This window comes from Dreissena polymorpha, chromosome 12, assembly GCF_020536995.1.
Source record: "Dreissena polymorpha isolate Duluth1 chromosome 12, UMN_Dpol_1.0, whole genome shotgun sequence".
NCBI lineage: Eukaryota > Metazoa > Mollusca > Bivalvia > Myida > Dreissenidae > Dreissena > Dreissena polymorpha.
In genome coordinates, this window is record NC_068366.1 from 8428919 (window position 1) to 8491279 (window position 62361).

The following is a 62361-nucleotide window of genomic DNA, read 5'->3' on the forward strand; positions in this document are numbered from 1 at the left end:
GGCTCCATTGGTTACTTCCCTTAGTCAGAAATTTGTCAACTTGTATAAGTACGCAAACGGGATTCTACTAACAAAGTAAGCTTCATTTTTACTTAATGATCATACAAGGTCTCTAATACATTTACAAATACAATATACAGAACAGAACAGAACAGAATAGTTTATTTGACTTAAGCATATACAGCTCATCGTCGTTAACATACATAAACAATAACAGCATGCGTTATAATTCAATACAAAATATACATCATTCGAAGGAAGATCGTTTCAAAAAAGAATGAAATACAACATGTTTAAGTGAGAATGTCACATGGAAGAGGTTAATACTGGGTGACCACATACTGTAAAAACGTTGTTTAATGCTTGCAACACGTATTAAATTATTATACGCTTAGTGGCTTTATGAAAGATATATAATATATAGCAAGTTTCAAGTTTTTTTGTTGGAAAAATCGACAAAACGCCATTGACAAACAAGTATAGTCAAAGTGCACTATCAATTACAAATACAATCAAGTAAATAAAATATACTACAATGAAACATGTTCACATATATAAGACATTTTCTCGCATTTCAAAGCCTTTTAAACAAAACATGGCTAATTTTCTTAACACATCTTTCTTTGAACTATTAAGTAATTCGATAAACTTAAACATATTTGGGCGACATCTGTAATACTTTGGAATTAATGTTTTCCTAACATCGGCATAGTAAGGACATGTAAGAACAAAGTGATATTCATCCTCAATATCATTAAGGTTGCATAAAACACATAACACATAAAAAACACATAAAAAATATATTTGTTAACCACTGTATTATTAAACATAAAAGATGCAAAGTCATATAGATAAAACGTTAAAACACAAGGAATAAATGTTTGGTAAACTTCGGCAAAACACGACGGGCATTCGGAAGCGCAGTAGTTTCCGGATCATGCCTTTCAGTTGGCTAGGTGGCGCTCTGTTCGCCACTATATAAAGGCTTGTCTCTTGGTAAGTAGTCAGTTCTCTTGAGGGTGGTAACGGGATCACATCTAAAGAGAAAGGTACAGTACTCGCATGAACAGTATGCTGGGGCATTTGGGTATTTACGTTAATATTAAACGGTGCTGCCCGGGCTGCATAGTTCCTGTTTCTTGTAGAGTGGACTTCAGAACGTTGGAAGCCAGTAGCTTCACGAAGTCAATAGTTTCAAGGAGGCCGAAACCAGTAGCTTCACGGAAGCCGAAGCCAGTAGCTTCACGGGAGCCGAAGCCAGTAGCTTCACGGAAGCCGTAGGGTTTGTTGAAGGCATCGGTCACCTCTTTGGTTGCATTTTATATATCTGAAAAGACTCGATTATTTACATTTCATAATCAGAAGGCATGTAGCCAAAGGAAAATTATTATGTGCACTGTTTATTGTACTCAACGAAATAGTTAGCCATCCGAGGACTTCAGAAGGCACATCGTGTGTTTGAGGTCGTGCACACAGCGCTCGGTGGCGGCCTCATGAAGTCGGCGGCTCGCGCTACAGTGTATTGCATATTAAGTATGAAAAAAGACAATGATTTTAGAAAGATGTGGACGATGTATCCAATTAAGGAAACTAATATAAAGTGAATATCTTTTAGGGATTTTTAAATTTAACAATATAAAATTTCATAGAAATATTTCAAATATTATATTAAATTGTTAACATTAATGCCACACACCTTGAAATGAAGTACATCTTGATCAATACATATAGATGCAATTTGAAACTGTGCACAATTGTCATTAAATCTATAGCCTAGTTAGCAAGTCATTTATTATTTTTTCAAATTTTAAAACCGAAAGAAGGATTTCTATACTTTTACGCCCATTTCGACAAACACTATTATTTTTAAGTTCTAAAGCGCAAAAAGACGGATTTCTACCTTGTAACCACCAGATATATTCTAATTGAGATAGATAAAATTAAAACTTAGGTCTTATTTATACTTACATTTACTATGCCATGTATTTTCATTCAAGGTGTGTTGTAATTTGAACAGTTACAAAAGCTTTTAAGCTATTGATCCGAGCGATGCGCAGTATAGTTACAATTGTCTTTAATTTGAATTATAAAAAGTTGAATATTTTTTTATATAAATGAAAATCATAAATCGTATGATAACCTAATATTTCGTTTTTATTAACTCACTTTATTATGTTTTGACACATTTTAGTTTGAACTTTACACAACTATCTCTAAAGTTAGCTCTATAGTAATGTAATGATCATTTCTTGTCTCCATTTTTATTGCATTTGTTTGCTCTGTGTGGTATATTTTCTTTTGCTGGAAAACAAGTTGTACTGAGAACATTATACACATTGTTTGAAATAGGCACATGTAGTTGCACTTTCATCAGATGAATAACTTATTTTGAAATTATATCAACAGCTTTAAAGAGTATAATCGAATAACGTTATATGTCCGGACCATCAGTTTGCCGGTACACACGTTCGGATTAAGTTACAATTAAGTTTTCCGTCATAAACATTCTCTGGGGTATATTTATAAAACAATGATGTTTGTCGGAGTACGCAGAGCATATGAGTAGTAATGCGCAGAGTATCAACAATACATTAAACTAGGCATTGAAAGCACACAGTTTGCGATCTAAACCTTAATATCCATTTAATACGGATTGTTAAATTTCAATGAAATACTTCACGCTTTTTTTTCGGAACAAATTCCGCAAACATTCAGGTGCCTACATAATTGATGTATATATGCTAGTATAAAAAGGCAGTTAATTTTTGTGGCAAAGTTCTTAAAAGAGCTACGATCGTCGGCCTTATGGTAATATAAGTATGGGAAATTATGTTTTGATTTTTATTGAAGTTCCCCAATCCATTCCTGAGAATCTTGGTTTCTTGTGAACGAAAGCCTAGGTAGCACGCCGCATTTTGGTTGTTGTATTACTTGCATTTTCTGTATAACAAACCCAGATATCAAAACGAGTTATTTTATAGTTATTTTATAGCATTTATCACTTAACATCGTTTAAGAATTAATTTTGCTCGATCGATACACACGAAGAGCACGTGCTTCAAACTTATAGGCACACATGTTCATATATACATGGAAAGGACTGTGTCTAAAACATGTAAATGATAAAGATCCACATGGATGTATTAACGACTGTTTGTAATTATAGATTTATAAGCGTGAACCTTGATCGGTAAAATAACAGTTAACAATAACAGTTTATCACATCTTCTTGCAAAATTATGTCCACTTAACCAAACGATCGATCAAACAATTAAACGTATAAATCGCATAATCTTTGATGTTTACCTGCGCACAATGAGAACAAAAGTAATATTCTTTTTACGGATAATTATTGAGAAATTTAAGAATTTTGTTTACTCTTCACACGTCTTTTGAAATGGTCCTATAGGTTAATAGCGGCAACTTCAGCAATACAAGTGTTACATTAGATGGATGGCGTCAGGAGCAATCTCACAATTGTTGAAAATAATAAAGGGTATTCCGCTTAATTTCGCTAGAAAAAAATGCGGTAATGTAATGTTAGTTCAAACCCATAGGTATCCAGACCTAGCTTTGCGTTGCCGATTAGCTTAGTGGGACAAAGCTCAATGAAGAGTGAAACAAATAAAACGACAGAACATTCAAACAAATATATACTACCCACCCCCCCTTTCTGAATCCATTGCTGGCATTCATTATTCAATTTGCAAGAAACGAAGTTCATTTGTAAAGCAGCAGATGTACTGTTACAAAATATTAATATCAAGTTTGTAAATTTGAAACACATTGAAAAATAACTTCAACATGTAACAACCTAGCAATATCAGAAATTTGTAAATAAAATTATGCTTTTCAGGAAAGTTAATTTATATTTGGACTCTATGGATATTTTTATTGAAATAATCTTGTTTAATTTTAACGTATTTGATGATCTACAACAGACTTAAGTATTACACATTGTCCAACAATAAGAAAAAAATCATATGGTCATCACTAAGACACTAATTTACTGAATTACACACATAGGAAATGCATATTCTATTTATTTCAAATGTATAATCATGAGAACAAGACAATAATTGACTTGAATTTCAAAAGTAATTCACCCTGTTGTTATTGTTTTCAAAATCAAAATTAAGAAAATGACTGTGCGATCAAGACGATAACACATTAGTCATGTCATTATATAAAAAATATAACCCAGCCTCCAAACCATTGCTACAAAAGGTATTATAACTGATCCTGTTAGGTAAGAATGTCTTTTATAACATATCAAAAGTTTACCCAAATCGGATCACCGGAAAGTTTTTTTTCACGATGGCGTCCAAGATAGCAGCAACAACCTATTAATGAAGACAACTATGTGACCATCCACTCAAATTTCATAATTTTGGTGTCTTAACTTAGGTTTCGGGGAGCCATATAACACATCAAGATGATAAAAAATTATGTTAGTCTATTACGTATCAGAAAAATCCAACATGGCGTCCAAATGACCGCAAATACAATTACCACAAGTGCGTAACTATTGACTCAAACGTGTTATTCTTTTCTCGTTATTTTATAATAAAACGTTTTTCATGTTTAGTTTTTATATTTATCCAAAGTAAAACCTTGCATAAAATTTCCGATATTGAAACTCACGCGTCATAAACAACAAAATATAAATACAGACCAGCATTGTACAAACACATACGTCCAGCGTGTACTAAAGACTGCCTCATACGTGTTGGCTTTTAAAGGTTGTGTCAAGAATGCCAGTATTTTGCACCAATGTACACAAGTTATGAAATCTGAGAAAATGCAGCGGATTGTGTATTCTAATGTCCTGAGTAGTAATATAGATTTGTTGGAGATGTATGTTCTCTTTGCTACCCATAATGTTAAACACAATATTATTACCAGCGACGCCAAAGGTACTTTTTATGGGATGGGTGTCACTGCATATATCACCCCCGGAACACTGACGAACTTTCTGATTCCGCAAAAACAGACATCAGAGCTGAACACAAGAAATACGACACACATTTCTATATTTGAGTAACGGTTGGCAAGAAATGTCTTTCATGAGATAGTATTCGAGGAACTGTCGCGATTTCTAGATTATGACAAGATGGTCGATATTGTGTTGGAAGTATCCTTAAGCTTGAGGCAAGCCCCACCGCATTGGAAGGGAACGATGTAAATTTTGCATCACAGAAGCAAGCAACCTGGGAAGTCGTCAGTCAAATTCTTGCCTATGACCAATATGTACTCTGAGGACAAATCGTGTAGTCTGTAAACATAAAACATTATTTGCAACCTTGCAATGAAGCAAAACCTTCCCACCATCGTAACATTTGACCAATTCTTGTATTGGAAGGCTGCTGAAATCATCATTGATGCCTTACAAAGTAGTTGATTGAACAATATTGGTCTGATGTTTGGATGTTTTTATACACACATAAACTTGCTTGGTGCATTAGGATCCCTCCTGCAAGAAACCGGTCTCATAAACGTACACGAGACTGTCTATGGAAAATTCAAGTGTGCACATAATGACAGGGAAAGCTGTCCAGGTGGTTTTGCGGGATGATTTTCATGTTGGCACGTACCTACACAACAAGCTAATGATCGAAATGACCCAGAAAGATCCCGAGATTCAGATACTGCTGGATCAGACCGAAGAGTTGTGCTCTTCTCTTACATGTACTAAGAGCGAGGAAACGCTAGCTGATGCTACATGTTCTGAGATTTTCTTGAGAGCGTTATATGCTACATAAACTTGCTCAAACCTCAAAAACATGCTAATTTTAACTGAATTATCATCTTATGGTAAGCATGGCAAGGATGTTGATCAAGTCCGATATTACTGGGTGTTGACTACTGCATTTGTAGGAAGTCTGCGATTGTCTAGCCGTCTTTGCTGCAGCTTGGAACTTAAATTACCTGCGATCTGCCTATTACTATCTTCAGCCAGTTAGCAACCTAGAGAATACTTGCCCAGACGTTTATCGTTGAATGTTTTTCACGTTCTTCGTAGGAGCAATCAGTGCTGAGCATGGCTTAGCTGTGATCTTGTCATTGAGGAAACATTGATGAGGTCTCATAAGAGCCCAGTTGCTCTAACTCGCGGCAGTGACTTAGGACCCTATCAGCACCTGTAACATCCGAGTACATCCCTAAACAGCTGATCCTACTATGAGAAACTTCGTCAGTGGGATAGTGGCTGGGTCAGATGTGAACGTGCATGTATTTCAGGAGGTTGGGAACAAGATCATAAGAGGTATCATATGAGAGATTACACTGGCTTATTGATTTAAGAGAAAAGACAGAACAGCCAAAACTCTCGTGAAAAGCCCCGCTGCTAAGATTGCTAAAGACCGTGCTATTGATCCTGCCCTTTTGTTCCAGCGTCCCCTTGTAGCGTAAAGATCTGAAAATATTTCCCTTGAAAACGTATTTTCATATGCACTGAGCCCCATCCTCCTGTCCTCTTTGAAGCTAAGAACATACTTCTTAAAGCAGACAGGCCTCATATCGTTCAGGCTATTCGAGATCATTCTGAAAACGCCTCGATTGAGACTGTCATGAACTGTATTCCTGACAGAGATTGTTACGTGTTTGATGATGGCTTTTTGCTTCATCGTCTACCATGAAAAACTGGAGACACATTTAATGAAATAGCCGAGTCTTATGCAGATTTCACTGTAAGGCATTACGGACAAGCGACAGTGGTGTTTGATAGTTACAAAAACGGTCCTTCTTATAACGACAACACAAACCAGAGAAGAGATTAAACAGTGATCCCGATTGTGAATTTCACCAAAGAAACGGAATGCTCATACAAAAGGGAGAACTGTTTTTATCTCGAGACAATAACAATGCAGGAATGATCCTCGGATCAACACAGCTGTGACTAAAAGGGGTTGTTAGGACGTTGTGTCACCAGGGGATCTCTTGAAAAACAACTTTCAGGGGTCCGATTTCAGTTTACTTTTGATATGTTAGAAAATACCATCTACACTAGCAGGATCAGTCGAAATACATTTTGTAGCAATTTGTGGGGGTCAAATTGTATATTGACTTGACTACATTCTAATTCGGAAATAAATATGAGGAAACAAATAACGTTTAACTGAAAATAATGTTAGGGATATGATTTTCACGATAAGACTATTTCTAATATCAATATAATTCTATGCATGAACAATACATATTCGGCTTAAAAAAATGTTTAAATGTTTCTTGCTTGTAAGTTATGGTTGCTTGATTTTGTACTGACTGAAAATACGATTCGTATTAAACACATGTTTTTGTAGAACTGTGCACGCTAATGTATTCATTATCGATATTTTAAATAGATGAAAAGCAAATATTAAGCTGTGGTTACATCCAAGATGTGTAATATAAAAAGCGTATCAATTATTATTTGGCCCATTGTTTAACATCCATTAATATTGTTTATGTGTACAATACATTTAAAAAAAAGTTACCATGTTCAAAATAATCGGTCTTATTTACTAACGATCATGGAATATTATTTCCATTTCCGCGTTAAGCACTAATTTTATATATATATATATATATATATATATATATATATATATATATATATATATATATATATATATATATATATATATATTCCTTGCCTGATGGTTTGGTGATATAAATTCTAAATTCAAAACCAACGATCTTGCTAAGGCAGTTCAATTTTATTTCTGTAAAGCGAGACAGAAAAATATTATAATAATTTTATATAATAAACATGTGGATCTACATGCACAGTTTATAATAGCATGTTATATAGTATTTGGAATACAATACTTTTACAGTAATTTTCAGAAACATAGGAGTTCAGTAACTAACAATAATAAGCATATATTTTAATATTTGTTATATCAGTTTGCGGTCCAGTTTTTATACATTCTACGTAATTCTTTACATACCGAATACAGGGCCGGATCAAGAACTAGGCTAACAAGGCTGTAGCCTTGGGCCCCCGATTTATGATGGGCCCCCAACGGCAGGCCAGTTTCCAAATATATTATCTTACTTTATTACGCCATTTAACGACTCTATCGTGATTGCAGTAGATATTTTTTGTTTGATTTCACCAGTTTCCCGATGTATATCCAATTGTAACCGTTGTGTTCGTTTTGATTTACTATGCTATCAATTTTCTCTCTGTGTTGTATGTCCATTCAGAATCATTAGTTTCTCAGTTTATTATACGACTTGCCCGTATGGTAATTACGACCTCTGGACCGTTTAGTTCGCGTTGATTTACTATGCTATCTGGATGCACCAGTGGGGGCCTCTTAAGATATGTAGCACAACATTGCTTCTTAATGCTATCGGGCCTCTGATGTATATCCAATAGTAGCGGGACCAATCATTGGATTCCTTATGTTGTCGCACCAGTGGGGGCCTCTTAAGATATGTAGCACAACATTGCATCTTAGTGTTATAGGGCCTCTGATGTATATCCAATAGTAGCAGAACCAATAATTGGATTCCTTATGTTGTTAACACTGTATCGCGGTTTTCAAGCTCAATTTAGCTTATGTCTGTAACCTGCACAATTTTGTTCACGCACCGTTCCCTCATAAGTCAACGGACAGATTACCACACTTAACTATAGGATATTTCACTTATCGAATTACGGACACGAGCCACAAGGATATCTCACTATCTCTGAAAATTCTAAAACTCGCATCACATACACGAATAACATATTACATATACATATTTTTTTCTAATATTTCTATCGCTTTTTAACTACACTCCTTTTGTTCATGCACTTTCTTTTCTTATTTCCTCCCCACCCGTAATTGACAATAACACGTGCGCAACTTGGACATACAGTTCCGTTCTGAACTGTTCCTTTTGTGGATACTCACAACCCCTTATTACCCCCCCCCCCTCCCACACAATTGCCCCTTCTCAACTCCCCTATGTAGCTGTCAACTATGTACCAATGCAAGTTATTTATCCTTGTAGTTGTAGTGTCAAGTATGATTTTCAATATACAGAAGGGAACCAGATAAAAGGGATCCCGCGTAACATGTGCAGCCTTGGGTCCCAAAACAGCTTAATCCGGCCCTGACCGAATATTCCTGTAGATTTAACAGTATAATATTATTTATTATAGCAATACAATTCAAATACAACTAACATCACTAATCAACTATAATTTACCGCACTTAGTTAAATAATACAAACAACAAGTGAATATCCAAAATGAAACTAATGATAAGTACCTGTAAAGCGAGACAGAAAAATACGCCTCTGCGCGCAGCTTAAATACTTATCATAGAAACTGGGTGTAACTTTTGATCGTGAACTTTCTGTGAGATAGTTTTCCACAAAAGTGCTTACTGGTGTTAATCGTTTTTTCCTTTTTTGGTAAGTTCTTAGAGATATTTTTGTGATGAATAAGTGACCAATTAACTGGTATTAATAGAATTGTATAATCCTAGGTGCTGAATAAGTGACCTGCGATCAGTCTTGCGTACTGTTCTTTACCCTGATTTATATTCTTGGAACTGGTGATATATGTGTTTTGCTGAACCAAATTCTCTTATATTTATAGGTCTTAAACCTCAACAGAAATATATGTTTTGTTTCGTTTTTTTAATAAGAATTTGCTGATGAAGTATTTTCTTGCTGTTGGTAAATACATGTGTAAAACATGCACTTATTTCTTTTGTTCTTGGTAACCATTTTCTATTCAAATATGATTATGAAATATGATAATTATATTTAATACAAAATGAAATGAAAATTATATTTAATATAAAAATAAAAATTTTTTTTTTTGTAAATATACTAATCCATGAAGTCAGTGTTTTGTTTTTAAAGGGATCTTTTCACGGTTTGGTAAATTGACAGAATTGAAAAAAGTTGTTTCAGATTCGCAAATTTTCGGTTCAGTTATGATATTTGTGAGGAAACAGTATGACTGAACTTTTGCCATGGTCTAATATAGCCATTATATGCATCTTTTGACGATTTAAAAACCTAAAAATTATCAAGCGTTGCAACGCGAAACGATTGAATAATTTGGAGAGTTTTGTTGTTGTCGTTTAAAATTGTGAAACTACGAAGATTGCTTATATAACGTATAAAATACGCATCTTATGTATGCTTGGCAGGATAACTCAGTTGGCTAATGCGTTTTTCCTTTAGGATTCCGGGGGTCACTGGTTCGAGCCCTGCTGCGGGCTACTTTTTTTCCTTTTTTAAATTTTATTTTTGATTTTTTACTGGAGCTTTTAACATTTAATGTTTACATTTATCAATATAAAGCATTTAATGACAAACTTCAAAACATTCCAAAATCTGTAAAAAGGCCCCTTTAAAAGGGATTACGTTAACTTTTGCAACTTATTATTTTGAAAAACTACGAAGTTCATTGAAAATATGTCGTATGTAACACACGTTTTAATGTAACTGTATGCAAAAAGTTGTACACGTCAACACAGCTGTCTTGCAATTTTTAAAACCCCGTATATTTGTTTCCGATTATACAGAGATAGCACTAACGAACAGCCACTTTAACTGGTGTGCATGCTATTGCTTCATATACATAAGACCTATAACCGTGCTTATTAATTTCAATGTATATACCATTTAAATATATTAATTAATATATGAACGTCGCCACAGTATTGAAAAATGCTTGACAAAAACAAAGTCTGTCATAAAACCATTATTCAGTGTTATTCGTGAATATATAATATAAGAATAATATGTATATAGTATATACGTCAAGGACAATATAAACTAAATATTTTATATTAAGTTTTCAAAGAAATGGCATAAGATAATAGTAAGTGAAAACATTACAATTATACGTTTAATTGATAACAACATAAAATTAAATTGAACAAACAGTATCATTTAGTGCATAATTATCATTATTATTAGTAGTAGTATTATAAGTAGTAGTAGTAACAGAAGTAGTAGTAGTAGTAGAAGTAGTAGTAGTACAAAAAGTAGAAGTAGTAGTTGTTGTTGTTGTACCATTAGTAGTTGTTGTAGTAAAAGTAAAAGAAGTAGAAGTACTAGTAGAAGTAGGAGTAGTAATAGTATAAGTAGCGATAGTAGTAGAAGTAGAAGTGCACGAAGTAGTAATATTAGGAGCAGTACAAGTGGTAGTAGTAGTAGTAGTACATATCCTAGTCCATCTAATGCTGTGAGAATGCCTTGTTTTGCCCATCCTCGAAATACAGGCACCTGATTTTTTTTATTTCTCATTTAACATTAATTTACACAATGAAATACAATAATGAACAAGACATTCAAAACATACACTGTTAATCTTATAAAGCGATGTACAAAAGCCCTAAGTATAAACCTTTCCTCCATGAATATGTTCCAAACTTCACCCACTATGAATATATAAGTATTCTTGCACTAGTACTAAAACAAAGATTTTTCTCACAACAGGCAATAGTGAAGAATTATATTTTTATTATAATTGCATAAGCAAACAGAGACTAAGGTCTTTTCCGTTTGCAAAAGTGTTAAAATGAGTATACATGGAGTAAAGGGTTAAGTAAATTAGTTTCAATTCAAAGCAAAAAGGTTTGTCATTATGATTGTAAACAAAGGATTATTTGGAATAGTAACTTATTAGGCCGAGGATCAAGGGGGCCGCCTAGGCCCTCTTGTGGGTCCGGGGCAAAGCCCTGGGACCGAAAACGAATTGTAGACATTTTGAGGGACAAAATACTGCTACTTTCAGAGCACAAAAATTAAAATGAGGTCTGAAAAGAAGAGAAAACTTGAAGATTGTCACATTTTTAGTATACTGTACAATGTAAAAACATTATATTGATAGATCTTTGCATGTTCCAATTCTATCCATTACCCGATAATCCAGTATTATTATGATTTATTTGTTCAAAACCAAAATACAGCCAATATTGACGATGGATGTGTTAAAGAATTTAGTAAACACAAACGTCCGCGATTTAACGCAAATGCATATACAAATTGAATGACTAAGAGTGGGAACGAGTAATTTTTATGTTAGTGAAACTGACTAGTTATAGTATTAAAATGGACATTTTATGGATCTAAGTTGTTAGTATTTCACTGCTGCAACATAGTATTGACACAAAGCAAATCAAGGCTGGTCAAAGCAGTTGGTCAATGCATTGTCTTATATCAAACTACAAATGCCATGGTGTTAATCAAATTCTAATCAATTTATTAAAAATAGATGTGTGTCCATAGGACACAGATGCCCCCGCAATTTGGCTCTGTCACAAAGATTCCTATCGTTTGCTAAATCAGGGGCCATAACTCCATAGATATCTCATACACTTGCATCAAAATACTCAGGTATACAAGTTCACGTGCTGACAACTATTCACAGAAAGATGGCTCAATCAGTTATACTTTTGAGTTCTGTGCGACACAAACTTTGGGCTATGGACAGCCAAATGGACAGACAGACAAACAGCGGCAAATCACCCCCTCCCTTTTTGTGGGGTTATACAACATTATTTATGATTAATATGACATGAAAAGCAAGCTTAACATATAAACTTAAATGTATTTTGTAAGAAAGGAAAGAAGCATCTGCAATTACGAATTAAACCCATAAAGTTTAAAACACAGCATGGCATTGGTGGGTTCCCTAAGTTAGTAGCATCATTGGGAAAAAAGAAACTTGGCAGCGTAAAGTCTAGATGAATTGTGCATATCTGTCACCTCTATTTCAAGAAGCACATATGTTATGATTAAATATAACATGCATGTATTTTCACAATGTAAAAAGATATTATCTTACCTAAAGACCAGTATGTCTGTACTGACTAGCCAATGAACCATGGTGCTTTCAAGGATGGACAACACAAGGTGATCCCTCAAACACATCTGAACTGTACTCATTACAAAAGATTCATAATGGATGGAAATTCTGCAAAATATTTGAAGAAGAATCATGTAAGCCTTCATTTTACATTTTATTTATTTTACTTGCAAAATGAAAACGTAGGGATAATAGGGCTTTTTTTGAAAAAAGTAGGGAAAAGTAGGGTTAAGAAAAAAAAGGAGGGAAAAGTAGGAAAAAGTAGGAAAAGTAGGGACCAGTAGAAAGCCTATAGTAGTAGTAGTTTTACATTGTTTGGGACGGTTTAATGGAGGAAGTTGTTATGTCAGAGGACGACTTTGCCAATCAGTTTGGAATAAATCCGAGTGTGTTTAATTAACCATTTGATTAAAGCACGAATGCAAATGCAAATTTAAATAAAAGTCATTTAGAATTCCTTACTGAAACAACATCAAAAACTGAGAACAATGAAAACATATTAGTCGCCATAGAAATAACACCCGAAGATGTAAAAAAAATCATTCAAGCCAAATATAACAAAAACAATATCCGGAAAACACTGGCAGATGCCATTCGATTTCAACAATATCTTGCGAAGAAAGGCGAAACGAAGGCAATCCACAATTTACCAGTCGACCATCTAGATTAATATCTTGCCACATATCTCTTCTCCATTTGCAAGAGTGATTGTGATGAATACGAGCCTGTCACATTGCGTAGCATCGTAGGAAACATTGAGCGGAAACTTCAAAGAGCAAAGTACCCATACTCTATCCTTCAGATCAGTGGTCCAGAATTTTCCCTCACACGCGACTGCCTAAGCAAAGCAGAAAAATCTATAAAAAAACAAGGAAAAGGTAAATTTAATCAAAGTTTTTACAATAAATATGGCATGAAATTTTTGAATAATACAGCAGTAAAACATTATAAATTTATCTTCTATTATTTATTTTGTTCTTGATTGCATTTCGATTTTAAATGTTATCTACTTACTTTTTGTTCAAAAAAAATGAAAGCAACACTGTCTGATAATGATTGTTATCGATATAACTGGTAATATGCAAGTCTTAACGAACCTCAATTATGTGTTAAATGTGCAGATAATGATAATATATATCAGGGCTTTTTCTCTTTCTGTGAGAATGGTCGTTTCTCACAAATTGGGGAAATTCGCAACTCAAACTTTCACAATTTCAAGAAGTTCGCGATTCAAATTTTTACAAATCAATAAGTTTGCGCCTCGAATTTTCAAATTTTAAAAAGTTCGCGACTCATACAAATTTAAACAAGTGCGCGACTCAAAATGGATGGGCCAAAGACGCTTCAAAAAAACAGGAAAAAAAGTCCTCTATATTATAATTGTTTAAGGAAACAAGCCTAAAGCGACTGCCGCATTATCTGACGAAGAGATAAAAAAAATCTACACATACAACATTTTGGGTGCAACAACGCCAAAATCACTCCTTAATACAATTTGGTTAAACAACTCCCTGCATTTCGGCCTACGAGGATCCCATGAGCAGTACAATTTAAGGTTAGCTAAATTATGAAATGACAGAATTACAGTGCTAAAAATGAGAGTCTAGAATTTGATAATTTTTGGAATGCATATCTGAAATCCCGTATTAAAGCAGATAAATCATTTCTTAAATCTACAACATCTTGAATTAAACATGAACCGCCCTGACTACTTACTTAAATATAATGAAACAACTTCTGATAATTAAACACATTCTTTTTAAGATGGGTTGATATCAGACTGAAGACATATGTTTCTGGAAATGAATTTCTGGAATTCAATGAAGACCCGCACTGGAGCAAATGCAGCAGATGCCAAAATAAATTCATCCGAAGATGTTTGCCTCACCAGATTTAGCATTTTCAATCAGTACAGTGATAAAAGGCTTCCCGGCTTCAGCACTGATGATAGCCCATTCTACCTGGCAACAAGAACCGTGCCCTTAATTGACAGTTCTGATCAGTGGTTCCTACGGCAGAAACTTGGTGAAAAAAATTGCCAAGATGTTGAAAACTATGGCAATCGAAGCCGGTTTTGAAAAAACCAAAAATATCAGTAACCATTCTGCTAGAAAACACCTTGTTCGAAAATTAAGGGATTCCGATATCGCACCCAATATAATCATGCGAATAACAGGACACAAAAACGGCCAGTCAATAATAAAGTACAGCGAAATTTCCGAACAAACACAAAAAAGATGTTCAAACCTTTTGGCATCATGTTCTACTGCAAATCCGTCTGTTTCATGCACTTCTGTCAACACTTCAGAAATGAACATTTCTCTCCGCACCCACACTGCACAAGCACAGCTTCCTGGCCAAAATCCAATACATGGCATGTTTGTTGGAGCTGTACTTAACGTGCAAAACCTCATTATTTACGCACAACCACCACAGAAAACAAAATGCGCATTATATATTCCGAATTCTAATAAAAACATCATTCAATTCTTTACACGTGTTGACACACTGCGAATATGTGAGCGACATGTAACAATTGCGTTTCAAGTTTTTTTTAAATGTATAATAAATGCTTTCATTTTGTGTAATAAAGTATTGCTGCCTAAAGTTTTGTTGCATAATTAAAGAAGACCGAGAAAGAAACAGCGTTATTAAATTACATTAAATGGCGCTACTTTTCGTGTTGAGGAAAAATGCTATTTTTAGAACGATTCATACGCGATAAACGAATGCAGCGGCTCCAGGGCTCAGCGATTATATTTCATTATTTCTTGAAAAACGGGGTTAGTGGTGTCAGTGGTATGATAAACAGAAAAACCGGTTACTGTCTGATCGTTTTGTAATATATCAGGCTCGGCAAGCGTCGCCGTTATTTTATTCTAAGCCTTGCCTGATATATTACAAAACGAACAGGCATAACCTGTTATTATCTATATATATATATCTCATTGCCAAATCTTCAACTGTTATAGTATTGCAAATCGTATCAAACGTCTTCAAGTGTTTTTCGTAAAATTGTATGACCACCATTGGACCGCTTATTTGTTATCGGTTGAGATACCAATCGGACAACTTTTGTGAGGTCTATTCCATTATGGTTTGTATACTAGAGATTTTCCTTTAATATATTTATCAATAAAAGTAAGCGATTTTATTAAAAACTTCAAAACTTGCAAAACAAAATTAACAGAAAACCTATAAGCCAGTGACGCTCATGTCTTAGAAAAGTAATACACTTCAAGTAAGTTTGCCTCCTTTCGTAAATGACCCTCACTCCGAATATTTCGGAATTTGTCTTATTATCAACGACAATTCCGCCAAAATCAAAACACGCTAAGAATCTCTGATGTCAATGTTTATTTTATATATAAATATAGGGAGAGAGATAGAGAGAATCCTTTAGCGATAGCAGTATTTGAAATCCGATATGATTTATAAGTGTATTAAAAATCATATATTCTCAACTTCAGAATGGTTATAGAAGTTTAGTTTCTGGTTTTCATAAATGTGTATGCTGAACCAACAATATTATTATAGTTCTTTCAATTTATGAGAAATCACAGATAAGTTATATGTTAAAAGTTGTTTATTAATCCAGTTTTCTTTAAAAAAAAAAACAAGTTTTATGAGTAGCGATTGTTGTTTTGGTCTAGTTTTTCGATGGGATATAACGGCACATGCGTACATATATGTTCTTGATTCCACTTGTAATACCTTATTAACTATATATAACACATATGTTATGCTACGAATAAATATATACCAAGTCGGTATTATTGGATGAATTTTTTTGTTCTTCGGAGAAAAAATGCAATAAATGACCCGCAAAATTGGGGGAAAGATTTGCGTTTGAAGTCGTATAAGTTCGCGGTGTTCTTGATCGTAATTCTTTCTTAAACTTTGATTTTTGATGCAGCATTCCATAAAACAAATATTTCTTATAATAATTCTAAAACCCTTGAGCTTCCGAACTTATGAACTTTAGATCTGCACCCTACACCTTACACGGGGTTTGCCTGTTACCAAAATAAATTGCATTTCTTTTGTATAAAAATGTTCTTGTCGTTGTAGTATTACAGATGCTGATTCTGTATATGTTCAAAAATGTGTTTCACGGTTCATAAGATTATTTTGACATAGTTGCAAAATATACAAAGTATGAATAAATCCCTATGGCAATATTGACAAGTTAGAAAAACCTCAAAGCATTTCTAGCTTTGTTTATTTACATTTGTACGCCCGTCCTGAATAGTATATTTAGTTATATTTAAGAAGACGCAATAGTCAGGTCAATATGAACTTTGATCACCCGAAATTGATCTACAAAGGTATTTTAGCTGTGCATGGTATGGTAGAAGGTACTCTATAAAAGGTTAACTGATTGGACAGCCGAAAATAATTTGTTCAAGATTGCCGCTAAAACCTGATCATAACTTTGTACCTGTCCAATCAAATATGATGTTTTGATCTTTACCATGGTTTTGGGTGTAGTGGGGAAAGGAACACAATTAACTTTTCAGACACAGTGTACGTTTACTATGTTACACAGATATCCAACCTATCGTCCGAAATGGCCACCGACGAAATACGAAGGACCAGTCTATAACTTTTGACGCACACGTGATTATTGTTATTAAACGAACTAGTTTGGGAGACTTCGAACACATTGATTGAATCGCTGATATCACTTAGCATTTTAATAATTATGGAATCAATTCCATTACATTTAGCTACCGACTATCACTACGATAAATGTTTCGGAAGTGGCAACTTTATTGCTTAACATTTTATGGCGCAGTGATTCAATGGAATCATTAGACTCGCCACCAAACATATACACCATCTAGCATCTACAAATGTTTGAAACGACCGCTTCATACTTCTTTGGAAGTAGCAATGAACTAGCACATCACTTCATGATAGAAACAGATTTTACTAATTTACTAAGGCTGACTTTTTGTCAATGCAGAAAATCCATGAAGATGAATAACAACGTGAGTAGGCACAAACAAAGAACCACCATTAATCACGCAACTATCTGTTTCATCAATACAGTTAATCACAGCCTTACCTGATGCGACTGCAGCATTATCTCTTATTGCCTTAGCGATCTGAGGATTTACAGCTTAACAAAGTAAGTTTTGGGCTCTAAGAAGGCAGGCGTTTAGGGGCTCAGTTCATACGTCTTAAATGGAAAGATCTCGATACCTCGACACCACCAAGAAACACTGGAACAAAAGAACAGGATCAATTACACTTTCAGAAACAATCTTAACATCTTATCTATTTCTACTGGTTTTGGTTCTCTCTTTTTTTATTGAAGTTATATTCAAAGGCCGACTACCCTATGATATCCCTTATGATCTTGTTCCAAGTCTCCTTAATTTAACATCTGACCCACAAACTATCCCCAATTACAATGTTTTACAGACTATGGTAAGCTATGTAGGCTGAGAAAGTAGTGATCTTTTCTTGCATGTTCTGGAGATCAGAAACATCTCTTTTCATTTGCGTCTGGGTTGAATCGTTGTGTTGTGGACTTAACCTATACTCAAACCCGATATTCTCGCGGGTCGGTTATTCTTGCGTTATTGCATTTATTTGCGCTTTTGTATAAAAATAGACCTACATGCACAATCTAAACGAAAACATCTCTTGCTGCAAATATTAATCGATGTTGGGTAATTTAATGTCCAAATATCATGGAGAACTTAATTTGAAGCCGAAAATTACTACAAAACCATCTTGAAATGAAAGTTCCCATTCAACTTCTTCACTATTTCGAATTTTTGCTAACGTCTGCTTGCAGATGCTTGGGTCCGACATTAGTATTATTGTTAAAATTGTTTGGGTTGCACACAAATAGTTTTTTCACTTCTTTATATTATATTTTATAATTATTGTTCCGGCCACTCTAAAAATCTTTATATTTGTAGAGTTTTATTGATTTTTTTTAAGAAAACAAAATGAAAAAGTGTTTGAAACGTACATTTAATTTTATGTATGTATAGTGCTTCGTACTTAAATTATTAAAAATGATATTAAATAAATTGATGGTAGCGTTTGATGGTATGTCCGATCTATGTTCAATTACACTAAATTATTAATTTGTTTACTGGTAGTGGAATATTGAATAACCTCTTGGACTTACCTTTAAATGGCTCGAACAATGCGAATACAACCGAGATATATATAACAAAATAACATTGTTAAAAACGATACAACAAACCCCGATAGATCTCGCATGATTGTAACATAACAAGAACGCATTTTATTCCTCTCTATGCGTTTTACAAAGTTAAAAAAATATACTTGTACATAGAATATACTTAAAAACAGTGCTATTTGGAAACATTTCGAAATTGTATTCATTTCCTTAACGTTAAACTTGTCCTGACCTTATAAAATAGTACAAACTCATTTTAAACATGTTCATTTCGCTGCATGAACTTCCCAGTGTTCGCATATAATGTTTAAGAATGAATGAGTTCCGACTATTGGCGAATAATTCTACTTTCCTCGAAACAATAAGAGACAACATTGTTGGGAACAATATAGCAGTGTGCTGGCCCAGAACAACAACCACATAAATTACATAAGTTCTTTTTTAAAATGCAAAATTGTTTATTTCTGGGTGATGTTTGCTTTCTTGGTGATATTTGCTAATTAATTAAGTAAAATGTTTGACAACAAATCCAATCGCGGGGTCGTTCCCGACTCGACCGCATAACGAGATTGATGATTGACTGTTTCTTATCCATTCTTCTACAATCTCTGATTGTCTTTTACTAACATTCGTATCTAGGAAAAGCGTGACAATCTAAACTGACCGTTGTGACACGATTGAAATACTGTTTAAACCTGCGGAAATCCAAATTAGCAAATTGTATAGATGTTTGATAAGACGTGTGTTTTTAAGGCGACTTAATGAACCTTCAGTAAAACATTTATCTGCAGCGCAGCAATTCGCTAAATTAAAGATTGATGTGTCGCTGAGTTTATTTACAGGGCGAGTCTTTTGTTCGAGCATTTCCTTGCAATCCGAACAAGTATGTTACCCGAAACGCTGTCAAAATACAAGTTTCGCTCAAAGTAATGCAAAATCAATCTGGACCATTTATGAGATATGCCATGTTTCATTAAAGGTTTCTCCTCCTTTAAATAGCCGTCCTATTGATGAAGACTTATTTACTTTCCTTTTTTACTGATCGTCGTCAAGGTAAGGACACGGAACTGCCAATTGACAAACGGTTTCAGTTACAATTGATCAAGTTGTTTGTTGTCGAGTGTCATTGATTATTATTTGTACACAAACGGACGATTCAGCATATTCACCGTAACTTACCATGACGCGAGACTATATACCGAGGAAATATCGTGGAATTGTCATAATTTTATGTTAATCTTTAAAGCAGATTATATCAATAAAAGCAACGCATAGAATTGAAAGCAACATACTGCAATCTGCAGTGACACACAATATGTGCTCCAAACACTTTATTTTCGTCGTCTGTCAATACCATGTGTCGCGGTGAGTGGTAGTGTATGGCAGTCTATGTTAGGATCGAGGAGTTAAGCACACAATAACACACTATCGGGCAAAACGTGTATGTACTTCAAACAATACTTCTGTTTCAATGATAAACATAATCAAAATGACAGATATTATAAAATATTACGTAGGGTTTAAGTTTCGTGTTTTTTTAATAATAAGTTCTATAATGTACTAGACACAACACTTAGTGTGAATACCAGTGTCTAAAATCACAATTCAGCAAAAAGATCGTTGTGCATATTACACATTCACATACACATATAAAAACTCAATCGCTCATGTAAAAACTATGACGTCAATACCAGGACGTTAATATCAATGTTCCATAACGCTGTTAGTTGTCTTAATACAGCTTGCCTAATTGCACTGCATACAATTAATATTCAAACGTCTTTACAACAGTTTGTTTCTTCTACTGGAGCTTTTGTTCTTTAGAGTCATCCTCCTCCATCGTTGGAAAGTGTAGGAACATTCGTATTACTTCAGGAAAAATATTTCTGTGCAAAATCAACTTTGAACTCACAATTTCTAATGCAATATTGAGCATTTCGAGTGTGATTTTTACGTAAGCGTTCAACTGTGTTCTACATTCCTTATCGTTCGTTGTTGTTTCTGAAATTATACAAATACAGTTTATAATAGTGTATACATATAAAGTTGTTTACTCTAGGCATCATCAATCATCGATTACAAAATTCTTCAGCTGTAAGGAACATATGCAAATTGAGAAATAGAAAGCTACGCCGTGTGCAATCATGAGCGTGTAATTGTAATAATTGTTATGTGTGCATGATATATATACTCGTATTCAAGTTTAAAGTCCCCGTTCATAGCTATATATATATATATAGAATAATAAAAGTAAAAACACGTGTCTGGGATTTTAAATATATATTGATTTAGCCAACGCGTTTCGCATAGCTCATCAGGGCATAATACAATATATTACAACGTTAAAATGTCATGGAGATAACGTCATATCAATTATGACGTCATAACGTCAATAAATATTAAATGAAATTTAATTTGGGTTTAAATACATGTATAAAATGTTGTTCTTTTGCTAACCTAGCTGAAATATTGTTCGAAAATAGCTTATAAAATGGAAATATTTTAAATTTTGGTTCATTATATGAACATTCATCTAAATATTTACTTAAAGGCATCTGTCTTGTTGAGGTGTCTCGCATTCGTTGTTCATGGACAGATCGCCTAAGTTTATCGCCAGTTTGGCCTATATAATATTGTTTGCATCCATTGCATACTTATACATAAATCACAGCTAGGTTAGCAAAAGAACAACATTTTAAACATGTATTTAAACCCAAATTAAATTTCATTTAATATTTATTGACGTTATGAATCCACATCGTTCGGTTACCCATTATGAAGCCTTACCTGATCAAAAATCAGACGAAATATCTATTAAATTTAGTATATGGTCATTCTTACAAAAAAAATTTGGAAACGTTTTTTCTAACGTTTTCTTCCAAGAATATTGCTGACACCGTTTTTAGTGAATTTTTCTAAGACCGTTTTATGTCAAAAAATCTTCTTATAACCTAAAACAAATTTCGTTCGTAAAACAATTCTATCTGCACTATAAATCTCAATCTCCTACGCAGTGGCCTCCCTTATACTAGAAGTTACTGACCGGGCGAAGCAAGGGAAGTAACTGCTTTGAGGAGTTTCTATAAAAATCTGCATTCAGAAATCTGAATTCAGAACTCAATCTGTTGTGCACGTCTGCATCTAACGCTTACCACAAGTTTTACGACAAATTCTTGACGCAGACGAATAGGGTAGCGTCTATTTTCATTTGTGAAAAGATACAGATCTGTCCGTGCTTAAATTTTGAAAGGCTTGGGTACTTATTTTTCATAAGCGTTTCAAACACTGATGTAAATGGAAAGATTATCTATTTAAATAGTCGGTAATTGTTTGAAATTATTGATTTGAGAAATTCGCGGATGGCGATATCGAACTACATTATACCACGTGACGCCATTCTTCCCTGTATCTTACACCTATGCTTTTAACGCCATCGGCGCTCTCGTTTCCCAGCGTAACCGCGTTTAAAGTGCCACCTGGAAGTTTCGTGTCTGGTTCCTGTCCCGAACCTCTCGATAAATTTTAAGAGGACGGGAACCAAGCTGCCTTTACATTTATCAATGATAATCAGAGAGGTATGCCGATTGAGAAAATTTAGCCTACCCAATCGGACTGGATCGGTCTTTAAGATAGGTCGCCATTGTGAAGATTTTTTTAATGGTATGATAACTTAGACAAAATTGGGGAAAGGGGCGAATTTAGCGAAGAGAAGGTAAGAACCATTGCAAACACATCTGTTACAGACAGAAACTGAGTTACAACGCTACGTTTTACCTAAATCTATATATTTATCTTCCATATGCGAAAGCTTAATACAGATATAATTTGCATAACTCACGACGCTGCAATTATTTTCGCCTATTGCATGTATTTGTGATCATTTATATATTATTGTATCGAGTAAAAACCGATTTTGACCAGGTTTTCGAAGTCAATCTCGATAAAAAATATATTTCATTGAATTTATATAAAGCGTATTTCTCGCTTTACGATTTATATGCAAAAACACGATGGAATGTCTCTTTAACACCGAGTTTAAATATATTCGAACCTCAACGGCCGACCACTCGAAGATTAACCGCTATTCATATTTATAAAAAGTTGAGTTGTTATGGATTTTTTAATTGTATTATACTGTATAAGCAAACGTATTACTGCCCTTCACTTACCAGTGTATTCACGAGATTCTATGCGATGATAATATTGCATCGTCCCTGAAAACGCGTATTGTTTACATTCAATTCACATTAAAACAGCTACTTGCACTTTTGTTCTGTAAACAATTTGTTCAAGATCATATGCATCGAATTAAAATATTTTAAGCGTGCTGATATATATATTTATTATATATATATATATATATATATATATATATATATATATATATATATATATATATATATATATATATATATATACTAATTTGTTGCATGTTCTATAAAAAATATAGTACAATAATAACCTTTCCTTGAGTATTACGTGTGTATTTAACAGTCTTTAGTACAGTATGCATGTTCTCTTTGCTCTTCACCAGTTTTAAGATCATACAATAACGCCACAGAGTAATACAAACAAAATGGAACTACCATTACGACAGTAAAGTTAGCAATATATTCAACACTATTTGAGCGTGTTTTATTTTTTTATATTACTCTACCAAGACTCCATTTTACTTAACTAAAATACATGAGCGAAGCACGCTTTTAGCATGTTCAAATAACGCTGCATTTTTTATTACATAATACTAAATCGATACGCGATCTGATTTTCATTCCGCAATCAATGTATTGTGCATGCTAATTATCTCGTAAATATCAGTAATACCAATAATACCATTAAAGAGGCAGACCGCAATGTCGAAATACATAATGTGATGACAGATACAAATTGTATGACATGGTAACGATAACATTATGTAAATACAATTGTATATCTTATATTTACATTTGTGTTTTGCCTGACATAGTATATTACAAAAAATGACGATTTCAGGCAGCAAGGTTTTCAACGTTGAAGATTGTATTAATATTATTAGTCTCAGTAATTCTGCTCAAAATAGTTCTGCACGAGCTACCTAAGCTACACACGAACTTTAAGAGTATACAAACGTACGTATTTGAGCTGTTATTAGTTTTTAAATTTAGTTATAGTGGTCTTAACCGCAATGGCAAAAACAGAATATCTAGCTAGGTCTGCATGTAAGCTAACAACATACATAATTTCAAAAAACTGCCTACATTAAAAATAAAGCTATCGAGGAAGCGGTTTATGTATTTAAAAATCAGTGATCGTGATATCCAAATACAACCCTAAGCTAGGTCTTTAAGTAAGCTACGTACACAAACAATGCCAAGGCATCGTCGCAATCAAAACTCAATTTATTAAGTTGAAAATGTTTTCTCGTTTTAGAAAACAGTGACCTTCCGCTAGAACCAACAAGGCCCGAATGCAATCGCATGATGGATCTCCGTGAATGCTTCTTATTACATAAGTTTCATCAATTGAAAGCAAACGCAAGTTTATATGGCACACATCTATTTACTCTTTTATTTATAGCAACAGTGACCTTGAAGATATATACTCACATAATTAAATTCAATATATCCATGCAAACAAAAATATTTAGCGGAAAATGCTTTTTAATTTAGTAATAGTAACATTGACCCTTCTTTCCATTAAAAATATTTTGACGTCATTACTGTTTTCACGTTTAGGAGAGACACTTTTGTTAACGTACTGGTCTTGCAAGCAAAATGACGTCTCTACATCGTCAAGACTTGTGGTAATGTATATTTAAATTTCATGGTGTAACATTCCGGACAGGCACGGGTACACGGACGCACCCAAACATGTAAATGCACTAAAAGTGTTATTTATACAGAGCTTACAACAAGAGACATCGACTAAAACAATAATTTAATTGACCTGTCAATTCAATGCAGGCTTTCTTGTAAATTCCTGTTTTGAAACGAATATTGATATGTGTTGGATGAATAAGTTCACGCTTGACCATAAACCGTATTTATACGTATATATACATTGTTTTTGATTCGTAATAATTTATCGTTAAATCGCACTTTTTCGTTTGTATGTCGCTTATGGTGTTCATTGTAAAAATTGACATATTTAATTGTGATACGCTCAGGAATAACGCATATAGCATTGTGTAAAACTGTGTTGTTGTTGAACATGCAAATACGTCCTTACTGTTTGTAGTTTATACTTAAAGAACATATTATGATCTTAACGTTTTAATCGAGATTAGCTTGAACATCACAAGTCTATGAACGATAACGGTGTTAAGACGGTGTTAAGACGTCGTGATAAACGGTTCCGTTAATATCCACTCCATCGTATTGTGTGTGTGTGTGCGTTCGCTTGAGTGTGCGTGCATGCTCGTGTGCGTGTATGAGTGTGCGTTCGTTTGGGTGTTGACTGTGTCAGCGTTGTTTAAATGCAGGCCTGTGAATATTATTTATACATTTAAAATTGTCAAATAAAATGCACGACACATTTTGATCGATGCTTTTGATTCATGTATTGAATGGTGAATGACAGACCTTGCGATGATGATTTTTTGAGAATTGCTATTTAAGTGTAAGTTTGGCCAATGGCATACTTCATTTTAAAGTAATAAGTCATGCATTGATAACATTATAACACAAAAATTTAGTTGTAAATTATAAGTTTTATAAGTTATGCATTTAACATTGAATTGTGTGATTAGAATAATTAACACGCAACACACAATCACTAAATGTGTATCCTTTGTGGTAACCTATTTTCAATTGTTTTCTTATGTAAAAATACATGCATTAAAAAGCACGATTAAGTTAACACGTAAACAAATTTGACAACGAAACCGAGGTTGCAGCACGCGGCTTTGAGCAACATAAGTTAACGTACCTTTTATTTCCGTTACAGTTTTCTTGTCAGCCCCTAAACATACAGGAAAATTGAAGATATCAATAAATAATGACAATGTCCAATTAAATATTAGATCTTAAAGATATATTAAATATATAAAAAGCGTATTATGAAAAATTATTTCATAATTATTTAATTTTATTATCGCCGTTCGATTTCCAGAACACATATGATATTGACATTGTTTTACTGACATAAATGTGGATCGTGCGTTCAAATGATGTTTACAAAATGTATAAGATTCAAAACATGGCCAGGATGCTTGGTAGATGCGTATATGTTAGCGTGAACATAATCATTTTAATTAAGATAACATATTGACACATATAAATTAAGCATGATCATGCAACTGTATTGATGCGCAGGATAAGCAGTGCAAATACCTTGGCAATTTGCAAGGTGCATGAACACAGCACATTGCTTTAAATAACAAAATGTTTAATACAAAAAGCCAGCATACACACCTTTAAGTAAAACTCCTCTTCGATCATACTTTGCTGAAAAGAATTTGATTTTATGTATTTCAGATTCATTATAAACAAAACATGTGCCATAAAAGAATTAGATTGCGTTGCAACAAAGCATGTTGTTTACAATAGTCAGGTGGTCATAGTAACAGTCAAGTAACATAAAATCGATTTTTATATGACTGACGGTATTTAATTAAAAAGGTTACAATAGTTATGTAATCTCATGTTGAAAAGATCTACCAACATTAGGTCTTGTATAATTCAAAAACGCCATATTTTAAGACCATCACATTGGCTTTATTTATGTTATATTCTAAGTGACGCTATTCTTTTATGTCGAAACATAAATAGATTCGGATAACGTTTATATAATTATATTTTTGAGTCAATAATACTGCCGTTGCATATAACAAACTTGTTACAACACACTTGCTTTACATAATTTAATAAATCTATCATTTATAAACTGAAAACATGACTTTAAATCTAGCCCCAATAAGATCACGATACTGTGTGTCATATCAAGAATGACTACAAGACAACAACCAACAGTTCGTATGATATCCCGGGATTGAAAATAATGAGCAGAGGCGCAAGTGTACGTCCAGTTAGAATAAATCACTTAGGTCGCTTATCTCGGAAAACATTAAATGTTACTGTTTAAAGTGAAATAGATGTTTAACGTTTTTCAAGGATGGAACTAAGTTTAAAGCTTACTGCAATAAACACCTATGCGCAGTCTCAAAATACGTACGTGAAGAACAAATGCTAAGCATAAACAAACCTTCTAGCAGTTTTAAACGTCGTTTATATTCTGAAAAAAAGAGAGAATAAACATGCGCTAATAAATAATCGACGCATACAACCAATGCACTAAATGTATTACATGCAAGCTCGTAACATTCAAAGTTTTATTCAAATCAGTACATGAAAACAGTTATTGACAGCATAACGTTATTGACAGGAAACGAAATGGTGAAATGTGTTTGATGAGGACGAGAAATAAGGTCATTTTTGCGGTATTAAAGTTTCCGCGAATGCGAACATTTTTTTGACGTTATTTTACTGTCCTTTATGTTCATTTGAATAACCCCGTTTCATTTAAGATTGATAAATATTACTTTAAAAAAAATTTGTTTGTTATCCCATAATGACTTGCAGTGCATGGTTATCGCAGGGTTATTGAAAGAAATAAGTTAATTCAAAAGTCACTTACTCATGATGACATTTTCAACCGGTTTGCGCAAAGCTGGAAGATTTATAAAACATTTATAAACTCTATTTTATTTCAGTTTAAATAATACAAATGCAAAATAAGAAGGCTTTCGAAGTTTTGTCGAATCTATGTGATTTGTCAAGGGACCAAAAAGCTATAAGTTTATATATTTTAATTGCCAATGCATGCCTTCCTTAGCAATATCGTCCTCGGCGTCGATTAACAACTGTACAATTCAAAATGAATACATGCTTTTAAGAATGTTTATATCTAAGAAGTTCTTACACCAAACAACAAAACAATCAGATTTGAAATATTAGATTGTGTTAGCATATATATTGTGTTTAAATTTACAATACAAAATTCACACACAAAATTGCATTTAATAATTAACACAATGATTATGAAGGATCCATTTGAACGAAGTTTTAATAATAAAATAATTTACACAATTAATGATGGACGGACAGACAAACTTACGGAGAGACATGATAAACGAAGGATATTCTATACTCTATAGGAGACTAATAAGCTAATGGTCAAGGCATACCTTCGATTGCAAAATCGTCTTCGGCGTCCGTTAATAACCCTACAATATAATATAAACAATGCTTTTAACAATATTTATCTTTAGAAGTACTTGAAATAAATACAACAAATGAACCATAAATACTAAAACAATATATATTGTAATAGCAAATTAATTGGATTATATTAAATACAAATTTAATGTCTATGGGTTGAACTACGTATCAAGGGAAGGTGTCTTTTATCTCGCTCTTTCTACAGACCACCAAACTCTTGTCAGTATCTATTAGAATGCATAAACGATTCGATCTTACTAGCCGTTGACACCGGCATGGCGAACATTGTTATCACTGGTGAATTTAATCTCGCACGAAAAGAATAAACCACAGTGTAGGATCAAAATGGACTCCCTTCTTTTACAGTATAATCTCACACAGATCATTAAAGACCCTACTAATTTTACTGAAACCTCGAATTCCATTCTTAACCTTTTTATGACAACATCTTCATTGACAGTGCAACAAAGTGGCGTTGGGGAACAGCTGATCCTCCATGGCTACATAATAAATATTCGCAATATAATCCGACGCCGAAAACAAGCATACACAAAGCCAAGGCTACCAATTTAGACCAACACTGGCACATCTATCGCCAGCAACGTTACATTGTCAATACTCTTGTCAAATCGGCAAAAAAGGTTCACTTTGATAATCTCGCTAAACTGTTACGTGAAAATCAACACGCTTCATCCGACCTGCTGGAAAATAATTTAAAAAATCACAAATAAAATCACCTCACATAACGATTTGCATCCCTTAATTCATAATGGTACCATATATGAGTCTCCCCTTGATAAAGCGAATATTCTAAATTCATATTTCCAATCTCAATCTACTTTAACTACACCCAGTTCGCACATACACAGCCTACATTCCCAAGAGCCAGATTGCCCCGTCTTTGAAGATCTCATTATTTACCGTCATGATGTCTTAGATTCCATAATAGTTATGAAAAAGGCATAAGGTCGAGACCAAATAAATAGTCAAGTCTAAAAACAAATTACATCTGAGATTGCAGGTCCACTATAAAAGCTTTTCATTTTTTCCATCAGAAATGGTAGGGTCCCACGAAGTTGGAAAGAAGCAATTGTTTGTGCACAAAAAGTCTGACCCTAAGGGTGTTGGTAATTATAGACCGATCTCCCTTTTAAGTGGTTTAAATAAATGTCTCGACAGAATTCTCCATTAATTTATTTTTAACCATTTAACAGCTACTGACTTTATAACCCCATTTCAATCAGGTTTCATTCGACATGCGACATTTCTAAGGCCTTTGATAGAGTATGGCATGAAGGACTTATTTACAAGTTCCGACTAAGTGGTATCTCGGGCAATCTTCTAGTTTCGTTAAAAGACTACCTACATTAGAGGAGCCAGTGTGTTGTTATCTCCGGCTGACCCATTACCCATAAGTGCTGGTGTTTCTCAAGGGTCTATATTAGGACCCATTCCCCCCCCCTCTCTCTCTCTCTCTCTCTCTCTCTCTCTCTCTCTCTCTCTCTCTCCTCTCTCTCTCCTCTCTCTCTCTCTCTCTCTCTCTCTCTCTTTCTCTCTCTCTCTCTTTCTCTCTCTCTCTCTCTCTCTCTCTCCTCTCTCTCTCTCTCTCTCTCTCTCTCCTCTCTCTCTCTCTCGTCTCTCTCTCTCTCTCTCTCTCTCTCTCTCCTCTCTTCAGTTCCTTTCGTCTCATAAACATCTAGACTTAACTTTCTCTGATACATGTTCCTGGCATGACCATATTGAATCAATCAAAAACAAAGCATGACACAGAATTAATATAATGCGAACGTTTAAGTTTACGCTTGATAGCAAGTCCTTTCCATCGACATACACAACATTTATTAGACCAATTCCTGAATACGCTGATATAGTCTGGGACAACATTAATACACAAAATAAAATAGAACTTGAAAAGATTCAACAGGACGCAGCAAGGATATTCAGCGGTCGAACACGTTTGGCATCTTTGAAAAACCTTTATAATGAAACTGCTCTCGAACCATTAAAAAATAGGACAACAAAACATTAACTTACCCACTTCTATAAAAAATATAATTCACAATCACCCCCGTATTTGTGTACACTGATCCCCACTAGCGTGGGAGTAAGATCGGCTTATCCTTTTCGTAATTTTAACAATATTCGCAGCATTCAATGCAAATCACAACTGTTAAAACGATCTTTCCTACCATCAAGTATAAACTTATGGAACAATCTACCGGAATCGATAAGAACGGTTTCTTCTCTCTCTGCTTTCAAAGCAAAACTTAACAATGATAAACAAATAATTCCCCAGCATTACAAAGATGAGGAGCGGACGTCTAATGTTCTACATGCGCGTTTACGAATGCATTGTAGCAGCTTAAATGATTTTTTGTACGCGAAACACATTGTACAAACTCCATATTGTCAATGTGGTGTGATTGAAGATACATCTTTTTCTTCATTTGCCCCATTTATAGACAAATTAGAGTTATCCTTTTTGACAATCTGTCCAGTTTCCAACCCATAACTTTACAACTACAGTCAATCTTGTATTTAGAGACCACTAAAGGGAGTAACCAAAAGTGGTCTCTTAATAAAATGGTCTTTAAATAAAAAAAGGCCATTTGGAATGAATGCGGACCTGTGATTTTAAATCCAGATATTGGATTACCCCTTTTGACACAGCGATTTCAGCTTTTGTAATCAAATGAATCTAAATATAAATAAAATGAATAAAACAACTTTTTACTTAAAATAAGTTGTATTTGTTCTCTATAATTCTAAATACAATGTAAATGGCTTGCACGGAGAATGGGTTTTTCCGACTCCAAACTCATTCGCGATTAAATTTACGTGCACTTTTACTCGTCGACACTTCCAATACCCGAATTTTCTTATTCAACGTTAATACTTTCTGTTTTGACATTTTAAGTGGTCGCATAAGACAAAAGTCGCTTAATTCAAGTGGTCGCAAGCACAAGATTGACTGTACTTCTTTTCGGTTTTAAAGACGGATCATTTGAAGTAAATTCATTAAAATTCTAACATGTTCAGTCTTTCATCCGAGATAGTCATAGATTCTAACCCTACTTTATCTCAGGAACATATTATATTCTGCTAACGATGCCCCGTGTCGCAACTGCTTCTTTTCTCATCGCAACTTATCATATACTGAAACTATACTCTTTCACTTCTTTCCCTTTCCTTTCAACTTATTAGCTTTTATGTTATCTACACTACTCTATTATACTATTTGCATTATAAATAATATTATTTTTCCATTTCTAAACGGTATACAATTACTTATCACTGAACCATATTGTTCGTTATTTTGCCATGTCTTTAAATAGGTGTTATACGTTTTGTTGTTTACACCATAACAGAAGCGCTTCTAACTGACAGAAGAGAGACACAGTATAAGCCTCGAGCTTTCTTCTCAATTCTGTCCAATCGTATCTTACTGCCTTTATGCTAAGCAATACTGCAATTTTTACCTGCCTAGTATATTATTCAAATATAATATGTATGTTTGTCTTGTTTCGCTTATATGAACTTTCAAAGAACGGAATAAATAGTGTTTAAACACGATAAGTTAAATTCATAGAATCAACAATTATAATGAAGGGTATATTTTAACTCAAATTGTATGACAAAGTTATTAAATTTGTGTCATGCTCCGTTTTTTATGATCGCATATTTCAATTGCAAATATTGTTATGTCATTACTTGTATCACGTTCAGGAGAGACCTGTATGGGTACGTACGGGTCTTGCGAGTGAAATGTCGTCTTTTCATAGTTAACATTTTTGGAAATGTATAATTAAAGTTCATGATTAACAATGCTGTATTATATCGGACAAGCTCGGTTACACGGACGCACTTAAACACCCAAATGCACTAAAAGTGATATTTATACCGAGCATACTAAATGCGAGATCGATTTAAAAACAAGCAAATTCGTTGAATTGATATCACCCGCCAATATGCTTCTGAACACAAAATGTTATATTTGACACTTAAAAGCATTTTTTTCAAGATACAAAGGGCCATTACTCCGTTATAAGCAGATGGTGTACAAGGCCATTTGGCGTGCCTTATCCTCTTATCTATATATATACTCATACCAAGTTTCTATGAAATCCGCCAAAGCACTTCTGAGATATGGCTCCGGACACACACTAAACGCGTTTGTTCAAGACGCAAAGGGTCATAACTCCGTAATTAACAGATGGTGTTCAATGCTATTTAGCGTGCATCATCCTCTTATCCATATATATATATACTCATACCAAGTTTTAATGAAATCCGCCACAGCACTTACAAGATATGGCTCCGGATGGACGGAAAGACGGACGGAAAGACGGACGGACGTACAACGCCAAAACAATATCCCTTTGCCTATGGCGGGGGATAAACAGAGTAAATTTACCTTTAAAATCCATGTGAGCTTTCTTGTGAACCTCTGAAATTCATGACACAAATCAATCTTTATTACTTAAACCGTATTTTGAAACAAAAATATATTTTCTGTAATAATGTCTTATATGCATGGTATATGCTTATAAATTATCGTATCGTCCGATTGTCAATACAATAAAATTCCTGTTTTTAAACGCATATTGATATGTGCTAGATGACTAAGTTCACGCTTGACCAGAAACCGTATTTATACACACACACACACATATATATATATATATATATACATTGTTGTTGATTCGTTATAATTTATCGTTCTATCGCACTTGTTCGTATGTATGTCGCTTATTGTGTTTATGTTATAAACGATTCTATTAATTTCCACTCCATAATATAATGTGTGCGTGCGTGCGTTCGTGTGAGTATGTGTGCATGTGTGCGTGCGTTTGTGTGTGTGTGAGTGTGTGTGTGTGTTTGTGTTAAATGTGTCAACGTTGTTTAAATGCATGTCTGTGCATATACTTTATGCGTTTAAATTTATCAAACAAAATGAACGACACATTGCGATCGATGCTTTTAATTCAGGTATTGAATGGTGAATGACAAACTCTGCGATGTTTAGTAGTGACAAGTGCCATTTTAGTGTGCCTTTGGTCCATGGCATGGCCGATTTGTAATAAATAAGTTATGCGATGTTAACCTGATTGGGACCAAGAACACGCGAAACACAATCACTACATGTAAATCCTTTGTGGTACCACATTTTCAAATTGTTTCGTTATGAAAAAATACTTTAATTAAAAAGCTTGAACATCCATACACACGAACAAGAGGGCCAAGATGGCCCTTGTTCGCTAACCTTTTTAAACAAGGCCTTACCCATTGTTTAGTTGAAAATTCAGTTCTTCAGAGCATATTAGATTGGTTAGATTGGTTAGATTGGTTATGTTCTGTTTACTTTTGCAGTGTGAGCATATGATTAATTCTGATTGAGTACTGTCCATTTGCATGTTTTTTTTGCAATGCAAATATTTGCAAGTAATGCTAATTATACATGTGTTTACAAGGTTTTTGTACGATTTGCACTTCGTGACAAAGATTTTGACCTAACATGACCCAATGTCAAATTTTGCCTTGATATCATCAAGAAAAACACCCTGGTCAAGTATCATCATTATTGGACCAAAACCATGGCATCTAGTGTGTTTACAAGGTTTTTGTAACATTTGACCCCATGACCTAGATTCCCTACATTACCATAGGTCAAACTTGGCCTAGATAGTGTCCAGACAAACATCGTGGTCAAGATTCATCATTATTGAACCAAAACTCTGGCGTATGAAGTGTTGACGAGCTTTTTGTAAGATTCGACCTGGTGACCTTTATTGTGACCTCTAATGACCAAACATCAAACTTTGCTTACAAAAATAAATTTTATTACCACGATTCAAAACAAAGGTGTGACCTCTAGAGTGTTTACAAGGATTTTGTATATTATTATGAGCATTTTGACAATCAAAGGGCAATAATTCTGATATTTATTATGCCATTTTGCTCATTATCAAACTTGACTGAGACCATTTAAACATAAAGCTTCTCAGCATCTTTGATAAAGAATGTTTGAGAAATGTGAATGATAGAGTGTATACAAACCAAATGTGGATGGACGGACGGAAGACGGACAAAGACCGATCCTTAAACCTCATCTGAGCAATCAGGTGAGCTAAAAAAAATGTGTGTTTTTTCACCGATCTGAGCCATTTTCCAACGTGTCCGAGATATCATTAAACCCAATGTCTTGACTAAGTTTCACTATGATCAGGCAAAATGTGACTTCTAGAGTGTTCACAAGGTTTCTTTATAGTCATTTAAGGAAAAATGCCCCCCCCTCCCTGGCGGCCATGGTTTTTGACCGATCGGGACCATTTTCGAACTTTTCTGAGATAAAAATTAAACCAATGTTTTCACCAAGTTTTATGATAATTGGGCAACAAATGTGACTTCTATAGTAATTACAAGCTTTTCTTCTATATAAATATAAGGAAAATGCACCCCCCCTGGCAGACATGTTTTTCAACGGACCGGAACCATATTTGAAATTTAATGAAAACTGAGCCAAAAATGTGACTTCTAGAGTGTTAACATGTTTTCACTATATACATCAAGAGAAAACTGCCCCGCCCCCTGTTGGCCACGTTTTTTCACCGATCTGGACCATTTTCGAACTCGTCCGAGATATCAATATAACCAATGTTTCGACAAAGTTTCATGATGATTGGGCAAAATGTTTGACTTCTAGAGTGTTCAAGAGGTTTCTCTATAGCCAAATAAGGAAAACTGCCCCCCCCCCCCACTAGTGGCCGTGTTTTTCATCGGATCGGAACCACTTTTGAACTCAACCAACATATCATTAAGACAAAAAAGTTCACATAGTATATAAAGATTGGGCATAAAATGTGACTTCTACTGTGTTTACAAGTTTTTGTTTTACCTAGTGATCTAGTTGTTTTTTTACCCAGCATGACCCAGTTTGTTACTCGATCAAGTATCATTTGGGACAAATCTTCTGACCAAGTTTCATGAAGGTCGGACAAGAAACGTGGTACAGTGTTTACAAACCAAATCTGGACAGACGGACGGACGACGGACAAAAACCGATCCTAAAAGCTCACCTGAGCAATCAGATTAGCTTAAAATTTAACACACAAACACATTTAACAACTTATTGCAGCTTGCAGCACGCGTCTTTTAGAAACATAAGTTAACGTACCTTTTATTTCCGTAACAGTTATCTTGTCAGCCCCTAAATATAAAGGACAAATGAGTATATCAATATGTAATGACTATGTCTTATTAAAGATTAGATCTTATAGATATTATTATAATGCTATTATCCTGTTCGAATTCCAGAAAACATATGATCGTGACAGTGTTTGACTGACACAAATGTGGATCGTGCGTTCAAATGATGCTTACAAATGCATTTTTGTAGAACATTTAAAACATGGCCAGGATGCTTGATGGATGAAAATATGTTAGCGTTAACATAATCATTTTAATAAAGATAACAAATTGACAGGTAAACACTAAGCATGTACATGCAACTGTATTTATGCGCGGGATGAGCAGTTCAAATACGATTGCAATTAGTATAGTACATGAACACAGCAAATTGCTTTAAATAACAAAACGTTTAATAAAAAAGCAAACAAACACACCTTTAAGTAAAGCTCCTCTTCGACCATGCATATCTGAAAAGCATTGGAATGTATGAATTTCGGCGTCATTATAAATAAAGCATGTGCTATTGAAAGAATTAGAATACGTTGCAACAAAACATTGTGTTTATTAATAGTCAGGTGGTCATAATAACAGTAAAGAAATACATGTTACTATTATTATGTTATTTTATGTTGAAAAGATCTACAAACATTAGGTCGAGTATAATAAATAACGCCATATTTTTGGGCCATGGCATTTACTTTATATATGTTATGTTTTAAGTGACGCATTTGTTTCATATCAAAACAAAAAAATATTCTGATAACGTTTATATAATTACATATTTGAATCAATAATACTGCCGTTGCATAAAACAAACTCATGACAACACACTTAGTTCACATAATTTAATTTAGTGTATCATTAATAAACTAAAATCATGACTTTAAATCTAGCCTCTAAAAAATCACGATAAATTGTGTCCTATGAAGAATGACTATAATACAACACCCCTTCGTGTAGGTCCAGTTAGAATAAATCACTTAGGTCACTTATCTCGGAAAATATTTTATGTGACGGTTTAAAGTGAAATAGATGTTTAACGTTATTCAAGGATGGAACTAGGTTTTAAGCTTACTGCAATAAATACCTATGCGCGGTCTAAAATACGTACGTGAAGAACAAATGCTAAGCATAAACAAACCTTTTAGTAGTTTTAACATTCGTTTATTTTCTGAAATAAGAGAATAAGCATGTGCTTATAAATAATCCACGCATACAACTAATGCAATATTAAACAGTTGAGATATAAAGTATGCAACTAATACAAGCCGTACTGCATATGTGTGTGTGTGTAATGTCAAAATGCTTCGTTGTTAACTTACTCATTATTTAAGGACGCACATTTTCCGTCATAATTATACACATAAATGTTAAATACGTTATTTGTAGCAAACGTATTCGGATTATGCTACTAAAAACATGCAGATACATTAATACTTCAGTCATTGCATACACTTAATTTACAAGACCACACTGTTGAAAACGATATAACATTTATGAACTGAAACCACAACATTATTAAACAATCATGTGTAAAACATGTGCTATTGAAAGAATTAGAATGCATTGCAACAAAGCATGGTGTTTATAATAGTCAGATGATCGTAGTGACAGTCAAGTAACATAAAATCAATGTGTATATGACAAACGGAATTTAATTAAACATGTTACTATAATTATGTTATCTAATAATGAAAATATCTAGCATTATTAGGTCGAGTATAATTTAAAAAAACGCATTTTTTAGGCCATGACATTGACTTTATTTATGTTATGTTCTAAATTACGCATTTGTTTTATATCGAAACAAAAATATGTATATTCGGATAACATTTAAATAATTTCATATTTGAGTCAATAATACTGCCGTTGCATAAAAACAAACTCATGACAACACTCTTATTTTACATAATTTAATATAGTGTATCATTAATAAACTGAGAGCATGCCTTAAAATCTAGCCTCAAAAACATCACGATACATTGTTTACTATCAAGAATGACTATAATACAACACCCACACGTGTACGTCCAGTAAGAATAAATCACTTAGGTCACTTATCTTGGAAAACATTTTATGCGACGGTTTAAAGTGAAATAGATGTTTAACGTTTTTCTAGGATGGAACTAGGCTTTAAGCTGACTGCAATAAACTTCTATGCGCGGTCTCAAAATACGTACGTGAATAACAAATGCTAAGCATAAACAAACCTTCTAGCAGTTTTGGCCTTCGTTTATTTTCTGAAAAAAAAAAGAGAATAAGCATGCGCTTATAAATAATCCACGCATAAAACCAATGCAATATTAAACAGTTGAGATATAAGGCCATGACATTGACTTTATTTATGTTATGTTCTAAGTGACGCATTTGTTTCATATCAAAACAAAAACATATTTGGATAACATTTATATAATTTCATATTTGAGTCAATAATACTGCCGTTGCATAAAACAAACTCATGATAACACTCTTATTTTACATAACTTAATATAGTATATCATTAATAAACTGAAAGCAGGACTTTCAATCCAGCCTCACAAACATCATGATACATTGTGTCCTATCAAGAATGACAATAATATAAAACCCAAAAGCGTGTATGATATATCAAGACTATTCCGAAGCATTATGATTTAAGACTGATTAATAATAATGAGCAGAGGCGCAAGTGTACGTCCAGTTAGAATAAATCACTTAGGACACTTATCTCGCAAAACATTTAACGTGACTGTTTAAAGTGCAATAGATGTTAAACGTTTTTCTCAAGGATGGAACTAGGCTTTAAGCTGACTGCAATAAACACCTAAACGCGGTCTAAAATACGTACGTGAATAACAATTGTGAAACATAAAGAAAACTTTTCGTAGGAGTTTAAACCGTCGTTTAGATTCTGAAATAAAAGAAAATAAACATGCGCTAATAAATAATCGACGCATACAACGAATGCTCTAAATTATACACATACATGATAAATATTTTATTTGTAGCAAACATATTCGGATTATGTTACTACAAACATACATATAAATTAATGCTATAGCCATTGAATACACTAAACTTAAAAAAACACACTGTGGAAAACAATATATCATTTATAAACTGAAACCACAACATTATAAAACTATACTAAAGTTTACCCTTTAAATTTTAGATCGACGTTGTGGACGAAACGTTGTTATTTCTTAATATTCGCACAACAGCGTTCTTAAAACGATGTAACATGCGTATATTGCATGAACGTTTAGATACATTGTTGACCATTGTTGACCATTGAGACGGGAAACAGATCTTGTAAGCAACACTCCATCACATAATGTAAAACATATGGAAATATTGATTTATTAACTGAATGGTGAATGATATATAAATACTCTTAACAAGTTTCTATAGTCATGTGTGAACATTGCCATTTAAGTGTAACCTTAACCTCAGGCATTTGACATTTGTCGGAAATGCGGTGTTATCCTGAAAAACAATAAGGTGCAAATCAAAAGTGTTCTAAGTTATGTATTTCATATTGATATTTGTGATAGGGATAAAGGTGTTACACGCGACAAACCGTCACTTTATGGATAACCTTTGTGGTAACCTATTTAAAAAATTTGTATCATGAATGATTGCAAAACCAGACTTGCAAGCGATTTTGAGAAACATCACTTTATGTACCTTTTGTTTCCGTAACCGTTTTTATTTCAGCCTCTGCAAACGAAGAAACAATACACGATATCAATAGGTAATCAAAATCTATGACGAAGTACTGGATTTGTTAAACATATGGTCGTCATCGTGTTTGACTGACTAAATGGGGATCTTGCGTTCAAATATTGTTTACTAATGCAAATGTGTATAATATTTCAAACATGGACAGCATTATTGTAACATATGAATACGTTGCTTAAACATAACCATATTATAAAGATAACAGATTTACGAGCCCAATATAAACAATTGACAAACACAATGCGCGCAATAAATATATTGTTTTACCCGGAAAAGCCGAACACATACTTTTGCAATTAAAATTGTATATGAACATAACAGATCGGTTAAATAAACAAGAGCAACGCATAACGGGTACCACGCTCGGCTGCGGATGCAGTTTTGAATAAATGAAAGCTTGTGATAAAAAGTTTTTAGAGGTAACAGTGACCTTAACCCTTGGACCTAGTTACCAAAACATTGGTGTGGCATGTAGAACTCATCAAGGTACTTATGAAGTTTCAAAGTTGTAGTTGGAAGCACTTTGCTTTTAGAGCCAATGTTCAAAACCTTAACAAAATGTTTAGGTTTTAGCACTACTACGGCGGACGTCGGACAACGGACGGCTGACGGCGGTCGACGAGCTGGCTATTACAATACCTCAGGTTTAAACTAAACAAGTGCTACAGAAAGCTTAGAGGGCCTCTTAAGCGTTTTGCTAATAACAGCCCCCTGGTAGTAGTAATAGTCTAGTAACATACAACCCCGTTTTGTTCTTTTATTTAAGTGTTTACGAGTTGACAAAAGTAAACGATGTCATCGCAATTTTAATTCAAATATGATGACAATGCATATGCTAATAATTGATAAACATACATTAAAGTGTTAATCAAACATACATGCAGCTAGCTTTAAGGCAATATTCACATAGTCACCTAAATGCCTCGTAACTTATGTTTAATCATTTACAACACCAGGTAAGGGACGACAGTTGTTTGTTTGCAACAAGGATTATATATTTATTAATAAAATCGCAACTATTTCGGTCGCAATCGTTCCAATATGTAGAATAACACTTTATATAAGTGTTCATCCTAAACGTTCGTATTTTATGTAATGTTTAATTGACGACCATTAATGTAGTATATTCTTAATCCGGGATATTCATAAAAGGTTATGTGACAAAGCAATCTCACCAGTTGTTGAAGCATTTTTTGATATACATTTAATACAATTATCATCTTTGTGATTTATTTTCCATTTTCTTGTTACAATGACACATGCTTTTGAACTTTTTAAATAAACACAAAATACATCTTACATTTAATTGATCATATTCATAAACGAAACAAGATTTAGTATGCATCTATCATTAATTGAAGCTGTCAAGCATTGATTCAATACCATTATTTAGAAACAATAAAACTCATGCTTGTCTTTGTCAAACACGTATATAGCTAAAACCTGTTTGTATACATAAAATACTAAACAAATCGGAAATTATAACTTGATCTGAATCAATACTATTGCCATTGTATAAAGTAAAGGGCCTAAAGAAAGAATAACATAAACATACACATACGGTTCTAAATGTTAATGCGATGGTTAGGAAATATATATTTGCCATGACAATATGTTTGCTTGTTATCTTTTCAATTCAATTGAGATAACAGAATGTCCATCATAATTATGTAAATATATTATACATCCGTGACTTTACTACTTTTTGACAAAAACTCAGAGAAAACTTGTGATCAAAATCACTCTCAATTGTAAAGATGCACTAAAGAATAGAATCGTTAATATACAAGCTGTACAATTAATTAGCATTCCTCAAACAAACAATTTGTCACGGAATGTATTGTTTTATACAATGCAATCAATTAATATTTACATGACATGTCGGTCAACGGTATATCATATATGCATATATTACTTATTATAACTAAATAATTATCTTTCAATAACCTTTTTTATATTTAGTGTGTTAATAAACAGTGTTTATAACTAAAAAAAGAACAATTGTGGTAAATATTATAAACAAAATATATTTGTCAATCCCGAACTCGATATTTTGTATATTTTTATCATGTTTAATATGTATCGCGTGTGTTTCTTTGTTATTGTACTGTCTTTAATCATGTACTATTGTAATAGGTCACATTAACTTAATCTTTCAAAAGGGGATATAATTAACTGAAGCTTTAATTAAAGAGAACAAAAGTTGTAAGCAACGATTTGCCTATAATATAGACACAATAATTATACCAACTGACCAAATTTTCTATATGAATCTCTTTTTCTTTCTTCTTCAACTTCGTGGTCTTCAAAGCTCACGAGTTCAAGAGGCTCATGAGAAGCGTATTGTCGAAAAGTGGCTTTCATGTTCGCCCTTACTAAAAGTTAAAATAATAAATATAATATGCATTTTTCAGGTGATGAATCTGCTCTTCTAATATCTGCTTTCCATTTCAGAAAATATATTGACGATGCGGTTGAAAACGAATTATTCAAGTTAAAACTATATGTTATCTTGAGTCACTTTACAGGAAAGAAGGAAATTCTTTAACTAAGGTGTACGTATTGGGATATTCCACGCCAAGAATAATGCTCCGTTTGACGTCTTAATTGACAAAATACGAGTAGATTAATCCACAGGTTTTCGAACAATGTTGAGAGTAAAATTTAAAATCAGGTTGGGCTTGTTTAAATGTATATACGCAGTACCAAAATAAGTAAAAAAAGTCTTTATTCAAGATACCTATTCACCGAATAAAGGGTCAATATCAACCTCTCAACTGTCGTCGTGAGCGGAAATTTGTTTTCTATTTTTACAAAATGTTACCCTAACCTTGACTCAACATCTCGAAAAGTATCTAAAGCTAGGCCTTTATGGAAGCTCGCTATATTCAACCTTGAGGTATCGACATGAAACCACCTGTTTGACGCCGCTTGGTCGCTCACATATACTTAGCTATTAATCAGAGTTTTTGGTTATACAAGAGGGCCTGAAAGGCCAAAAGTCGCTCATCTGAGATGCAAAGGAACTGACCTGTGCTGTGCAGTCCAACATGTCCTTAGAACAAATGTTCTGACCAATTTTTATTAAGAGTGAACAATAACTGTAACTTAAAGAGTTCTAACAATGTTTTGCTATAGCCATATAAGGATATGGCCTCGTTTTGCAATAGACCGGAATCATATTTGAACAAATGCTCTGACAAAGTTTCATGAAGATTGGACTATAAATGTGAATTTTAGAGTGTTAACAAGTTTTTACTAAAACCCTATAAGAAAAAAAATGCAGCGCCCCCTGGTGGCCATGTTTTTCAACTAACCGGAACCATTTTCAAACTTGTCCAAGATATCATTAGGACAAATCTATTGACTAAGTTGCAGAAAGACAAGACATTTCATATGGCCTCTAGAGTGTTAAAAATGTTTTACTAAAGCCATTTATAGCCATATAAGGAGAAATGCCCCGCTCCCTGGTGTCCATGTTTTACAACAAACCGTAACCATTTTTGAACTTGTCCAAGATATCATTGGGACAAATCTTCTGCCAAGTTTTATGATGATCTGACAATACATGCGGCCTGTAGAGTGTCAAAACGTGTAGAGTGGCCTGTAGAGTGCCCCGCCCCTGGCGGCAATGTTTTTCAACCAAACGTAACCATTTTGGAACTCATCACAGATATCAAAAAGACATATCTGAAAAAGTTTCATAAAGATTCGACGATTAATGTGGACTCTAGAGTGTTAATAAGGTGTTAGTAAAGCCATATATAGCTATATAAGGAAACTTCGCCATGTTTTTTATTTGAACAGACCAGAACCATTTTCGAACTTATGCAAGAACTCCTTGGGACGTATGCTATTACTCAAGTTCAATAAGATAGGACCCTTAATTTGGCCTCTAGGGTGTTAACAAGGTTTTACTATTGCCATATCAGGAAAAATGCCCCACACAATGGCGGCTATGTTTTTCAACCAGCCAGTACTATTTTCCAACTCGTCCAAGATATCATTGAGACAAATCCTATGACCAAGTTTTATAAAGATCGGACAATAAATGTTAACAAAGTTTTACTACAGCAATATATAGCCATATACGGACAAATTCCCAGCCGCCTGATGGCCATGTTTTTTTCGACAAGCTGGAATCATTTTGGAACTTGTCTAAGATGTCATTGAGACAAATCTTCTGACCAAGTTTCATGATGATCAAACAATAAATGTGGCCCATAGCGTGTCAACAATGTTTTACTAACGCCATATAAGGAAAAATGCCACGCCCAATGGCGGCCACGTTTTTCCACCAAACGGAATCATTTTCAAACTCGTCAAAGATATCAGTAAGTCCAATCTTCTCACAAAGTTTCTTCAAGATCGGACAAATAATGTGGCCTCTAGATTGTTAACAAGGTTTTACTATAGCCATATATAGCCATATTAGGAATAATGCCCCGCTCTCTGGTGGCCATGATTTTCAAGCAATCGTTTCCATTATCGTACTCGTCCAAGATATCATTGGGACGCATCTTCTGACCTAATTTCATGAATATTTTATGCAAATTTCGGATAATAAATGTGGCTTCAAGAGTGGTAACAAGGCAACTGTTGACGACGCACGACGCACATCGCACGACGGAAAAACGGCGATCTTAATAACTTACGGCTGATGAAATGTTCTCCACGTTTGAAAATTGATGATATCACTAATTAATACATATGTTACTATATATAGTAACAAAATTGACTCGAATGCATGTGATTATCGGTCAAAGCAAGGTGATTATCACGTTTTCCCGCCGGGCCAAATGTCGATTATCAATAGTCGGCCCTGGTGACGTCACGGCCACTGCGTTATGTAATAACAAAATGGCGTCCACATTCAGTCTCAGCCAACTGTGATCAATACAACTAACCACAACTCAACGAAAGAATCGAACATAATGTTAACGACACGTAGCACACAGTTTGGATTATACAAATATCGACCGAAACTGAGAAACTTCTCTGTACATTAGATATATACCTCTATTTGAGCTTTAACAGGCCCCGTGTTCACAAAATATTTTTTGCAATCAAAAATCGATTTTGCTTGTCATTGAAAATGGATTTCTATTGTAGTTGTAGCAAAATTGAAAATAGATGTCAGTTAAAATCGATTTTCGATTGCAAAATCGTTTTGTGAACACGTGGCCAGGATTCATCGAACTGACGAACAATAAAATTTATAGTTAAAGCAACACTTACCTCGACAACCTAAATCCGATGTTTATAATAATAAAATAACAACGATGTGCTATTCCGTCCTTTTTTGTTATTACACCCGTTATTTTATATTGATTTTAAGTCACACTTTTTAAACGATTGTATCGAATTGTATCGAATGCTAACCACTTTCACCAATTTACGAAATCGAATGACTTGTCGGAGTGATTAAACAAAATGTATTCTTAATAATGCATGACAAACACACAATCCGAAATAAGTTTTGGATTCGTTCGATGCTTACAAATACGGCCTTTAAGGCGATTATTCACTCTGCGGGCCGATTATCACTTCTGGCCCTCAAGCATCGAGCTATTAACCTCTAAGAAATTACAATGTATAATGAAATATTAGATCTTAAAGATTTACACAATATATCAACATGGTACTATGAATAAGTTTATCATTTTGGTATGTTTGTGTTATTGTTGTAACAGGTTCTCTTTTCAATAAACAGATAGTGACATTATTTAACGAAAACAAAAGGGATCGAGAGTCCAAAAAGGTGACTAATGCAATGCTCTACAACATTTAAAACAATGACAAGATGCTTAGGTGACGTGAATATGTTTGCGTAAATATAAACCTTTCAACAAAGATATCAGATTGCCACAATCAATATACAAATCTATATACAACTGTATTTATACGCGGGATAACTTTAACACAAATGTAATAATGAATTTTCTATAGCACGTGTTAATTGTAATAGCCCCGTTAAAGAAGCAATAGTCAAGTAAATTAAAATTATTTTTGATGTTTGTTTAACTTATTTTTTTAAACAAAAGCAACCGATGTATTATCAATCCATTTAAATTTTCAATATGTGCGATTGAACTTCCATTCATTTTTACATATCATAATTTAAATATGATCGCAATACATATGCTCATTATGTTTCATATTGATTGCAGGTAGTTGAATAAAAATTACTTATGTCACTAAAATACGCCGTCACCAATTATTTAGCATGTATCACTCCAATGCAGCAACGTTATTTATTTGTAAATAAATAACATCAAAATGTATGAATACTTGAACATTGACCCTTTTGGGTTTAACGATATTTAGAATAAAATCAAATCGTTATTTGACCAATATTAAGATAATATTCAAGGGGGAGAGCAAGTAAGACTTCTTTATAATGAACCGAGCCGCCTGAGAAAAGTTGATCGGCGGCCTATACTCCAGGCGGTACCACAGGCGAAGATGAGAGGCGAATATATTAGGTGTTGAAAGGGTTGGAATGACTTATCGCGAAAGCATCGACATTGTTTTGCGGTCCGAACTTACCTTACGGCCCTTCTTCCTCTTTTCTTAGCATGCATTACATAATACAGCCCATAATTTTTTGGTCAACAATAGCGGTCAGCCTTTTCCATCGCAATCTTTCCAATAGTTAGAATATTACTTGATCATCTTGTAAATCTTGCATAATTCGTATCGTCTAATATCTGGATTATTGAACTAGTGAAATGCGATGCAAATTGAATCCTGGAGAAAGGAAAAAGATTGTATTATATGTATATATGTTTCATCATAAACAAAACATGTTGTACAGAAAGCGTTTAGAAGGCATGTGAAATTAAAAGTATTGCTAATAATAGCCCCGTGGTAGTAGTAATAGTCTAGTATCATACAACCACGTTTTTATTTAACTGTTAACGGGTTGACAAAAGCAAATGATGTCATCAGAATTTAATTTACACTTGCAACCATTTTGACCTATTATAATTCAAATATGATGGCAATGCAAATGTTAATACTTAGGAAACATTCATTTAAGCGTAAATAAAACATTATTGCATCTAGTTGTAAGGCAATATTCACTTATGTCACTCATGTTTTTATCATTTATCATACCAGGCAAGCGACGTCAGTTGTTTTCAATCAGGTTTACATTTCGTATTCAACTAAAATCGCAACTCTTTCGGCCTAAATCTTTCCAATATGTAGGATAATACTTAATTTTTAACGTTCGTGTGTTATTTATTGTTTCATTAACGACCATTAAAGTAGGATATAGATGTTTGATACGGGATATGCATAAACTGTCCGCGAGATGGCGCTTTCTGCACGCCCTATATCAGGTTATGTGACAAGGCATTTTCAGCAGTATTTGAAGCTTTTATTGGTATACACGTATAACCGTCCATTATCGTCCTTGCGAGGCATTTGCCCTTTTCTCGTTCCAATGACACACACACATGTGCACATTTTAAATAAACACAAAATAAGTCTTACATTAAAATGATCATAGTCATAGACGAAACAAGATTTAGTAAACACATATCATTTACTGAAGCTATCAACCATTGATTCAATACACTTATTTAGAAACAATACAAACTTATGCTTGCCTTTGCCAAATACGTATATAGCAAAAACCTGTATTGATAAATAAAATTCTTACATAATTATGTAACATTACTTGAAACATAAAACTGAATCTATCCTTTTACCATTGGGAATTACATAACTATACACATACGGTTCTTAACGTTAATGCGATGGTTGGGAAATAAATATTTGTCATGACAACAAATTTCCTTGTTATTTTTTAAATGCATTTGAGAAAACTGACTGTCCATCATAATTATGTACATATATAATACATCCGTTATTTTGCTACTTTTGACAGAAAATCAGGGAACATATTTAATCAAATCAAATCTCAATTGAATGATTGCACTAAATGATAAAAGCGTTATTCTACCACGGCACGCGACTTGTTTTCTATATACAAAGAAGGAAAACTACCGTGGGTTATTACCCCGATATACCAACGGTGATAAGTATGACGTCACTTTGATTTTCCGCGCATTGTTTATGAATGAAGACGACGTCATTTGATGTTCATTGTTGTGGTGACGTCACGTTTTCGCGGAAAAGTGAAGGACGTTCGGTTAATATAATTCTCATTTATAACCTTTAAATCGCGGATAACTAATTAATTAAATCGTGTTAGAATCGAAATAATCGACGTGTAAGCGTTGGTTTTTGCGGTAATAACCAACGGTATGTCGTTCCGATGCTTGTTATCAAACCACTCGAGCTACGCCCTCGTGGTTTAATTCCTACGCATCGGAACTCCATACCGTTGGTTATAACCGCAATAACCAACGGTTACCCGTCGATTATTTCTTAATTCTACCACGGCACGTGACTTGTTTTCTATATACAAAGAAGAAAAACTACTATTGGTTATTACCCCGATATACCAACGGTTGTTTAAAGTGACGTCACTTTGATTGTCCGCGCACATTTTATGAATGAAGACGACGTCATTTGATTGTAATTGTTGTGGTGACGTCACGTTTTCGCGGAAAAGTGGAGGACGTTCGGTTAATATAATTCTCATTTATAACCTTTAAATCGCGGATAACTTATTAATGAAAACGTGTTAGAATCGAAATAATGCACGGGTAACCGTTGATTACTGCGGTAATAACCAACGGTATGTCGTTGCGATGCTTGTTATCAAACTTACCGCAATAACCAACGGTTACCCGTGGATTATTTCTTAAATAACCTATTGCAAAGTTAGCTTGACAATAAAAATTGTTTATAATTAAACAGGAACAACTGCGGTTATTATCTTAAAAAAAATATGTGTCAAAGCCGAACTGGATATTTTGTATATTTCTTTTATGTTTTATATGTATCGCGTGTTTTTCTTTTTATTCTACTGTCAATAATTATGAACTATTACAAAAGTTCACATTAACTTAATCTTTCAAATGGGTTTATCATTAACTGAAGCTTAAATTATAGAGCATGAAAGTTGTTTTCAACGATTTTCCTATATACCAACTGACCAAATTTGCTATATGAATCTTTTTTTCTTTCTTCTTCCAACCCTTCGTCTTCTGAGTTCACGATTCTAAGACAATCATGAGAAGCGAGTTGTTGAAAAGTACCTTTCATGTTCGCCCTTACTAAAAGTGAAAATAATAAATATTATATGCATTTTTCCGCTGATGAATGTGCTCTACTAATATCTGCTTTCCATTTTGGTAAAGATAATGACGATGGAGTTGAAAGCGATTTATTCCAGTTAAAACTACATGTAACCTTGAGTCTATTTACAGGAAAGCAGGAAATTTATAAACTAAGGTGTACGTATTGGGATAATCCACGCCAAGAATAATGTTTCGTTTGACGTCTTTATTGACTAAATACGAGTAGATTCATCCACAGGTTTTCGTACAATCTTGAGAGTGAAATTTAAAATCAGGTTGGGCTTTTTTAAATGTATACACGGTGTACGAATATAGGTCAAATAAGTCTTTATTCAAGGTACCTATTGACCGAATAAAGGGTTAATATCCCCCTCCAAACTGTCGTCTTGAGCGGCAAATGTATTTCTATTTAAGAAAATGTTACCTTTACATTGACTCAACATCCCGAAAAGTATCTAAAGCTAGGCCTTTTTGCAAGCTCGCTATATGTAACATTGAGCTATCGACAGGAAACCACATGTTTGACGCCGCACGTAACTATTAATCAGATTATTTTGTAATACAAGAAGGCCTGAAAGGCCAAAGTCGCTCACCTGAGATACAGAGGAACTGACCTATTATGTGCAGCCCAATATGTCATAAGAACAAATGTTCTGATCAACGTTCATGACGAGTGAATAATAAATGTTACTTCAAGAGTGTTAACAAGGTTTTGCTAAAGCACAGGAACAAATGCTCTGACAAAGTTTCATGAAGATTGGACTATAAATGTGACTTTAAGAGTGTAAACAAGATTTTACTAAAACCAAATATAAGAAAAAATTCACCGCTCCCTGGTGGCCATGTTTTTCAACTAACCGGAACCATTTTCAAACTTGTTCAAGATATCATTGGAAAAAATCTATTGACCATTAATTAATATTCAAACATGTTTAGTCTTTAATCCGAGATAGTCATAGATTCTAACAAAAACCTATCTCATGAACAAACCATATTCTGCTAACGATGCCCCGTCCCGCAACTGCTTCTTTTCTTACCGAAACTTCTCTTATTCTGAAACTCTACTTTTCCCTTCTTTCCTTTTCCTTCTCAACTTATTAGCTTTTATGCTATCTACATTACTCTGTTATACTATTTGTATTATAAGTTATATTATTTTTCCATTTCTAAATGGTGTACAATTACCTATCACTGTACTTTATTGTTCGTAATTTCGACATATTTTTAAATAATTGTTAAACGTTTGGATGTTTACACCATAACAGCAGCGCTTCTAACTGACAGAAGAGAGACATAGTATAACCCTCGAGCTTCCTTCTCAATTCTGGCCAATTGTATTGTACAGCCTTTATGTAAAGCAATACTAAAATTCTACCTGCCTAGTATATTATTTAAAAATAATATGCATGTTTGTATTGTATTGCTTATATGTACTCTAAACGAACTAAATAAATAGTGTTTAAACCAAATCTATTGACCAAGTGTCCTGGCCTCTAGAGTGTTAACAAGGTTTTAATAAAGCCATATATAGCCGTATAAGGAAAAATGCCCCGCCCCCTGGTGGCCATGTTTTTCAACCAACCATAACTATTTTTGAACTTGTCCGTGATATCATAAGAACAAATCTTCTGCCCAAGTGTCATGATAATTTGACATTATATGTGGCCTCTAGAGTGTCAACAAGCTTTTACTATAGCCATTTAAAGAAAAATGCCCCGCCCCCGACGGCCATATTTTCCAAACGAAACATTTTGGTACTCATCAAAGATATCATTAGAACAACTCTTCTGAAAAAGTTTCATGAAGATTGGACAATTCATGTGGCTACTAGATGTGTTAATAAGGTTTTACTAAAGAACCATTTTCAAACCTATCCAAGATGTCATTGGGACGAATGTTCTGACCAAGTTTGAAGAAGATCGGACCATAAACTTGGCCTCAAGGGTGTTAACAAGGTGTTAATATATATATAAGGCAAAATGCCCACCCAATGGCGGTCATGTTTTTCAACCCGCCGGAACTTTTTTCCAACTCGTCCAAGATATTATTGAGACAAATCCCATGACCAAGTTTAATGAAGATCGGACAATATATGTGGTCTCTAGAGTGTAAACAAGGTTTTACTATAGCCATATATAGCCATATAAGAAAAAATGCCCCGCCGCCTGGTGGCCATGTTTTTCAATCAACTGGAACCATTTTGGAACTTGTACAAGATATCATTGAGACAAATCTTCTGACCAAGTTTCACGATGATCAGTCAATAAATGTCGTCTCTATCGTGTTAACAAGGTTTAACTAACGCCATATAAGATAACATGCCACACCCAATGACGGCCATGTTTATCAAACAAACGCAATCATTTTCAAACTCGTCATAGATATCAGTGGGTCAAATCTTCTGAAAAAGTTTCATGAAGATCGCACAAAAATGAGGTCTCTAGAGTGTTAACAAGGTTTTACTATAGCCATATATAGCCATGTAAGGAAACATGCACCGCTCCCTGGTGGCCATGTTTTTTCAAGCAACCGTTACCATTTTCGTACTCGTCCAAGATATCATTCAGACGATTCTTCTGACCACATTGCATGAATATCAGACAAAATTGTGGCCTCCAGAGTGTTAACAAGGCAAATGTTGACGACGTACAACGCATGACGGACAAAAGGCGATCACAGAAGCTCACCATGAGCACATTGTGTTCAAGTGAGCTTATAGAAAATAAGGTAATTAGGTCATTTTTACAGCATTGATGTTTCCGCGAATTCAACATTTGAACGTAATATTATCATCCGTTAATTTCGTGAAAACTACCCCGTCTAAGTTAACAATGATGAATATGGCTACTATTATTTTCAAAATATGACTGTTGTGCCATCCCATCATAACATGCAGTGCATGTTTATCGAGGAATAATTGAAATAAATATGTAAATTCACTTACGGCTGATGAAATGTTCTCCACGTTTAAAAAAATGACTATAGCACTAAGTAATTACAATGTATAATGAAATATTAGATCTTATAGATTAACGCAATATCAACATATAATATGAACAAGTTTATCATTTTGGTATTGTTACGTTATTTTCGTTATATTTTCGCTTTCCAGTAAACAGATGGTAGTGACATTGTGTGACGAAAACAAGAGGGATCGTGAGTCCAAATAATGCTGGCTAATGAAATATTGTACAGCATTTAAAACAATGACAAGATGCTTGAGAGACGTGAATATGTTTGCGTAAATATAAACCTTTTAATAAAGATAACAGAGTGTCACTACCAATATACAGTTCTACCGCCAACTGTATTTATATGTGAGATAACCTAAACACAACTGTAATATTGAATTTTGTGTAGCACGTGTTATTAATAATAGCCCCGTAGAAGTAGCAATATTCAAGTAAATTAAAATCATTTTTGATGTTTGTTTAACTATTTTTTTTAAACAAAAGCAACCGATGTAATAGAAAATACATTTAACATTTATAATAAGTGCGATAAAACTTGCAACCATTTTTACATATCATAATTAAAATACGATCGCAATACATATGCTCATAATGTTTAATATAAATTTACGTTTAAATAATAACATTAATGCAGGTATGTGAATGACAATAATTACTTATGTAACTTAAATACGCCGTCACTAATTATTTATCATGTACCACTCCAAGGCAGTAATTTATTTGTAAATAAATAACATCAAAGTGCGTAAATACTTTAACACTGCCCTTTTTGATTTTTAGATATTTGGAATAAAATAAAATCGTTATTTGATAAATATTCAGATAATATTCAAGGTGAGCCAGCAAGTGAGACTCGCCATAAACCGAACCGCCTGAGAAAAGTTGATCGGCGGCCTATACTCCATGCGGTTCCACAGGCGAAGATGAGAGGCGAATATAAAGGTTTAGGATGACTGATCGTCAACGCGTCGACATTATTATTTAGGTCCGCACTTACCTCGCGGCCCTGCTTCCTTTTTTCTAAACATGCATTACAAATTACAGCCTACAATCTTTTGTCAACAATAACGGTCACCCTTTTCCGTCGCAATCTTTCCAATAATTAGAATATTACTTGATTAACTTGTAAATCTTACATAATGCGTATCGTTTAATATCTGGATCGCTGAGCTTGTAAAACGCAAATCATATCCTGGACAAAGAAATCGCTCAGAACTTGTGCGAAAAAAGAAAAACAATATAACGTGTACGCATTGTTTTATTGCGTCGATTGTTATATTGAACGATCACAATTCAGTCAATGTATATGGGATTTCGCCCGGGATATCCATTACCAGTCCGCGATATGGCGTTTTCTGCACGCCAAATATCAGTTTATGTGGCAAAACATTTTCCCACGTTCGAAGCTTTTGTTGTTATATATATAATACAATCATCGTCTTTGCGACTTTTTAAATAAATGCATATACAACGTACTCTATATACTAATGAAATCGGAGCGGTAATGATAACATAACGGTATACTTGTCGAGTTAATTTGTTTCGCTATTACCTCGCTAATTTATTTGATAAAGAAACGTTTCTATCATGATCATTATAATCATCATCAAAAAATGTTAAGTTTGTTAGTTTACTATTTTTTAGCAAAACAAACATCCGCGTATTGTTACAACAAAATACAATGTAATGAATGTAAGTGCCAGAGGATAAAATAAACGTATGGGAATACAATGTTGAAAACAGTTTATTATTAATAACTGAAATCACAACTTTAAAACTAGACTATATGACAGAAAGAACTCGATAAATTGTGTCATATTGAGAATGACTACTTTATCATCCATTCACTTGTATGATAGCTCAAAACAATTCCATAGATGAGTAGAGAATTGTTGAAATTAATAATGCGATACACAAATGTACTCTCGTTTACATATATCGCTTATGTCGCTTATCTCATTAACGTTTAAAAATATTAATTGCGACTTTTATTTAAATAGCAATTCATGTCAAATGTGCTAATTATTGTTTTGTGGGCACGCAAATGTTTGCTTTAAATCTATGATAAGCATCAATAGTGAGGGTTGTCTTAAAATACGGACGTGTATAACAAATGATAAGTATTAAACAAACCTGATTGCGATTTTATCAATTGAAGATTCTCTGAAAAAAAGGAAATATCGTACAACGTACTTAAAAGATCACATTCAAACAAAAATAACAAGAATATTGCATCTATTATTTATCGAACAACATTGAGCACTGTTCGACTAAATTGACTCAGAAGAAATAAACAAACATGCATCTTCTAACTTTACAAGCACCTATGCGCGATGTGTCGTCTTAAAATACGAAGGTGTGTAACGTTCAGGGATGACCTTGACCTTGAACTTCCACCACTCAAAATGTGCAGCTTCATGACATACACATGAATGCCAAATATCAAGTTGCTATCTTCAATAGTGAAAAAGTTATGGCCAATGGTACAATTTTTGGACGGACGGACAGACGCCATATATTAGACATTTAAATTGTGTAATGGTTAATTTTCTTATGGTTTGGTCTTTTTATTACAAATATCTACAGTTTTTAATTAATATCGAATTTAAAGTTTATTTATAATAACACAAGCAAACACGATACATAAAAGAAAATTACCTTTATACTTCATAGTTAACATCTGGTCAAACACTGAAATACAGGACACAACAATATCTTACAAATAAATACCACATTATTTAAACATAAATATGGTTTCTGTATATGTTAAGCATTTTTAACACATATTTTAAAACCTTAACAATTTGTAAATAACACTTCCTGTTTGTAACGAATATTAATGTGTCACATGAATAAGTTTATACTTAATCAGAAACGGTGTTTATACACATATAATTTGATGTCGATTGATTTCTTACATAGCAACACAGTGTGAATCTTGCTGTAGAAACGACCAAATGCTATTGATGCCTTTTCGAGCATTGTATGTATATTTTCTACATACCAAAGTCGTATAGATCAAATTGTAACACTATCTAAATCAAAATGCTTATTAAACCATTTGTGTCAGAAGTGGCATTGCCTGAAGTAATTTTAACAAGGGCTGTTTGTAAAACATGCATGCCCCCCATATGGGCTGTCCGTTGTAGTGGCAGCCATTGTGTGAATACGATTTTTGTCACTGTGACCTTGACCCTTGACCTAGTGACCTGAAAACCAATAGGGGTCATCTGCGGGTCAAGATCAATGTACCTATGAAGTGTCATGATCCTAGGCAAAAGCGTTCTTGAGTTATCATCCGAAAATCATTTTACTATTTCGGGTCACCGTGGCCTTGACCTTTGACTTGTGACCTCAAAATTAATAGGGGTCATCTGCAAGTCATGATCAATCTACCTATGAAGTTTCATGATCCTAGGCGTATGCTTTCTTGAGTTATCATCCGAAAACCATTTTACTATTTCGGGTCACCGTGACCTTGACCTTTGACCTAGTGACCTCAAAATCAATAGGGGTCATCTGCAAGTCATGATCAATCTAGCCATGAAGTTTCATGATCCTAGGCGTATGCGTTCTTGAGTTATCATTCAAAAACCATTTTACTATTTCAGGTCACCGTGACCTTGACCTTTGACCTAGTGACCTCAAAATCAATAGGGGTCATCTGCGAGTCATGATCAATGTACCTATGAAGTTTCATGATCCTAGGCCCAAGCGTTCTTGAGTTATCGTCTGACAACCACCTGTTGGACGGACCGACAGACCGACCGACCGACAGACCGACATGAGCAAAGCAATATACCCCCTCTTCTTCGAAGGGGGGCATAATTAGTAATGATTAAGGAGCTATAAACTTAAAATATATTTCAAGGGTATACATAAAACTGATCAAACACTTAATCAAACTGTAAAACAACCTAATCACTTAACAACAAGATGTGTTTGTGAAACACAATGTCCCCCTATATGATGTTTGACATTGTAGGATGACCTTGACCTTGTAAAGGATGACCTTGACCTTTCACCACTCAAAATGTGCAGCTCCATGAGATACACATGAATGCCAAATATCAAGTTGCTATCTTCAATATTGCAAAAGTATTAATAAAATAAGCGATTTGGGCCACATATATTTGACCTCTGACCTTGAAGGATGACCTTGACCTTGATCTTTCACCACTCAAAATGAGCAGCTCCATGAGATGCACATGCATGCCAAATATCAAGTTGCTATCTTCAATATTGCAAAAGTATTCATAAAATGAGCGATTTTGGCCACATATAATTGACCTCTGACCTTGAAGGATGACCTTGACCTTGACCTTTCACAACTCAAAATGTGCAGCTCCATGAGATACACATGCATGCCAAATATCAAGTTGCTATCTTCAATATTGCAAAAGTATTCATAAAATGAGCGATTTTGGCCACATATATTTGACCTCTGACCTTGAAAGATGACCTTGACCTTTCACCACTCAAAATGTGCAGCTTCATGAGATACACATGCATGCCAAATATGAAGTTGCTATCTTCAATATAGCAAAAGTTATTGCAAAATGTTAAAGTTGGCGCAAACAGACAGACCAACAGACAGACCAACAGACAGACCAACAGACAGACCAACAGACAGGGCAAAAACAATATGTCTACTACTATAGTGGGGGACATAATAAACAGTTGCAAATTAATTATATTAAATGATTTTTTCATATATTTAAATGAATTACTATGTATACCAGTAATACGTAATATATCTAAAACGCAAAAAGTCTGAGAACGACTACTTTATTAAAATAGCTTCATATATGGTTCCATAAATGGGCTTTTAATGGTGGCTTAATATTTATATGTAATTTACGTTTCTTTATCGGTATGTTTATGTGTGTGTTGACTTTGTTAAGATTATTGAAATGCAGGTGTGCTATTATCTTAAATTACCAAAGCGAAAGCAGGACACTTTAAGATCGATACTTTATATTGAACACAATTGCATTTCTTGATATGTTGACAACCATATTCTCAAAAAGCTGTATTATGGTAATATGTTGACTAGTAATATTTGAATGTTGACGTGTGAGCCGGCACATAGCACGCAATGATAATGTCAAAACCAAAATTGTAAATAAAGATAACAAGTTATTCTTTAATTGAATGTGGAATGATACATTGAAAGTCTCCCCGAACTGTTCTATGGCAATGTGTGAGCTTTGTCATTAACATTTGAGATTGGCCTTACGAATTGGACATGGGTCGGAAATGATTCATTTGCTGTTTACCGCAAATAGTTTCGAGAGTTTTGCACGTGAATAATTCAGCTAAACAGCACAAACTTTTTTTCTTTGGAACTTTTAATATAACATTGGATCTTCGTGATAAGGATAAAGGTCTCACACGCGACAGATTGTCACTTCATGGTATACCTTTGAGGAAACCTACATTTAAATAGTTTGTGATACATGATAACATTACGATTTGAAAAGACTCGAAAAGCGCCTACGAACACACGAACAATTATACACTTTAACAAGCTTGACAACAACACTAAGCTTGCAAGCGGGTTTAAGATGAATAAGTTCATGTACCTTTAAATTGCTCAACAGCTTTCTTGTTAGCCCCTGCAGTAAAAACATGACAATGGCGATAAGTAAATTAAATGCATAATAAATAATTATATATTAACAATATATGATATAACACGAGCACCGCATAACGGGTGCCACGCTTGGCTGTGCGTGTAGTTTTGAATAAATGAAAGCTAGTCAGAATATATATTTTTAGAGGTCACAGTGAACGGGTATGGCATGAAGAACTCATCAAGTTACAGCTACATATGAAGTTTGAAAGTTGTAGGTTGAAGCACTTTGATTTTGGAGCAAATGTTCAAAACCTTGACAAAGGTTTTAGCACGACGCGGACGACACGACACGACGAGCTGGCTATGACAATACCTCTTTTTTTCCGAAAACAGCCGAGCTAATAAAAATAACATCTACTTAATTTATTCAATGCATATTAAATATATTTTGAAACAGTATATCCTTTTTGGTTTAAATTTCGCTATCTAATATACATATTCAATACTGGTCTGCGATTTCAGGTCATGTGACAAGACGTGATCATCAGTCTTTGAACCTTTTTGTTGTTGTTATACATCTCATATAATTATCGTCTTTGCGATGTATGTATTGCGTTCGACTTGTTTCAATGATCCAATGATACAAACTTGTTCGTTGTCATCGTATGAATAAACACTAAATACATCGTACTTATGGGATCACATTCATTGAAGAAACAAGATTGTGTATGCTCTATTATTTATCGAACGCTATTGAGCATTGTTCGAATAAAATCACTTAGAAGTATTAAACAAACATGCCTGTTTTTACTTCAGAGTGTATAGCTAAAAAAACTCATAATTCGTGTTTTGAAATGAGAGTAACAAGGTGTACAACAATTTTAATGAATAATGTGTTCACTACGCTAATTTAATCATAGAAACGTAGACTTTCGATCGCTTATATGTACTAAAGTATGAAATACGGAATATAACTTAACATGTACCGGGAATAATGTGTTATCATTGAACAAGACTTAGCAGCGTTATCTCTAGTTCAAAATAAAAGAACGCCTTATGTTAAGGCATTGAACTCGATTTTGTTCAATTTAAATAAGTTATCTATTTGTTTATGTTGTATAGACGACTTAATTCCGATAACGTTATTTGAAACACACATATGAATCAATGCTATAGCAATTGTATAAAACAAACGCATAGGAATCACAATTTGGACAATCATTATGAACTTAAAACATAACGTTTAAACTTGACTAAAACAGAACAGAACACGATGAATTGTTTACTATCGAGAAGGACTTTACTCTATTATGCATAGGCTTGTAAGCTTAAACCTATTCTATAGCTACATGATTTAATGATGATTGAAAATAATCATTAATTTGAAGTGAAATGTATTTGTATAGTCAGCACTATTGCTGTGTGAAAATGGATCATGTAACCAGCGCTTATGCGCGAGGAGTAATATTGATATTTAACCTAGTATAACAAATGCTCAGCATAAAACAAACCTGGTAGTTGATCAAACCATTCTTGATACTCCTCTGAAAAAGAATAATAAACATGCGCCCATAAGTAATCAACAAAGACAACTAAATTATAATTAAACTAGTTAGATATTAGGTACGAAGCTCGTGGAAGACATACTTCTTCTACTAATGAAATCTGAATGGAAAGGATAACCTAACAATATTCAAATGTTTTTTATCGTATGAATATGATGATTGTGACCAACATTTGAACCATGAAATTATGGTTAATTTTTTACTTAAACATTGTTTGGTATGCAAATATTTTATCATAATTATGGAATGAGTGCTATACTGACGTCATCTTTTGATGACGTTCAATTGAACGAATGATAATGGCGACTAAAATTCGTTAAGCTCCGGCGTTGCACTGCGATTTGAGTCTCTTGGAAACTGGTCCAACACTTCTTCTGAAATTTGACATGTATATGGACCAGAACGCGATCTACCTGTTGGCCTATTCGTCATATCTGAGACAAATCTAGTTTTTTATTAAATCACGAAAATGTGGTGTTTGTTATTGCACAATCGCTACATGACCGGAAGCGTTAATCTCAAGACAAAAACAGTTCACCCCCTGGAGATAATTCAGGCGCTAGACAATTCAAATTTGATTTTAAATAATACGCGATTTTATTCCTTAATTAATAAATAAGTTCATATTGCGTTTAACATACGAAGCTGAACCCGTTTTATCATTAAAATACATAATTTCGCAAGTTAGACAAAACCGGAATTACAAAATGCGGTATGTAGAAATACCGAATTCCCCGTATTTACCGAAATCAAACAAACTTGGATAAAAACAATGTTTCATCAGTGATTTCAGTGGATTTCGCAATATTCTATATTAATATATGCAGTATTTCGATAAATAATCAATATTAATGGATTGTTCAGGGGATCTCGGCGGATTCCTGGGGATTTCGGTAATTACGGGAAAATCGGTATTTCTTCACACCCATCAAAATGGCTGACAGCGTCAGGAAGAACGCTAAGAAATTATTTACGAAAAAACATCATCAAAAACATGCTATCATTAGCATTGCTTACACAAAGAATGACGGAGAAACAGTTGAACGAGTCAGTGTGGACATTTCTCGAAAGGTTTGACAGAACAGGCAGTACATCATTCAACATGTAAATTTCTCCAATATTTTTTAATGTTTTTTTTTTCCAAAATCAAAGGGTAATTGCATCTTTATTTTGAGACTGTTATAGTGTTTGCAATAAAGCCTAATAATCATTGAATACTGCTTTTACTGAAAGGTTAACACTTAGCCACCTTGTTCTACATGCTTCGTGTTTTTAACATGCTGTAACAGTTTTTGAAGCTGATATACGTTCATGCTTTTAAACCGCATCAGTTATTTTCATTAGGCTGTCATTCTTTATGGGAACTTAAAAAAAATCGTACAGTTGTTGAATTATAAGTTATACTTTCCTTATTTACGAATTTGTTTCAATATTGTCTGCACATAAAATAACAAGCTTTTGACACACAGCATGAATATTTATGAGAGACCTTCAAACGCAGTAGCTCATCAACCCAACCCGCTGTACATTCCATAACAGGTGCCTGATCAGATGAAACACAGTCATCTTTGCAATGTCAATTCCAATATTCCCTATTATATCAAGAAGTAGATCTGGAATGCCTTGGACATTAGCTTCGCTGTATTTCATTAGCATGAAATATATTATATATGAGAGTTGCAAGAGTCTTGATCAAACAACTGAACAAATGTAATAAGCTGCTCTGTAACACTTATATCAGAAGTTTCATCGTGTGTGCGCCAAATGCACCCGCGTTTAAATTTGAACTATATTTCGTTTTTATAAACGCACATTAAACGAGCAAACAAGGACAATCTTGAAACTCACTTGTTATCCCACTGGCGTTCACTGCATAGTCTTTGATGCTCCTATATTCCTGAAGTGTGAGGATAATCTTAAATAAATATATAACCAAAAGTGATACATTTGACGAAATTTGCTACACATAAGGACTATTAACATTTCTAAATTAAAACGTATAAGCCAAACAAAACTAGTTCTCATATTGAAATAACTGTGTATGAATGACTTCCCTTACACATGGGACATGCGAGTTGTTCTGATGCCGGGATATTAAACCATTCTGGCTAACCCCCGCATGCTTAAAAGCCTACGCATCAGAACTAAACATCAACAATGATTTAATTGTAACGAATGTCCCGAAGGTGAAATCCCTTACTTATTATTATGAACTTCATATAGCTCAAAAGCTGTTTATGTGTTACGTTCCAGAGTTAACCCTAATAATCACAGCATTGTATTAGGATGTGTGTACATGAGTATACCAAGTACCATACAAAATTGTATCGCATTGACATTTGTTCAATTATTGAAGTATTACTCTTAAACGGATATTTAGCAACAGTAACGACATTTGACCTCTGCCGAAAAGTATAATCATACTGCAACGCCTGCCATCACTTAAAATACGCATACTCAAGTTCATTATGTGTTTTTTTAAGGTGTTTCAGTTTTACTGGACTGACAGATGAATCAACATAGAGGTATGACAGACAGCGCTAGGTATTTCACATTAGTGAAGAATACCCATTGACGCCTAATGAGGAAATATGCAGAAAGTTGTAAAAAGTTGGACCCAGAGGCGTGGCCAATTTTACCCAAGATGCAGTATTTTAACAAAGTCAGTAAAGAACAAAACTACGACATATAACATAATAATATTAGTACTTGGCCCCATACTTTGCCATACAAGTCAATAGAAACTGTGAGATCCCATGTAGAAAGTTTTTTTAAATAAAGCAGATGACCAATGTGCGATGTTCCATACAAAATACGAGGTATTGGATGTTGTTATTGGCTTCGTAAAACGTCTTAATCAATGATAAAAATGTTTCACACATTTTCAATAGAAAAATGGGGAAGAATTTGCACAATACCAATCGCAATGGCACAACTTTATATCATTAGAACAATATATCAGCATTTGGATATGTATCTTCTTGGACAAAAAATAGAGAAACGTCTCTGGACAAATGTGTGTATATGGACAGAAAGACAGACACATAGACATCTACCGGGATTCAAGTAAACCCCGCTTAACTTTGTATGGGGTAAACAAACAATTACAAAACACAAAACAAAGCAAGCATAATAAACTTTATCATCACATATTTTGTTTTTAGTAGGACCATAAGTTTTGTCCATTTTGTTAACAGTGATTGGAGAATCCTCAGTTTCATTTTATCACATTTAAAAACATACAATGACACTCTTATCAAATCGTTATGTTAAGGAAAAAGCATCAAAAATTGACAATGTTGCGGGCTATTAATTCACAAAAGAATTAATATCTTAAGTTGCTTAGTTACGACTTCATTGAGTGTACATCTTACTTCAATAAATGAACTTATAAAATATGTATCACTGTTTAACCTAATTGAAGCATCCCTGCTGTGTAATTTATAAACAAGCTCATAAAAAACCAAGAAAGTAAAAAGTTTCTTTCTTTGTTCAACTAACAAATGTATAAACAAGCTCTTAAAAAAATCAAGAAAATAACAATGGGTATTTCTTCGCTCAACTAACAAATAAGCACGAAAAATCCCAATGCTTGCCTGTAGTGAGATAAATGACAAACGGTGGTTATACCTTTAGACCCCTAGAGAATACGGCATGGGATTAACAATTAACATTTTGTCATAAATATACAAATGTCTTTTTGTTCAGTAGAGCCTGTAAATACCTTTATTGCTGTAAATTAATATTCTATAATTTTTCTTTGGTAAGCTGGATAACCAGTTCTAAAAGAATATACTTGCGCCATTAACTGAAAACTTGCCTTCTTTAATTCTTGAATGATATGGAAGAATGACCGTAGAAATAAATTCATGTACAAATTGTAATGAACATCAGAAAAGTCAGATAAACAAATAGGAACAGTATACTTTTTGGGACATCAAAATCAACT

The 62361-nt window shown here is 33.9% G+C and overlaps 1 protein-coding gene across 7 annotated transcripts; it reads right to left on the reverse strand.

The window, feature by feature from the left end:
- Positions 1-20402: 20402 nt before the first annotated feature.
- LOC127852360 (uncharacterized) lies at positions 20403-60309 on the reverse strand (the record flags this gene model as incomplete). 7 transcript variants are annotated; one of them, XM_052386312.1, is given in 21 exon segments in its annotated part: positions 20403-20975; positions 23144-23188; positions 25881-25913; positions 26366-26398; positions 27156-27185; positions 27588-27620; positions 28138-28176; positions 32586-32618; positions 35346-35378; positions 35794-35826; positions 36501-36530; positions 37570-37599; positions 38187-38249; positions 39026-39058; positions 41335-41454; positions 48154-48273; positions 53403-53432; positions 53928-53960; positions 56855-56887; positions 58359-58391; positions 60261-60309. In XM_052386312.1, coding segments are annotated over 21 exon segments (1086 nt in total), but the record flags the coding sequence as incomplete, so codon positions are not given.
- Positions 60310-62361: the final 2052 nt, after the last annotated feature.